Consider the following 57,782-nt stretch of genomic DNA (forward strand, 5'->3'; position numbering starts at 1 on the left):
CGAACTTGACCTGTATTTTCTGATGTTACACCTGTGTACCAAAAATTATTTAAATTGGTCAAGTCTTTCATGAGTTATCATCCGGAAACCATGCAAAACCAACAGACCGACCGACCGACTGCCAAGCTCACTCCTATATAACCCCCCCCCTCCCAAACTTCGAATCTGACCTAGATTTCATCCAGACAAATATTGTGATCAAACTGCATGAAGATCCAGTGTAAAATGCAGCTCCTATTGCGTATACAAGGTTTTTCTTTGATTTGACCTAGTAACCTGGTTTTTTACTGCAGATGACCCATATTGGAAATTGACCTAGATTTTATCAAGGCAATCATTCTGATCAAATTTCATGAAGATCAATTGAAAAATACAGTCTCTATTGCATACACAAGCAAAATGTTGACAGACATCGAGCAATCACAATAACTCACTTGAGCATTGCTGAACTTGTGGATGAAATTTTGAAGAAAGAATGAGTGGGAATTTTCTTTGTTCGTTGTTATTTAAATTCATAGATTGACACAACCATGAATATTAGTCCCTCACAAAAATTTCACAGTAATTTTGACCTCCCCTATAAGACTTTGTGCTGTTTGGTATATATCTTTGACAAGAGTAATTGATGTCAAGCAATTTAACAGGGGGTGAAGGACCGATCATACTTCTATCTGAAGTAAATAATGTACACTGTGAAAAGTTTCTTATTTTTGTTTAATACACACTTTTTTTACAATCCAGAAAGAAAATCTGCAAGAGTTCCCTCTGTTTGCTTCTTCTGTTCTTGTTTCAAAATGTTACTCAATTTTTGACATTGTTTCTTTGACTTGTTTTTCTTACTAGAAGATTTTTTTTGTCCACTCACTGTCTGTTGAAATAAGTTAATTCTATTCTTGTCTACAGTCTGTCTATTTGTCTGTTTCTTCTGTATTTCAAAATTACTTCGAGCACTTCTGTGTGATGTTTCATAAGATATCATTACTTCACTAACATTATCTTCCTGCTTTGTTGAAGTTTCAGTTTTATTTGACTTTTGGCTTTCATTCCAATTTTCTGACTGCTTTATTTGTGGATTGTCCTCTTCAGCCAACTCTGTTTTATTCTGACCAGTCCTGAAGTATAAGTGTGAGTAATACTAAATCTTGAACTACGTACTAACAACAGGTACTTGCAAAACAAGTATACCATCAGTGACAGCCTAGCATATAATTTTCAGACTTTGTGTTGCTATGGCTCATCACTTCCACAAAACAATTGGAACCATGTGTTGATCAAATGTTGATTATACTTTGCTAGGTTCCAACAGAGTATGATAAACAAAATTTTCTGACTTTTCTCTGAAACAACAGTGTTCCCTGATAATTTAAATGTAAATTTTCAATAAAGTTCTTTTGCACAAAACACTGAAGGAGATATAATTCAAACAGAAATTTTAAAAGAAAGGTGCTTTTTGATTTTTCAGCTTTTTTTAAGTAAACTAGATGCCCACGGGCAACCTGTCGTGCCTGCCAGCTGTCAAAAGGACTAGGAGTTGTACATGACACCCACCCTGTCTCATCGAGGCAAACATTTATGCCAAATGAAAAACGATTGCAAAAAGTTATAATATAAGTTATTTATAGTAACAACAAAGGGAAGTAAATCTTTAAAGAAATCTAAGTCCACACAAAAATCCTTACAAGTAGAGATAGGTCAAAATACATCTCAAAATTGGATGTAACATGCATATTGTACAACAGAAAAGTGGTCTTGATTTTTCCCTACGACCAGTAAAAAAAAGTTACAATATAAGCAATTTATAGTAACAACTAAGGGAAGTAATTCTAGGTTCTTGCACATGACACTCTGTCTAATGATGGTGAACAACTGTGCCAAGTTACATCAAAATCCCTCCATGCATGAAAAAGAAATGCTCCGGACAAAGTCATTCTTGTATCTGACCTTTGACCTCTATGTGTGAGCTTGACCTTAGACCTAGGGTCCTGGTTCTTGCGCATAACACTCCATCACATGGCTGTGAACATTTGTGCCAAGTTACATCAAAATCCCTCCATGCATGAAGAAGAAATGCTCCAGGCAGTCATTATTGAATTTAACTTTTGACCTCCAAGAGTGACCTTGACCTTTGAGATAGGAACCTGCGGTTTGCGCAGGACACTCCGTCTCATGGCTGTGAACACTTGTGCCAAGTTACATCAAAATCCCTCCATGCATGAAGAAGAAATGCTCTGGGCAGTCATTATTGAATTTAACTTTTGACCTCCAAGTGTGACCTTGACCTTTGAGATAGGGACCTGCGGTTTGCGCATGACACTCCGTCTCACTGAGGTTAACATTCATGCCAAATATAAACAAGATTGCTCCATGCATGTCAAAGTTATGGTCCGGACAAACAAATCCGGACGGACGCACAGACGCACGCACATACAACGAACAGCCATTTGGACAACTATGTCTTCGCTTCCGCAAGCGGGCTCGACAAAAACCTTCAATAGTACTTTAAAATGAAATAGTTTTTTTTTTTATCAGGAGCAAGTTTCAAAATGGCGTCCAGCCTGTCTTTTAGGAAACTGACCACTGAATGGCAATGAAAAATTATTTCCTAACATTTCCTTGATATTTTCTATTCAAGTTTCAAAACTTCCCTGACAACTTCCAAAATTCCTTAACAATTCCCTTATCTTGAAAAAAACCACCTCCCCACCCAACATTCCCATGAGCGCTGAAAGGCTTCTATGAAGTTTGATATACCAAAAACATCATCAGGATGGCAAACCAAGAGATCTTCTGAGAGATATGTGGAAATGACCAACATACTCAAACAGATGAAGGAAGAATGGACAGCTTTATATAATACCTTTCATTATTTAAAGCACCATTTGATTCTGATCCCACTGTATCAGTTAAAGTAAGACCAGCATTTATATCTTCTGTCTCTTCAGCTCTCCTTTTCCTCTGTAATTTTCTTCTCTCTTTCTTCCTTTCCTTTCTAGCTGATACTTTTACAGCACCTGATAAAATACAGAGACTTTGATTCAACATCTAACATGTCACCATAATCCTCATACTTTCAGAAAATAATGTGTGTATGTTTGGGTATAATGTCTCTTTAAATAATTTTTCAGTCACATAAACAATGCTGGTGTCTTCTTGTAGCAGTGATCACAATAACCAACTTTATATTGCTTGCTTCACTGGAGACAGCAGACTTGCAATATGATATCTACCCAGTCACATTATACCGACCTGACCTAGAGATCACAAAGACATACATTCTGACTAAGTATCAGAAAGATTGAGTCAAAATTGTGGCCTCTAAAGTGTTCACAAGCTTTTCCTTTGATTTGACAAGGTGACCTAGTTTTTCACCCCATATGATCCAGATTCAAAATTGACCTACAAATCATCAAGAGAATTATTCTGACCAAGTTTCATAAATATTGGGTCACAATTGTGGCCTCTAGAGTGTTCACAAGCTTTTCTTTTGATCTGGCCTACTGACCTAGTTTTTGACCCCACATGACCCAGATTTGAACTTGACCTAGAGATTATCAAGAAAAACATTGTGACCAAGTATCATAAAGATTGAGTCAAAACTGTGGCCTCTAGAATGTTCACAAGCTTTTCCTTTGATCTGGCCTACTGACCTAGTTTTTGATCCCACATGACCCAGTTTCAAACTTGACCTAGAGATTACCAAGACTAACATTCTGACCAAGTTTCATAAAGATTGGGTCACAAATGTGGCTTCTAGAGTGTTCACAAGGCAAATGGTGACGGACGACGCACGACTGACGCCGGACGCCTGACAATGACTGGTCACAATAGCTCACCTTGAGCACTTTGTGCTCTGGTGAGCTAAAAAGAAGGCAGCAGTAAATAAATAAACATCATTAATGAGGCTATATTATATTGTTTCCGGAAACAATTAGCCGGCGTTTGTATAATCTGCTGAACAATAAAGATTTTTTTTTTTTTACTTTAAAATTTTATAACTCGAGTTATGAAATATGAAAAATTAGAGCCTACTCATCAGCATAAAACCATGTGTTATGTCTGTTGCGACATTAGCTGTTTTTAATGTAGTTATACAAAAAATAAATGTTCAACTTGTATATTTTTTAAAACTCCATCAGGGTGCCGAATTTGCCCGAAAGATGTTGAACTTACACGATGACAACAATCAGAATAAAATCCATCATATTGACAATGCAGATGCAAACACTGGGCAGCGTTTTATACTGAAGACGCAGAAAAGGTCCACTTTTGTTTTCATGAAACGTTCGCACCGATCAAGCTGAACGGAAAATTGCTTCACCGTTTTTATGCTTAAGGTGTCGAATTAAATTATAATTATACCCGAAGTTACCATATTTCCCGTCTTTGGTACGACATGGCCGGGAACCTATATGCTGCAATTACTTGATCAAAGTGCACTTTTCAACCCAAAAATGCCAACAATAATCAACCCTAAAACTAAACATCCCTACAAGGTTTGGTTGAAATCCCACCAGTAGTTTCAGAGGTGTAGTCCAGACAAACTTTCGGGACAGACATAAAGAATGACAAACAAGACAAAATCAATATATCTCCCCCACATATCATAGCTTCCTTTCTTCTGCAAACCAAAATTTCAACCATTGCCTACTCTAAAGAAAATGTTTCTGAATTAAAAGTGCTGAAGGAGTATGCACCTTCGGTTTCCTTTTTAAAACCTGCTTGCCTTTCCATATATAACTTCAGCTGCTGTTTCTCATTTCTGCTCTGACCTGCAAGTTTTGTTGTCTTCTTGCAATCATGACAGGTAACAGTCTGAAAATACATGTACAATAACACACTTACATTTAATCACAGGTAACAGCAAACAAACACATGTATATTGACACACTTCTTGTTAATTATAGGTAACAGTAAACAAACACATGTACATTGATCTACATTGTACTACTGGTTAATTACAGGTAACAGTAAGCAAACACATGTATATTGACACACTTCTGGTTAATTACAGGTAACAGTAAACAAACACATGTATATTGACACACTTCTGGTTAATTACAGGTAACAGTAAACAAACACATGTATATTGACACACTTCTGGTTAATTACAGGTAACAGTAAACAAACACATGTATATTGACACACTTCTGGTTAATTACAGGTAACAGTAAACAAACACATGTACATTGATATACTACATCTGGTTAATTACAGGTAACAGTAAACAAACACATGTATATTGACACAATTCTGGTTAATTACAGGTAACAGTAAACAAACACATGTATATTGACACACTTCTGGTTAATTACAGGTAACAGTAAACAAACACATGCACATTGACACAATTCTGGTTAATTACAGGTAACAGTAAACAAACACATGTACATTGATATACTACATCTGGTTAATTACAGGTAACAGTAAACAAACACATGTATATTGACACACTTCTGGTTAATTACAGGTAACAGTAAACAAACACATGTATATTGACACACTTCTGGTTAATTACAGGTAACAGTAAACAAACACATGTATACTGACACAATTCTGGTTAATTACAGGTAACAGTAAACAAACACATGTACATTGATATACTACATCTGGTTAATTACAGGTAACAGTAAACAAACACATGTATTTTGACACACTTCTAAAATAGGCTGCTCTTTTCCCTGTGGTAACAGTAAACAAATACATGTACAGTGATACACTTTGATATGACAAATTTAAGGTAACAACATACAAATAGACAAACAGTAAACTCTGATTACAGTGAACTTCTCGGGTCCAGTAAAATATTTTTTGTTATATCAAGACTTTCTTATAAACGTGTCATGAACAAATTCTTTATAAACAGTATCTGTGCAAAGAACAGATATATATATATATTATAGAATTAAATTATTTTATATGGTGTTCATGTATGTGTAACCACTGCTGAATAAAGAACCTAACATTGAATAAAGCCCTGCATGCATGAACACCATATAAAAGTCAATTTAATGCATATAATTTCAAGTAAACATGTTTCCACTCTAATATTTCTTTTTTAACTCTCCTCAAAATTTTTTTTGAAAACAAATTTTATGAAACTTTGAATCCAAACACTCACAGATCATCTGACTCTACGAAAATTAATACTCACACCTACATGTTCGTTCAGAAATAAGAAAGCTATTTCCATTTATCTAATACAGTCAAACTTCGTTCCCTCAAACTCCGATAATTCCAACACCACCCTTCACTTGCACTCATCATCAGGTCCCGGCAATATCCCTGTATAATGTACAGCATCAGGTCCCGGCAATATCCCTGTATAATGTACATCATCAGGTCCCGGCAATATCCCTGTATAATGTATACTGTTCGATGACTCGAACTACCAATAACTGGAACAAATTTTGTCATTCCCGATGAGTTCGAGTTAATGAAGTTTGACTATATCATAAATTATGCATGTAGTTACCCAGTTACAGTAATTCATTTTTTAAATGATCACCACTGTTTTCCCCACAACTAAAACACATAGATGTATACACTCATTTTAAAAAGTCAGAAAATGCATATGGAAGAGAAATAAATATTATTGTCAGTAATTATTCTTTAATAGTACTAAACTTTGAAATGAAATATTATTTTAAAATCTTTTTGCGTCTTTAGATAATAACAGTCAATTTCTACAAGACATGAAAAGCATCAGTTTGCTGAGATGTATGAATGATACTATCAGCGTGATTGAATTCTTAAGTAAGTGTGCTCTTTCCCCGTGGTACTGTCATACAATCTGACCCCCATATGCCGTTTGTTGCAAACCATACTTAGCATTAAATAGCATACAACTGAAACATGATAGTCTAGTAAAAATTTGTGATTATGAATTTTTGGTTTTCACTGTATCAGGTAATAGTTTTACTTATTTTTTAAAATTGGGCCATGAAAATATGTTCCTTGTATCTAATAATTTGCTATAAGCATGTTTGCTGTAACCAATTTACTTTATTATAAATTGAGCATAGAAAGGGAAATTTGGGATATTTGAAATTGTACCTTATAACCAGAATATTATAATGGTGCTTGTTACACGAGTCATGAGGTTTCATGTACAATGATATACTACTGGTTCACGAATAGAACTATTTCACTGGTTACCACCATTTCTAATACTTACAAATCACTATCTTTGATCATTGATCTCATCAATTCTCAGGGCTGATACTGACAAAAAAATTACTGGATTTCGACTGACACGTACTGATAACATATTTTTTTTCACCAACATTCCCTCCATAATGACAGTTTTAAGCCATAATCACATTCAAATAGAACAGAAATACTTGAGGAAAATAAAGTTACTCCTCACTACTTAAGGGTATGAGTTGTGTTTCAGATATCCTGCAGGGAAAATTGCCATGTGTCACATGGCTGAAGCAGAACCTTGTGACCTTGACCTTTCACTTCAAAAAGTTTCTGAAGACTGGTGGTCAACAATAAGCAAATCCTGGAACTAAAATAAATTTACTTGTAAATACTTCTGCATGTAGGTGTACAAGGGCAAAATAGTACCAACCACTGTATTTTTTCCATGTATGTAGTCCTCCACCAATTTTGTTTGAAAGTTTCCCAGGGTGGATGGGTGTGTACTGTGTCTACCCAGCAGCCTCTTGATCTTTTTGTTTACAGCTGGCTTTGGTATGAGTCGGATATTACAGTTACTTGGACAAAAAGTGTTGAAACAAAATAAACATCTGCTGAATATATCTGAAAGACAATACATGTAGTTATAGTTTCAGGAAGAATCTCTCATCAACAGATTGATAACTGACATGTTTCAGTTTCAGGCAGGATCTCTCATCAACAGATTGATAACTGACATGTTTCAGTTTCAGGCAGGATCTCTCATAAACACATTGATAACTGACATGTTTCAGTTTCTGGCAGGATCTCTCATAAACACATTGATAACTGACATGTTACAGTTTCAGGCAGAATCTCTCATCAACACATTGATAACTGACATGTTACAGTTTCAGGAAGAATCTCTCATAAACACATTGATAACTGACATGTTACAGTTTCAGGAAGAATCTCTCATCAACAGATTGATAACTGACATGTTACAGTTTCAGGCAGGATCTCTCATAAACACACTGATAACTGACATGTTACAGTTTCAGGCAGGATCTCTCATCAACACACTGATAACTGACATTTACAGTTTCAGGCAGGATCTCTATCAACAGATGATAACTACATACAGTTCAGCAGGATCTCTCATCAACAATTGATAACTGACATGTTACAGTTTCAGGCAGGATCTCTCATCAACAGATTGATAACTGACATGTTACAGTTTCAGGAGAATCTCTCATAAACACATTGATAACTGACATGTTTCAGTTTCAGGCAGAATCTCTCGTCAACAGATTGATAACTGACATGTTTCAGTTTCAGGCAGGATCTCTCATCAACACATTGATAACTGACATGTTACAGTTTCAGGCAGAATCTCTCTCATCAACAGATTGATAACTGACATGTTACAGTTTCAGGCAGGATCTCTCATCAACAGATTGATAACTGACATGTTACAGTTTCAGGCAGGATCTCTCATCAACAGATTGATAACTGACATGTTACAGTTTCAGGCAGGATCTGTCATAAACACATTGATAACTGACATGTTACAGTTTCAGGAAGAATCTCTCATAAACAGATTGATAACTGACATGTTACAGTTTCAGGCAGGATCTCTCATCAACACATTGATAACTGACATGTTACAGTTTCAGGCAGGATCTCTCATCAACAGATTGATAACTGACATGTTACAGTTTCAGGCAGGATCTGTCATAAACCATTGAACTGACATCAGTTTCGCGATCATCTCTACAGATTGTTACTGCATGTTACAGTGGCAGGATCTCTCACGAACAATTGATAACTGACATGTTACAGTTTCAGGGAGGATCTCTCATCAACAGATTGATAACTGACATGTTACAGTTTCAGGCAGGATCTCTCATCAACAGATTGATAACTGACATGTTACAGTTTCAGGCAGGATCTCTCATCAACAGATTGATAACTGACATGTTACAGTTTCAGGCAGGATCTCTCATCAACAGATTGATAACTGACAATATTACAGTTTCAGGCAGGATCTCTCACTGATAGATTGCTAACTGACATGTTACAGTTTCAGGTATGATCTCTCACTGATAGATTGCTAACTGACATGTTACAGTTTCAGGTATGATCTCTCACTGATAGATTGCTAACTGACATGTTACAGTTTCAGGTATGATCTCTCACTGATAGATTGCTAACTGACATGTTACAGTTTCAGGTATGATCTCTAACTGACACACTGAAAACTGACATGTTACAGTTTCAGGCAAGATCTCTCACAGACTGACTGCTAACTGACATGTTACAGTTTCAGGCAGTATCTCTCACAGACTGATAGATAACTGACATGTTACAGTTTCAGGCAGTATCTCTCACAGACTGATAGATAACTGACATGTTTCAGTTTCAGGCAGGATCTCTCATAAACACATTGATAACTAACATGTTACAGTTTCAGGCAGGATCTCTCATCAACAGATTGATAACTGACATGTTACAGTTTCAGGCAGGATCTCTCATCAACAGATTGATAACTGACATGTTACAGTTTCAGGCAGGATCTCTCAAAGGCACATTGATAACTGACATGTTACAGTTTCAGGCAGGATCTCTCATAAACACATTGATAACTGACATGTTACAGTTTCAGGCAGGATCTCTCATCAACAGATTGATAACTGACATGTTACAGTTTCAGGCAGGATCTCTCATCAACTCATTGATAACTGACATGTTTCAGTTTCAGGCAGGATCTCTCATCAACAGATTGATAACTGACATGTTACAGTTTCAGGTATGATCTCTCATCAACAGATTGCTGATATGTTACAGTTTCAGGTATGATCTCTCACTGATAGATTGCTAACTGACATGTACAGTTTCAGGTATGATCTCTCACTGATAGATTGCTAACTGACATGTTACAGTTTCAGGTATGATCTCTCACTGATAGATTGCTAACTGACATGTTACAGTTTCAGGTATGATCTCTAACTGACACACTGAATACTGACATGTTACAGTTTCAGGCAAGATCTCTCACAGACTGACTGCTAACTGACATGTTACAGTTTCAGGCAGTATCTCTCACAGACTGATAGATAACTGACATGTTACAGTTTCAGGCTGGATCTCTCACAGACTGATTGATAACTGACATGTTTCAGTTTCAGGCAGGATCTCTCATAAACACATTGATAACTGACATGTTGCAGTTTCAGGCAGGATCTCTCATCAACAGATTGATAACTGACATGTTACAGTTTCAGGCAGGATCTCTCATAAACACATTGATAACTGACATGTTACAGTTTCAGGCAGGATCTCTCACTGACACATTGATAACTGACATGTTACAGTTTCAGGCAGGATCTCTCATCAACAGATTGATAACTGACATGTTACAGTTTCAGGCAGGATCTCTCATCAACAGATTGATAACTGACATGTTACAGTTTCAGGCAGGATCTCTCATCAACAGATTGATAACTGACATGTTACAGTTTCAGGCAGGATCTCTCACTGACACATTGATAACTGACATGTTACAGTTTCAGGCAGGATCTCTCACTAATAGACTGCTAACTGACATGTTACAGTTTCAGACAGGATCTCTCACAGACTGACTGCTAACTGACATGTTACAGTTTCAGGCAGTATCTCTCACTAACACATTGATAACTGACATGTTACAGTTTCAGGCATGATCTCTCACTGATAGATTGCTAACTGACATGTTACAGTTTCAGGCAGGATCTCTCACTGACAAATTGATAACTGTCATGTTACTGTTTCAGGCAGGATCTCTCACAGACACATTGATAACTAACATATTACAGTTTCAGGCAGGATCTCTCACTGACACATTGATAACTGACATGTTACAGTTTCAGGCATGATCTCTCTCAGACAGATTGATAACTGACATGTTTCAGTTTCAGGCAGAATCTCTCACTGACATATGACTTAAACGCAAAACTTAATCAAGAAGTCCAAAAGGGGCTATAATTCTTGCAAAAAGCAGGATAGAGTTATGTTTCTTGCTGTACAGAGTCAGCTTTTGATGGTGAACAAGTGTTGCAAGTTTCAAAGCAACAGCTTCGAAAATTAAGGAGAAAGTTGACCTAAACATAAAACTTTACCAAGAAATCTGATATTTTCCAAGTCCAAAAGGGGTCATAATTCTTGCAGAAAGCAGGATGGAGTTATGTTTCTTGCTGTACAGAGTCAGCTATTGATGGTGAACAAGTGTTGCAAGTTTTAAAGCAATAAGAGGGCTTAGAGCGAAACTGGTATACATCTGTATATACAGGGGTCGCGCTGTCGGTCGCCAATGGCGCCAAATGGCGATTTCATATTTGGCGCTAGTGACTAACATGGCGAAAGTTTACTGGCGAACCAATGCAAGTGATCGGGCCGAGACAATATTTTTTTTTGACAAACCAAGTAACTATCAAATGCATATGTCAACTGTTAGTAATATCCCTTGGACTTATCCGAATCCGGATGTATCCGTTGTTTAATCAATTAAAGTTGTAACAGATGTCAGTTAACGATAATCCTTGGTTATACTCCGCCTACTCGCGTTGTGTCGAAACTTCAACAATCGTAGGCCGTTAAATATACGTAAGACGCGCATTTTTGAAATTTTGCAATTGGTGAAAAAAAGCTTTGATAAAATTTATCGAGTGCAGAGGTATCAACTTCTCTGTGATCTTAAGTTCAGTCATGAGGTTTGAATTAATGATTTTTTTTATTTTTTTGCATCCAAGTTTGTTTCAAACTCCAATTACTATAAAAGAATCAACCGAGAAACGATTCCCTACGGTCTTTGAATGCTGTAAAATATTTAGTAGAAATATCGAAAGTATGGTATTGTTCTTGAAAACTTAATAAATAAATGCTCATAAATTTATAAATCTGACAAGTGAGCAAAATCGGCATTTTAAAAGCAAAAAATCCAAAACATGCAACGTAAACTTTCATGCGTCAGATCGATGCACTTGGGGTCAAATTTACGAGTGTTCGGACGCGGAAATTTCGAAAAATTTAAAGGGCTTTTTCCAAAGCGCTGGTTTTTGAACTTTACTTAGAAATGATAAAATACTGTTAAAAACACTCGTTTTACAAAAATATTTTTAAACTGTGCTTTGTATTTTGAGTGGTCTAGTTATTTTGGTAGTTCTTTGAAAAAAACTATAAAATAAATGAAGCTGATTTAGTATTTAATTGGTATTGTTGTTCATTATTATATGCGGTGACAAAAATTATCTTTCAAAGTTTAAGTCTTCTTTTGGCAACCGGCACCAATGTTGGCACAAGTTCTCTTTGGCTACCAACCTTTGCAATTGGCGAAATTTGGCGACGCTAAAAATTACCAGAGCACCCTAGTCAAGATAAGAAGTAACCAGTCTTCGCTCTAAGCCCTCAAATAGCTTTCATAGTTTAGGAGAAAAGCTGACCTAAACATAAAACTTAACCAGGCAATGCCAATGCCAATGCTGACGCCGATCAAGTGATGACAATAACTCATCTTTTTTTTCCAAAAATTAAATAAGCTTAAAATGTCTATCATGTGAAAGATTTATAAAGTACTTACTTCTTCTGTCATTTATATCCCCTCTGTTTACATCATATAACTTGGCTTTGGTGCTGTAAAACAAGTAAATTTGATGAATAATTTGGTATCCCCTGCCGACTGGGTTTGTGTTGAGGAATAGCTAAGATATATATGTGGCAAAAAGTTAAGGATGTTACTAAGAAGCAAATTATTTCATTACATTTGAACTTGTAAGAACAAAAGACCTTTTAAGAGAGAACAATCAAGTAAGAAACGGCGGGTGGGGGGGGGGGGGGAGGGTATCAACTTTACATGTTGATAAACTGATAAACGTTCATGGATTCATGGAAGGTTTGAAAAATTGAAAACAGGACTTTTTTTCTTTACTTTTTTGGTTGGGGGGGGGGGGGGGGGGGGGGGGGCGGAGGGTGTTGTGTCCGTACAAAACTTCACATGTTGATAATGAATACTGACAGAAAACAAGAGATCACAGAGTGATCTTGGCAACCACTACTGAGTCATTTTTGAATGTTCCAAATTTCAAGACTAACTCAAAATCATAAAAGTAGGTAACTATGTCAAAATCCAGGTCATCACAGTCCTTGGATCCAGTGACCTCTAATACCAATTGGTAATTTTGGCTCCATACAAGGTACTTACATACCAAATATCAAAGAGATAGGTCAATATATGAATGTGCTATGAGCAAAGCACAAATATGTCACTAGGTCAAAATCAAGGTCAAAGTTCATTTCGGTATGCAAAACTGTGCATGTTATCCATGCATGTGGTCCAAATGTAGCTAATGAGAAATGTGAAAGTAGGTCACTATATCAATTTCAAGGTCAAAGTTCATTTCGGTACATAAAACTATGCATGTGCTTCAAATTTGAAGGCTGTAGCTTGAGAAATGTGAAAGTAGGTACTAGGTAAAAATCAAGGTCAAATTTCAATTCAGAACACAAAACTATGCATGTGGTCCAAATTTGAGGCCTGTAGCTTGAGAAATGTGAAAGTAGGTCACTAAGTCAATCTTAAGGTCAAAGTTCATTTCGGTACACAAAACTATGCATGACCGGTCCAAATTTGAAGGCTGTAGCTTGAGAAATGTAAAAGTAGGTAATTAGGTCAAAATCAACGTCAAATTATATTTCGGTACACAAAACTATGCATGTGGTCCAAATTTGAAGCCTGTACCTTCAAAAATGTGAAAGTAGGTCACTAGGTCAATGTCAAGGTCAAAGTTTATTTCGGTACACAACCCTATGCATGTGGTCCAAATTTGAAGGCTGTAGCTACAGAAATGTGAAAGTAGGTCACTAGGTCAAGATCAAGGTCAACTCATGTCAAGGTTCATCTAGCCACTCAAAACTATACATGTGGTCCAAATTTGAATGTTGTAGGTTAAAAACATAAAAGTAGGTCACTAGATCAAAATAAGTGACCTTGACCCTAAACAAGAGAGTTCAGACACCATTAATGAATTATATGCAATTATTATTTTTTTTCTTATTATGGAAACAAAGAATGCACATATAATTACTTATATTATAACTAACTAGAGTTGTCACAGGAGTGACGAATTCTATTCCCACAATATGGCCTTGTCACAGAACTAAGCCAATGTCAAAGCCGAACTTGCTTGACCTTTGACCTTCTGACCACAAAATCAATAGAGGTCATCTGATGGTCATGATCAACCTCCCTATGAAGTTTAATGATCCTCCGCCCAAGCATTCTCAAGTTATTGTTAAATGACCTTTGACCTTTGGAACTCAAAATCAATATGGGTCATCTGCTTGATATGAAAAACCTCCAGATTAAGTTTCCTGATCCTAGTCCCAAGCATTCTCAAGTTATTGTCCGAAAACTGTTTAAATGTTCCGGGTGATTGTGACCTTGACCTGTGACCTACTGACCTCAAAATCATTAGGGGTCATCTGCTAGTAATAACCAACCTCCCTTTCAATTTTCATGATCCTAGGCCCAAGCATTCTCAAGTTATCATTCGGAAACCGTTTAACTGTTCCAAGTCACTGTGACCTTGAACTTTGACCTACAGACCTCAAAGTCGAATCTGACTTGCATTTCATGATGTTACACCTGTGTACCAAACTTTATGATCCTAGGCCCAAGCGTTCTCAAGTTATCATCCGGAAACCATTTAAGTGTTCTGAGTCCCTGTGACCTTGACTTTTGACCTACAGACCTCAAGGTCGAACTTGACCTGCATTATATGATGTTACACCTGTGTACCAAAATTTATGATCCTAGGCCCAAGCGTTCTCAAGTTATCATCCGGAAACCCTTTAACTGTTCAGGGTCACTGTGACCTTGACCTTTGACCTACTGACCCCAAATTCGAACTTGGCCTGTATTTTCTGATGTTACACCTGTGTACCAAAAATTATTTAAATTGGTCAAGCCTTTCATGAGTTATCATCCGGAAACCATGCAAAACCAACGAACTGACTGACCGCCAAGCTTACTCCTATATACCCCCACAAACTTCGTTTTGTGGGGGTATAATAACTAAACCCAGAAATTTGAGTTCTAAACAAATTAATCATCAATCTACTAGGGTAGTCCATTCACTGCTGAGGTGTAATAGGAAATAAAGAACAACTTGAATCATTATCTCATTAGTGTCTGCAGACTTTTATGACCCTTCTACAGGTAAGGCCATAAAAAACCAATTAACCACTGGATATAAAATTATATTAGAAATCAAAATAAACAAAGAGTCTTAACTCACTCAAAAATTGTTGAACCAGTCTGATTTTCAAGGGGACACAACTTGGGTACAAATACATCATTCTGACAAAGTTTGGTCAAAATCCCCCCAGTAGTTTCTGAGGGGATGCGATAACGAGAAATTGTTAACGGACAAACAGACAAACGGAAGGACGACGGAGCACGGACGCAGAGTGATTTGAATAGCCCACCATCCAGGCTGTCTAGCATACCCCGACAAAAAATTAGGGCTAATTTTAGGGCAATTTGTACAAAAAGATAGGGCTAAAATTAGGAATTTGGTACAATTTAAAGGAAATTTTAGGGCTAAATTTAGGAATTTTCAAATCAAAATATGGACTTTAAAGACCATGTAATGTGCTTACCTTTATGTGATTGACATAAAAGTAACTCAGAAATAGTGCTTTATTTACAGAAAAGATGTCTCCTAGCTTTCCACTGTTTTGAACTGTGCTAAATTGTTTTTTTCTGAATTAGAAGAACTTTTAAACAACTTTTTGATCATTGCAAAAAAGTTAAAAAATTAGGAATCTTTGTGAAAAAATAGGGCCTTTTTAGGAATTTCCTTTGATTTTTTAAAAAAAATAGGAATTTTAGCCAAATTGAAAAAAAATAGGAAAAAGTAGGAATTTTAGGGACGCTAGACAGCCTGCACCATCTGATGATGATGGGCTAATAAAACAAGAGCTTGTGGAACACGAAATGCCCCCCTTGATGCATTCAGTAATTGCACAAGGAACAAAAATTATTTGGTCACTGTACACAAAAGTTCTAATGTTCTGGGTCAATGTGACCTTGACCTTTGACCTATTGACCTCAAAATCAATAGGGGTCATATCCTGGTCATGATCAACCTCCCTATTAAGTTTCGTGATCCTAGACCCAAGCATTCTCAAGTTATCATCCGGAAATGGTTTGACTGTTCCAGGTCAATGTGACCTTGACCTTTACCCTACTGACCTCAAAATCAACTAGAGTTGTCACAGGAGTGACGAATTATACCCCCACAATATGGCCTTGTCACAGAACTAAGCCAATGTCAAAGCCGAACTTGCTTGACCTTTGACCTACTGACCACAAAATCAATAGAGGTCATCTGCTAGTCATGATCAACCTCCCTTTGAAGTTTCATGATCCTCTGCCCAAGCGTTCTCAAGTTATTTGCCGTAAATGGTTTAAATGACCTTTGACCTTTGGAACTCAAAATCAATACAGGTCATGTGCTTGACATGACCAACCTCCAGATTAAGTTTCCTGATCCTAGTCCTAAGCATTCTCAAGTTATTGTCCTAAAACTGTTTAAATGTTCCGGGTGACTGTGACCTTGACCTGTGACCTACTGACCTCAAAATCATTAGGGGTCATCTGCTAGTCATAACCAACCTCCCCATCAATTTTCATGATCCTAGGCCCAAGCATTCTCAAGTTAGGCCTAAAAAAAAAAATTGTTTCCAGTGACATGGCCAAAAAAAATTGGGTAGGTAGGTAGGGAATTTTTTTTTTTTTTTTTTTTTTTTTTTTTTTTTTAACCCAACACCATCGTAGTTTCAAACAGGGAGATTATAAACCTTATAAACATGCATCCTATTGTTATGTTTGATTTACACCTGAATGTACAATGACTTTGATGATGTTATGATGTTTTAGCAATATAAAATGCCATTTGATTGTGTATTTAAATATTATGAAATAAATATTTGCTTTACATGTTTTATTACATTTTATCTTTGATAAAATTATTTAATTATTAGAATGACTCGCCTCCTTTTATTGGTCCGTGTTTTAAAATGACATCATGTCAACATTTTCTTAAAGTGTTTTCTGATTGGTCAGTTTTTGTACTTGTTTACGAATTACTCCGCATTTACTTAGGAACTTTTTTCCTACAAAATATCTGCACAGTTGTCGACACGTACTTGTAGCAGTCGGATCTTGATTTTGTATTGTTTTCATTAAGCCGAAAACAGAGGGTCTTGACTGTGGCCCGCCATTACAAAAGTTTTTTCAGTTTGGAGATAATTTAACTTCATCATGTAAAGAAGTGCAAGGCTCTTACAGGATTGTGTTTTGGACACTATAACTGTGTATTTGTGTTTGTGAGGCTGTTTGCCTTCTGTGAACTTTAAATTTATAAACGTTACGGGACGATGGCGGAAAACAGACGTTCCGATAGACCCAAACCAGAAATGTATTACAGACATTTACATGAACACGGTAAATCGTCTCCGTTGAAGATTGTAGAACTCCCATCGGAGCCCCAGGAAGATGTCGATGAACGCTTGCAAGATGATATTTATCCTGCTTCCGGTGACTATGAACAAAATGGTTGTTTTTCCCTTCCGGTAGAAGAGCGAGAGAAAGTGATGCTAGAAAAAAGACTGGCAATTCTCAAAGAGAAAGAGAAGCAATTGCAAAAACATAAAGAACTTGAAGATTTACAAGGCAGGTCGCGGAGAAGGAAAAATCAGTGTTAAATCTGGAACAACACTTGAGTAGTGGAAATCAGTCTACAACGTCAACGAGTAAGACGAAAAAAGATAAAATGACAAAACAGAAAAAGAGCCATAAAGACAAAAGTACGTCTTCCGATTCACAGAAGAGTTCCACAAAAGACAAAGGTATGAAAAAATTAACTATAGACACTTTGAGATATATCCCAGGTCTCAAAAAACAGGCCAGATATGATGTGCCCCAAACTACGGACACAATAATCATCATCCACCCGACCCGTGTTGAAAGTGAAAAAAAAAACATTAACAATTATCGGTTTTATCTTTTTTCGTCTTACTCGTTGTAAAACAAATTTGCGTTTTGTTGTTGTTGTTTTTTCATTTCCAGATTAGCCCATCCGATTCAATAGGTAGAGCAGTTGATCTACGGATCAAGTGGTCATAGGATCGTTGTGACCTATATCATTCATTCTCTGCCGCTAATTCATGTGGAGAAGTTTCAATTACTTGCAGAGAACATGGTTTATATTTGATTAAACATGAAACTTGAATAAAATCTTGCTGTGGATTCTCTCTTTAAATAATACATTTAATGTTGAATATTATTCAACAACCAACATTTATATTTCAAACTAAAACCAAATTAAAGCCCACTGGCCATGAATATTATTTGCATCTTTGAGCTGCTTTGAGATTAATACCATCACCCCCAACCCCAATCTAAAATTCTGGATTAACTGGAAATGCCAGACAATGGATTTTTGACTGGTATGCCCAAATTGTGAATTAATAAAGCTTCAAATGGTTGTTCAACGTCTTACTACTATAAATCCCATTTGAAACCTGACTTTTCAAGACTCTACAGGCCTCGACCTTAACTTTTTTCAGCAGGTCCAACAACTGCTGAAATCTAGTAGACCTGCTCAGACTTTAGTGGACCTCCAATTCTATCGCATAAATTGTGATATTGTAGACGTGATAACTTCATATGACTCAAAGAAACGGGACTTATTTCTAAAATAATTAAAAATGGAGGATTGTAGCAATCTGTTATCCCGAAAATAATTATTTTGAAGTGCCCCAAATACGGACACAATAATCATCATCCACCCGACCCGTGTTGAAAGTGAAAAAAAAACATTAACAATTATCGGTAATTATTCTGATGATAAACTAAGTAATTAGCCTTGTTTTCGTCATCAGTCAACACCCCCGCAAAGAGCTAAAAGAAGTGTGTCGGTTATTATGGCATTTGAAGCGGAGATCAAAGCGGTATAGTTGCCCGAGATTGTCATGGCATTACGTCATGTTTTCGCGCCATGTGACTCATCACTGTCTGGTCGTACTTTCTCGATTCCTTAAATTGTTGCGAAGAAATCAATAAAAAGTTTTTTCTTTATCTTTTTTTAAAAGCGAATGTGCAATATCCGGAATAAACTGACATGTAAATGTGTCAAACCGTGAAAGATGATAGTTGATAGCCTATCTCTGTGACCTATTTGCCCTCAAGGAATTTACATTATTGTTTGAAAAGAATATCTAACAAAGTGTTGTGTCAAAAAATACATGTACAAAGAATCATTTAAAACTTATTAAAATCCGCAACAACGTAATACTGCTTTATTTTAAAACCACATTTCTATTTACGTTCACGAGGTCACGTAACCTATTCTGCTGTGCTAACAGAAATCTGTTTGCCAAAAATCGTTTTACTCCATGTATTTAAACTGCTGCCGCTTTTTCATTATTTAAGATTTTTTAATTGTGTTTTTTGTACATTCTGGTCAAAAGTCTGAATTTTATTACCATAGTAAGTACCGTTTATTTACTTTAAGAAAGAAGTAAATAATCAAGATCGCGCTGTTTGAAATTTTACAAAACATTATATGAAAATTCGATCGTTTTTAAAGAATTTTGCCCACATTCCTGTCCATATCTTATTAAAATTGTTATAGAACTCAAACTGTATTAGTTCTCAAGCAGTGTTGAAAATCTGAAGTGATTATATTAAAAAATGAATGCACTACGCGCGTTTTTTTGTGTCAAAAGTAACCGCGATGTAAATTAGATATTACGATAGGGCGCACGTGCTTGTGGAATGGAAAATTACCAGCATGACGTTTTGATATTTGTACGATTCGAGGGTAAATTCCAGTCAATCCAGGTAATTTTGCCTGATTAATTTCCTAATTTGGTAAAGTTACCACGTAAAAACCACTCGCCCGATCGGTGGAGTAGTCCATTCGTGCAAAGAGCTATAAAAATAATAATATATTTGCAAAAATATGCGGCCAGATTTTACCGCTAAAAAAGTTTAGGGTCGGCGGTAAAAAAAATAGGGTAGGTCGGGCCACCGGAAACAAACAACTTTTTTTTACGCCTTATCATCCGGAAACCGTTTAACTGTTCCAAGTCACTGTGACCTTGACCTTTGACCTACTGACCTCAAAGTAGAATTTGACCTGTATTTCATGATGTTACACCTGTGTACCAAAATTTATGATCCTAGGCCCAAGCGTTCTCAAGTTATCCATCCGGAAACCATTTAACTGTTCTGAGTCACTGTGACCTTGACCTTTGACCTACAGACCTCGAAGTAAAACTTGACCTGTATTTCATGATGTTACACCTGTGTACCAAAATTTATGATCCTAGGCCCAAGCGTTCTCAAGTTATCATCCGGAAACCGTTTAACTGTTCCAAGTCACTGTGACCTTGACCTTTGACCTTCAGACCTCAAAGTCGGACTTGACCTGCATTTCATGATGTTACACCTGTGTACCAAAATTTATGATCCTAGGCCCAAGCGTTCTCAAGTTATCATCCGGAAACCGTTTAACTGTTCAGGGTCACTGTGACCTTGACCGTTGACCTACTTACCGGAAATTCGAACTTGACCTGTATTTTCTGATGTTACACCTGTGTACCAAAAATTATTTAAAAAAGCCTTTCATGAGTTATCATCCGGAAACCATGCAAAACCAACAGACCGACCGACCGACCAACCACCAAGCTCACTCCTATATACCTATATACTTCGTTTTGTGGGGGTATAATAAAGGTCATCTGCTGGTCATGACCATCCTCCCTGTCAACTTTCATGATCCTTGGCCAAAGCGTTCTTGAGTTATCATCTGGAAACCATTTAACTGTTCCGGGTAACTGTGACATTGACCTTTGACCTACTGACCTCAAAATCAATAGGGATCATCTGCTGGTCATGATTAACCCCCCTTTCATGATCCTAGGCCCAAGCGTTCTTGAGTTATCATCGGAAACTGTTTAACTGTCCTGAGTCACTGTGACCTTTGACCAACATCAATAGGGGTCATTTGCTTGTTATGACCAACCTCCCTATCAACTTTCATGATCGTAGGCCCAATACAAGCGTTCTTGAGTTATCATCCGAAAACCGTTTAACTGTTCCAGGTCACTGTGACACTGACCATTGACCTACTAACCTCAAAATCAATAGGGACATTTGCTGGTCATGACAAACCTTTCTATCAACTTTCATGATCCTAGACCCAAGTATTCTCGAGTTAACTTATCATCCGGGAACTGTTTAACTGTTCCGGATCACTGTGACCTTGACCTTTGACCTCAAAATCAATAGGGGTCATTTGCTGGTCATGACCAACCTCCCTATCAGTTTTCATGATCCTAGCCCAAGCGTTCTTGAGTTATCATCCGGAAACCGTTTAACTGTTCTGGGTCACTGTGACCTTGACCTTTGACCTACAGATCTCAAAATCAATAGGGGTCATCTACTGGTTATGACCAACCTCCCTACCAACTTTCATGATCATAGGCCCAAGCGTTCAAGAGTTATCATCCGGAAACGGATTGGTCTACATATCGACCGACCGACCGACATCTGCAAAACAATATACCCCTCCTTCTTCGAAGGGGGGCATAAAAATGAAAGATGTTGGGGGTGCATGATCGGGGTGGTGGGGGTGACTGGAAGGAGTAGCGAGGTGGGGTGAGGATAAAAAGGAAAATGAACAAGAGGGTCATGATGGGCTCACCTGTTATCATTGCACTTGAGGACAAGAAGGTCCTCAGAAAAAATATTTAAGTCCAAAGGACTGGAACAACAAAGGGAAGAAATTTAACCAAAAAGAAAAAACAATTCTTACAAGTACAGATATGTCAAAATGCACCTAAAAATTGGAGGTACCATCCATGTTGTACCACAGAAAAGTGCTCTCGGTTTTTCCCTACGGCCAATAATAAAAAAGTTACTAAAAATAAGCTATTTATAGTAACGTAAAAGGGAAGTAATTAAAAAAATAAATATTGTAAGTGAACAAAAGAAGGCTCTGCCAAATAAATCTGATGACATAAATGAAATTTCAGATCAGTATCTTCATTAGTTACGGAGATATACCCATTTTAATTTCAAATGGAAGGTAATTTGACATAAAATCATTCCATAGTTATCTACCCTGATTGTCTCAGTCCAACTAATGACAATTATGAAATTTCAAATAAGTCCTAATGGATTTATATCAGCAAGTTCACACCCTATAACGTGATAGCGCGACACCACCAGATAACATGACACCAGATCGGATAACGCAACACTCTGCGGAGTTTGTTGTCGATTAGAAGTAAGTATTTTCAATTTTTTCTTTACACAATGTGAATCAATGAAAAGCAGACTCTTACCAGGTTTCGAGGATAGAAAGAGGCATCTAAAGGAATGTTTTCTGAATTAAAAAGACCACCAAATAATCATACAGATGGCTAATCCACGGCCAGATTTTCATTGTTTTGGATATTGAACAGAGGATTTTTTTCTCATTTCTGAAGCAACAAGCTTGGAATTACCCTCAATAGAAAGCCAAACATTCTCTCTCTTTGTCTGCCAAATATCCCGGCGAAATCTCCATTACTTTCGAAAATACGAGGTGTTAAAGTCGGATGGGTAGACCAAAAATGTTCTGTCTGACACCACATAATTCCCAGGGAAGGTTCTTACCGACACCAACTTTTGAACATTAGATGTTCTGTCTGACACCAGCACTTGATCATACTTTTTTTGGCCTTTATTAAGAAGTCAATAGGGGTCAGGAGCGAAAGTCAAAGAGACACTGATGGTTAGCTGCAATAGGGATCATCTACTTGGCATGTCCAGACATCCCGCTAAATTTCAACACTCTTGGCCTAGTGGTTCTCAAGTCACTGTTCAGGCTCCTGTGACCTTGACCTTTGATCAAGTGACCTCAAAATAGATAGGGGTCATCTACTCTGCATGCCCAAAAACAATAGGGGTCATTTACTCTGCATGAACAATCAATTCCATATGTAAAGTTTCAACACTTCTGGGTCGATGAGGTTTCTCAAGTTATTGATTGGAAATGGTTTTCCATGTTCAGGCCCCTGTGGCCTTGACCTTTAATAGAGTGACCCTAAAATCGTTAGGGGTCATCTACTCTGCATGACCAATCATCCTATGAAGTTTCATCATTCTGGGTCAAGTGGTTCTCAAGTTACTGACCGGAAATGGTTTTCAATGTTCAGGCCCCTGTGACCTTGACCTTTCACAGAGTGACCCCAAAATCGTTTGGGGTCATCTACTCTGCATGACCAATCATCCTATTAAGTTTCAACATTCTGGGTCAAGTGGTTCTCAAGTTACTGACCGGAAATGGTTTTCAATGTTCAGGCCCTGTGACCTTGACCTTTAATGGAGTGACCCCAAATCGATAGGGGTCATCTACTTTGCATGTACAATCATCCTATGAAGCTTCAACATTCTGGGTCAAGTGGTTCTCTAGTTATTGATCGGAAATGGTTTTCCATGTTCAGGCCCCTGTGACCTTGACCTTTGATGGAGTGACCCCAAAATCAATAGGGGTCATCTACTCTTCATGACCAATTTCAACATTCTGGGTCAAGTGGTTCTCTAGTTATTGATCGGAAATGGTTTTCAATGTTCAGGCCCCTGTGACCTTGACCTTTGACGGAGTGACCCCAAAAACAATAGGGGTCGTCTACTCCATCAGCCCTACAACCCTATGAAGTTTGAAGGTTCTAGGTCAAATGGTTCTCCAGTTATTGCTCGGAAATGAAGTGTGACGTACGGACGGATGGACGTACGGACGGACGGACGGACAGGGCAAAAACAATATGTCTCCTGGGGGAGACATAATAAGGGTTTAGGTTATAGTGTAGAAATTCTTAACGCAATATTTAACCTGAAACGCGTCTAATTTTACTGAACATACATTCTGCGAATGAAATAAGCCCCCATTTTACACGCAGAAGTGCCAAAAATAAAAAAAGTAAGTATTTTTTTATGTATACTACTTTCAACAACACCATGAAGGCACATTTTCGACCGAATTACGGTGAATTTCTACACTATAACCTAAACCCTTATTAGAAAAATGAATTTAACGACCAGTTATACCCGAAAACATGCGTAAATTCGATAAAATACTGCAAACCGAGCGAAATAAAGGCAAAAAAAGTATGATCAAATCCTGGTGTCAGACAGAACATCTAATCTTCAAAAGTTGGTGTCAGTAAGAACCTTCCCTGGGAATTATGTGGTATCAGACAGAACATTTTTGGTCTACCCATCCGACTTTAACACCTCGTATTTTCGAAAGTAATGGAGATTTCGCCGGGATATTTGGCAGACAAAGAGAGAGAATGTTTGGCTTTCTATTGAGGGTAATTCCAAGCTTGTTGTTTCAGAAATGAGAAAAAAATCCTCGGTTCAATATCCAAAACAATGAAAATCTGGCCGTGGATTAGCCATCTGTATGATTATTTAGTGGTCTTTTTAATTCAGAAAACATTCCTTTAGATGCCTCTTTCTATCCTCGAAACCTGGTAAGAGTCTGCTTTTCATTGATTCACATTGTGTAAAGAAAAAATTGAAAATACTTACTTCTAATCGACAACAAACTCCGCAGAGTGTTGCGTTATCCGATCTGGTGTCATGTTATCTGGTGGTGTCGGGCTATCACGTTAAAGGGTGTGTACTAACTGATATAAATCCATTTTGATTACAATCAGGGGAGGTAATCAGATATAAAATAACTCTGGAACCTACGATTGGATCTGATTTGTCATGGAATCTAAGATTTATTGTTGTTGAAGATATTTTGGAAGTTTGTATCAAATAAAACCATAAATGAAGTCTCTATATGGCTGCAAAAGCCAAAATAGCCAATTTTGGACCTTTAAGGGGCCATAACTCTGGAACCCAAGATGGAATTTGGCCAGTTCAAGAAAGGAACCAAGTGGTGATACAAGTTGTGTGCAAGTCTGGTTAAAATCAAATCATAAATGAAGCTGCTATTGTGCAGACAAGGTCAAAAGAGCCAATTTTGGCCCTTTTAGGGGCCATAACTCTGGAACCCATTATGGGATCTAGCCGGTTCAAGGAAGGAATTGAGATCTTATGGTGACACAAGTTTTGTGCAAGTTTGATTAAATTCAAATCATAAATGAAGCTGCTATTGTGCAGACAAGGTCAAAATAGCTAATTCTGATCCCTTCAGGGGCCATAACTCTGGAACCCATAAAGGAATCTTGCCAGTTTCAGAAAGGAACCAAGATCTTACTGTGATACAAGTTGTGTGCCAGTTTGGTAAAAATCAAATCATAAATAAAGCTGCTATTGTGCAGACAAGGTCAAAATAGCTATTTTTGGGCCTTTCAGGGGCCATAACTCTGGAACCCATAATGGAATCTGACCAGTTCCAGAAAGGAACCAAGATCTTATGGTGATACAAGTTGTGTGCAAGTTTGGTAAAAATCAAATCATAAATAAAGCTGCTATTGTGCAGACAAGCTCAAAATTATTAATTTTGGCCCTTTCAGGGGCCATAACTCTGGAACCCATAATGGGATCTGGGCAGTTCAAGAAAGGAACCGAGATCTTATGGTGATACAAGTTGTGTGCAATTTTGGTTAAAATAAAATCATAGATGAAACCACTATCGTGCAGACAAGAAATTGTTGACGGACGGACGCACGCACGGACTGACGACGGACGAAGGGTGATCACAAAAGCTCACCTTGTCAATATGTGACAGGTGAGCTAAAAATGTGTGGTTGGGGTGACTTGGGTGTGGGAACACAACTTTATATGTGGATAATAAATGCTCATGGAAAAAAATGAAATAAGTTTAATGAAATTCTACCAATTGGTTAGTTTATTATGAACAAGTATGTGGATTTTTAAACAATTAAACGGCAATAATTCTGAACTTACTATTAAAATCCTGATGAAATTGAGTGTGCACTATCACATTATGGCGGTCTAAATTTAATTCAAGTTTTACAGTTCTAGGTCAAATATGTCACAAGTTATGAAGCAGAAATTGCCATATTTATAGTACCCTATATAGTTAGCACAAGAAACTACTAAGGGCCATAACTCGAGTGTTACTTAGGCATCTGACTGAAACTTATCTGGCCGCATTTCCCTATAGTGGTGAACATGTGTATGAAGTTTTATTTAAATATTTCAAACCACTTCCTAGATATGGCTCCGGACGGACGGAAAGACAACGCCAAACCTATATCCCTTCGCCTTCGGCGGGGGATAATAAAGAAACCACCAAACTGTTGACAAGGAGGCCTTCAAGGCCCTGTTTTGCTCACCTGACCAAGTTGTTAACCTAGAAATCCTTAGTATCTAATTTGGCCTTGATTTAATAGACAACATTTTGACCATGTTTGATGTAAATCAGGTAGACCATTTACCCTTTTTTCAATGATTTGACCCAATGACAATAGTTTTTGACCTCAGGTCAACTTGAGCTAGATTTCATACAAACAAATATTCTGAAAAAGATTTTTGATGATCAAGTTGAAAAAGTGGCTTCTAAAGTTCCATAACTTGAGCTAAGACGTAGTTTTTCCCAAGTGACCCAGATAATAATTTTTTATCCCAGATTTTAAACAGACACACATTCCTACCAAGTCTCATGAAGATCAGGAAGAAGATGTGACTTTTTGAGTGTTTGTAACAATGTCTATGATTTAAACTAGTGACCTAGTTTTTGACCTAGATAATCCAGTATTGAACTTGACCTATATTTCATACAGACAAATTTCCAACAATTTTTATAAAATTTTTGTTGGGTTTAACGTCACCGACACAATTATAGGTCATATGGCGACTTTCCAGCTTTGGTGGTGGAGGAAGACCCCAGGTGCCTCTCTGTGCATTATTTCATCATGAGCGGGCACCTGGGTAGAACCACCAACCTTCCGTAAGCCAGCTTGATGGCTTCCTCACATGAAGAATTCAATGTCCCGATTGAGGCTCGAACCCAAGCTGACGACGTACTACGCACGACGCAAGACTAACGACGGACATCAAGCGGTCACAATAGCTCACCTTGCCACTTCGTGAAATCTGTATGAAAAATTATATAGATGGTCCAAATCTCTTTGCTGTAGCTTCAAAAACAAGAAAGTAGGTCAGTAGGTCATGATTAAGACTATTCAAGATGAATATTGAAATCTGTATCAAACATTATACTACGTCTTGTGGTGCAAACTTCTCTGCTACTGCTTCAACACAACAAGTAAGTCTATGTAAAACAAGGGACCACCCAAGCATGTCCTATATTAACCCCAGGGTCATGAGAACCACTAGAGCATGCCACATACTAAATATCTAAGCTCTGGGCCTAATGGTTTAAGACAAGAATTTTTTAAAAGGTTTTTCCCTGTACAAGTCTATTTAAACCATGTGCCCCCCCCCCCCCCACCCACCACTCCCAAGGAGGGGCCATTTTTAACCCCAGGGGAATAATTTGAACAGTCTTGGTAAACGACTACTATACGATGCAACATACCAAATATTAAAGCCCTAGGCTATGTGATTTTGTGCATGAAGATTTTCGAAGTTTTCCCTATAGAAGTCTGACTATATAAGCCATGTGACCCCCAGGGTGGGGCCATTTTTGACCCCAGGGAGATAATTTGTACAATCATGGTAAAGGACTACTATAGAATGCTACATATTAAATATCAAAGCCCTAGGCTCTGTGGTTTTGGACAAGAAGATTTTCAAAGTTTTTCCCTATATAAGTCTATGTAAACCATGTGATCCCCAGGGTGGGGCCATTTGCCCCTAGTGGGATAATTTGAACAATCTTGGTAGTGGACCACTAGATGATGCTACATACCAAATATCAAAGCCCTAGGCCCTGTGGTTTTGGACAGGATTAAATCATTTTCAAAGTTTTTCCTATATAAGTCTATGTAAACCTTGTGACCCCCGGGGCAACGATATTTGACCCTAGGGAGATAATTTGTACAATCATGGTAAAGGACTACTATAGAATGCTACATATTAAATATCCAAGCCCTAGGCCCTGTGGTTTTGGACAAGAAGATTTTCAAATTTTTTCCCCGATATAAGTCTATGTAAAACGTGTGACAAAAAATGTCACTTTCCCCGGGTCATTAACTGATTTGATCTTTGCATAGTTTTCTTTTCAGACTGATAATCATTGTAGTAATTATGCATGTTTTTGTCCTGGCTAGTGGTAAAAAGTGCATAGTTTGCATGAGGTACTAGGTCACATATTAAGCTTGCAATAAAATATTAGCAGAGTTGTCTGAACTTTTTTTCTTCAAAATAATTTACCCAGGATAATTTTTTTTCAGGTCAAATAACTCTTTTTTAGAAAATGATATCTCAAAGTGTACAGGATCGGTTAAAAATAAATTTTCTCAAAGTGTACAGGGTTCATTAAAAATAAACTTTTTCACAGGTTAGCAAGCTGTTTTGATAATATATTACCCCTGGTCCAGTATAAATCCTACTTTGTTTTCATCTGTATTGTATATATGACACCTGTTCTTAAAAGCATATCACTGTGACTTTCCCTCATACATTGAACATACAAAACATATTCATTGAAATAAAAAATATTTAGTCAATTATCTGTCTAAAAAAAAAAAAAGTCTAATGCTTGATCACCACTGGAATTCAGCACATTTATTTGGTCAATATATGTATAATGATGCTATATCTATTAAACAAGACCTCCGCCAAGCGAGGTAATGTACACCCAAAGGGTTATATCACTGAGGACAGAAGCAAAATCTAAGATTTTTATTTGGGGGAGGGGAGTGGGTTGTACATGGAAGAGAGATATTGACCTGTGCAGAACTTTTCACAATATCACGTCACTGGTGTACAATTATTTTGACTATAACTATTAATTGTGCATAAAAGGCTCTTTGACATATAGATTTATTGCCCTCCACACAGTAAATGTCAGTCTGTGATATTGGTCTGCCTTGCTGTCGAAAATTTGAAACTACCCCCAGACCGCCCCAAAACCTATGTTAAGTACCCCATTGTCGTAAACATAAATTCATTATCAGATACGTATTCCAGATACATCGAAAGCGTATAAGAAAACATTCCCCAATGGATTTTATTGGGAATTTCCTATCAGAAATATGCAGTAAGAATTTGGATTTGCATGACGTTTTTGTTCTTAATTGAAGCAAAGAGCTATAAAAATAAATAGATAGGCAACTTGAAAGGCATATAGAGCAAATCTCGCCAACATCACGTGGGAACTGAATGAGATCTGGTTTTACCGGTGTACGAAACAGACAGCAGAAGGATAAACATTTGTGTCATCATGGTCATGAAAAACTAAATTTCTATCAGATCATTAATTATTTTGTTTATAATGATAATGGTCTTTTTTAATGTTATTAGTATTTTCTACACGGGGAAGGAATGAACTTATGATTGGAAGTCTGAGAAATCAACAGTTGTTGTTTGGAAATTGGACCCAATCTGTTGATTAAGTGCCAGCCGTATAGCCAGTGTATTAAGCGTCTACCAGCGATTTTTTTCCTTCTTTATAAAGTACCCCTAAAAGGACCTTTTCCCAATTATCATCCAAAAATTCCCCAAATGACCAAATTAAGTTTGCATTTTGATGATTGCAGAAGGAAAACTTAGTTACATTGACATTCACCATGATTTAACCATTCAGTTTGTTTGATGATATTTACATGGAATTAAAGGAAGAAGCATTCTAAATGATGTTATTAATTAACTATAAAAATTCCCAATCCGAGTGAAAACCCCGCTATTTTTCCCAATTTATCTGGTACCGGACCTTTTCTCAAAAAGGCAAAAAAAATGGCAACAGGAGATAATCTCGCGTAATCTCATGTCAGCGTGTTATCTTATTGAAGCCTTTGCTGACTTGATCACTTGTGATCATTTACAGCATAAATATTATAGTAATCAAAATTAAGCCCTGATTGGATCGAATGTTTTGCTGGTAGGTAGTTACACCAGTAGATTTTCACATTATGTCTAAACTGCTTTTAAATTGGGGTCGAAATGTCTTGTGTAGAGTTGTCAGGGTTGAAATATTTTGGGGTCGAAATGTCATGCTCACATCGGAGTAGACAAAAATTCAGTCAGCAGGCAATGTTTCATATTCTCACTTACTTATAAAATCTTGCTAATGCAGGACATGTTCGTAACACAACCTGTGCCAAACGTTCTTTATGTTTTGCTTTTTTCCCCATAGTCTTAGTCATATTCGATACTGCATATATGATTAACGAGTCTTGCTGCTCGGATGAAGGGACCATAAGTTAAGTTAAAAATAGTTACAATAATATGTAAATATCGAAATTTTATCTATCCGGGTATAAATGTAATAGATAAACAGCCTTTGTTTTGTTATTAATAGCTTCTTAAAATCTTGTTCGAGAAAAAACTAGAACATTACAGATACAATATTTTAAACATAAGAACTTATCCCTGAAGAAGTCACATGATCAAAACATGGCGTCCGCCAAACAGGCAGTGGATGGGTTTCTTAGCTCTGGCCAGTACCGTCCACTTTTGTCTTTAATCAAAGGCTTAAGAAATGGAGCTGTGTAAATATTTATTTTCTATTTTCCTAACATGAAATTCGAAGTTGTTAAAATTTATTTTTTGATCATGCGAAAATGAAATTGGAACTGTCTAGAGCAACGTACCTCGGCTCTACATGCTGTAGTAGCAACAACCACCACTTTTTGTTAGTTTTGATTACTGGAATGAAATTATGTTTTTTGACTCAAATATGTGTATAAATGACAAATCAATTGTGTTTTTGATCATAAATATTACCGATAATATTTTATGGGGTGTTAAATTCAGGTCCTAGATTCAGACATCCCAACTTTTTCTGAATGCCAGATGGGAGTTTTTGCTTTCCAAAGTGGGAGATTGAGGTGTTCAAGTGGGAGATTTTATACTGCGGTAATTATGTTCATGATAACGAAGCTTTTAACAAATCTAATGATAATATAAACTTATCTGCCCTTATAAAATCACTAGTCTTAAAAAATTCACTTGTCTCTATCTTATTATTCATGCATTTTTAATGTTTTGGAACAATAATACATGAAGCCTTCTGTGCAAAATTAAATAGTTATGGCACTTCAAGCAGTATGTCTAAATTCAAAACACCACTGAGAATTAAACCTGCACTTTAATTTCTTTTGTTGGAAAGAAGACTCCCAGGTGAATTTTACATGACAAACAGTGCAGCTAGCTGTTAGAACTGTAAAAACAAAATGTATATAGCTAAAAGAATAAAAGTTCAAGCAATAGAAAATTTACTGTTTGATTCTCATCCCTGTCAACCAGTATTTAAAACCCCTCGCTCACTTTTATTGATCAAAATCCTGTTATCCAAAATTGAATGTCCGGGTATTGTTACACTTTCGTAGATTTGCCTAAATCTCCAGTTAAAAGGATGTGTTTGACAAATTGTTATGATGCAAAGACAGTTTAACAGCATTTGATGGTAAGTGATATTAAAATTTACCATGACATTTCCTCTTATCAAAATGATTTTAAGAGAAATGTTTTTTTTAAAACCTTGCAGGTTGACTCGGCCACCATCTATTTTCGATTTCAAGAAGTTACAGAAAAAGGTAAAGCCAGTATAATTTCTAATCTAAATTTGATTGAATTTAATTAGATATTTAATGTCTGGATTTTAATTTCAATTGTGACACATTAATCAACACCTGGCTTTGTTGAATCGTGTAATAAACAATAATCAGCAGGGGTAGAATAAGGTGCGAAAATATCCGAAAGGTGTTGTTTACAGACTCAGCAGTGATACATGCAGTATCAGATAGGCGCAAAGAAGTGGATTATTTCATAATTTTTGCTTTTTTATTGTTGTTTAAGTTGTTTTTTTGTTTGTTTTGTTTTAATCGTGAGATTGAGACTTCTGATCGGGGTGGTCGGGTTTTACAACCAGAATTGGGAGAAACCCGATTGGATCGGGAGAGTTGGGATGTCTGTAGATTTTGACACAGGTGCCCGTCCAGTCTTGGTGCCCATAATGGATGGTAGTGGTTTCGTCAAATCACCGGTTCGTCATACTTAATTTATATAGTAAGTGAGAAGTGGTTTCGTCATACTTATTGTTATAGTGTAATAATGATTGTTTGTTGGTCGTTTTATTGTTGATGTACTTTGTGTGGCAAACAAGTTGTTAATTTTGAAAAGATAATTTCAAAGCTAATTATTTATACAGAAAATGAAAAGAAAAATAAATGATATAATTGCCGATCGATATTTAAGATATATAGAGATTTAGTTTTTGTTAAACTAATTCTTATGGACGAAACTTATGTATTTATTACTGGTTACAAATGTTAATTTCGACGCAAGACAATTTATTTTTCAAAATGTTAAATTTGAATTAATAAAAAATTAAGAATTTCTATTGAGAATTAAAACATTTTAAATTTATTTTGAAAATATGAATTTGATAAGAAAAAAAAACAAATACTATAAAAAGTAAAATTTAGATATATATTTAAAGTAAAAGAATTAAAATTCTTATCTTAAGAAGTTAGCGTAACTGTCCCCAAAGCTTAACTGATGATCGATGATTATTATACTTAAAATGTGCTAAATTCCTTGCATTTCTAGAATGTCAGTGAGGTGCTAATTCTGGCACATTCTGCTCATTAAATTCCCGACATTTCATAGATGTTTCTAATTAGAAATTAATTTATCATCAGAATGTATTTGCAGAAGAAAAACACAAAGCGTTTTATATTTTTACATTTATTTACATCATCACAAAAGACACACATTTAACAATGAAAATAAGAAGCACATTTAATACACAATACAATTTTATACATTATAATACACATGTCAACTCTGAAAAAGAAAAAAAAAGCAATCAGTAGCACATTCAATACACAATAAAATTTTATACATTATAATACATATGCCATGTAAACTCTGAAAAAGAAAAAGAAGCAATTAATATCACAGTCAATACACAATGCAATTTTATACATATCATGAAAGAAAAAGAAACAATAGCACATTCAATATCAATACAATATAATTATATACATTATAATACACATGTCATGTCAACCCTGATATGAAAAAGAAACAATAGCACATTCAATATTAATACAAGATAATTTTATACATTATAAAATATCACATTCAATATCAATACAATATAATTATATACATTATAATACACATGTCATGTCAACCCTGAAAAAGAAAAAGAAGCAACAGAACATACGCATTCAATGTACAGTACAATACACTACAAAACACACATTTTCAATGTCAGTTTCTTTAATTTTAATTTATACATCTTCTTGTACCGCGTTGTTGGTAGATCCAGTGGAAGGTCCGAGCCCCGCGATGTTGCTGCATCTACGTAGAAGCTGTATCGTCGTCAGTTCACCGTCTTCGTATTTGTCCCAAGCGTCAAACAATGCCCCATGGAGTCTGGCGTATCTTGCTCTGTGTAGCCTCGTCAGTAGATGGCTGATACAAGCCTGATTTGGAGATCTACCGTCTCGGCCTCTCTGCCCAAGCAAAGGTAAAGGCCGTAATTGAAGTTGTGTAAAATAATTATTATGGCAAAAAAAATACTTACTCTACAAATACAAAATTATAAGAGTAAATGTGAAGATAGACACAATTTATTTCCATTGGTACATTTATAACATTCATATTTTAGATATGTAAATATATCTAACTGTTTTGCCAAGTTTTTAATGTAATTTAATACAAGTCCAATAATTCATATTACCAAAATTGTACATTTTTCTTACAGCATCCTTTAATTATCAACATCCTAATCACAAGTATGTACCTGCATTCGCGACGAGTGCAGATCAAGATCAGCTTTATATTGTTCGCTAATCATTCATTTTTTTTTCATGAAATGAAGTATAGATCGAGCCGTCTATTTCAGAAACGTAGTAGATTTTTTTCTTATACTATGTTTCAAAAATAAAAATATTTTTCAAGAACTCGTTTTTAATACACAATAATTTTTAATAACTCATTTGCAATTTGAGTAATATTATCGATTAAGTATGTGCGAATTACTTTAACGCAATCATCGAGATTAACTGCCATTAAATAGGTGCGATCATCTTCCATTGTATTGACCTATTATGCTATTAAGGAGGTAGGTTACCTTCATATTTGTATGTGCGCATGTCCAACCGGAAGCTAACGTGACGATTTACGACGACGTTTACGACAAACTAAATGTGTTTGCATATTCATTCTTCTGAAAACAAATCATGAACCTGTCTTCGATCTGATGCTTTATGGTTTAATAATGCAAAAATAATGAATAAATTGCCGCAGAAACGCTTCAAAACAATGTTGCCTTAAAATGACGTCATTGACGTCATGACGTTACGTGTCAGTTACCGCGCAAAATTAATAGCTTTTACCTTGAAAAACGTAATTCTGTGCATTTTCTTTATTTTAACTATTTCAAATAACCATTATTTGCTGAAATATTTTTTATGAGTCTTTTGCTCTGAATAATAAGCAATATTTTGCTTCTTTTATGTAGTTATATTGAAATGTTATGCGGAATGTAAGAAAATGGATGATGATAAGCAATGTTATTTGGAATATAGTTGGGTGAAAGGTTACTTGTTACGGCCATTTTCAAACAGAAAATCTAGCAGTTTGATTTGTAATACCTATTTTTCAGGTTCCGTTGATAATTTGTTACTTATGTACTAAAACTAAGATCTAAAATTGTTCAAATTTCAGTAGAAAAGATTGTGGTTTCTTGAATTGAATTGATGTTACCATGGAAACGAAGCCCGTGACCTATGTATCTAAATGTAAAATTTAAAAGCGTTGACACTGGTCTATTTAAGAAACACAGCTTCGGCTTTTTATTTTCATTTCAACAATATCCATGAGAATAATAGCAGCATGCTGAACGATTTTTCCATGAAAAATTCCAGACAAGGGGTACTGCTGTAAGTATTCTAAGCTGTGAAATTTGTTTGAATAAATGCAAATAACACGAAAATATAACTTACGTTAGAAATAATATGTTTTAAAGCTATATCAACTAGAAAGATAATCTTATTCAATACTTTTAATAAGAAATTACGACAAAAAGCAAGATATAAGCTATTTTAAACATCTCTGTTGCCATGGTTACTTTAAACTTTAAGAAAAATAGGGTACCATGTAAAGTGCTTGGTATTTTGCTAATAATATTACCCGAATATTCCATGTTGGTCATTAACAGAATGGCACTGAAGCCGTCGAAAACCCCTATTTTTATACATACTTGTTTAAAAATTAGAGAAAATGCGTCACCATGGAAACACGAGCCCCGCGACATATACATTTTAAGCTTACATTAGAAAGCTAACGTGCATATTAGTAAAATTATCAATTATGCAGACTTCTACGGATATCAATGAAATTAAAATACACTGAAAAGTGTTAAATATCCATATTTTCCTTCTTCTTTCAATATGAAATACGTTTGGAGGGTCATGTTCTTCAAACCTGGATAAAAAATGAACTTGAAGGGACAGAGACAAACAAAATTGAGATTGTAGCAGTTAAAACTTCATATTACACGAAATACAAAAGAATGCTGCGGTTCAACTAGTTTGAATTTACCCTTGTAACAAGGTAACCTACCTCCTTAATTATATATAAAGTCTATATGACGAAACCACTTCTCACTTACTATATAAATTAAGTATGACGAACCGGTGATTTGACGAAACCACTGTAATTCCCCATAATCCCCTGCAAAAAAAAAAAATAAATTTAAAAACACTGTTTTAAGCCTAAAACGAAAAAAAAAAATGAAAAATAGATTTCCCTAGATATAGTACTCTTACATGGAAAAGGTGCTTGTGTTAGCGTAACGCTATGGAGGTTTACTAGGAGTCTAGGACACGCTGTGGAACAACCAAAATGTCCAGTTCAGTACCAATGCAAGCTACCCTGCTGCCATTTACACATCGGACATTTAGAAAACAGTAAACAATCCTATTCTACCTAGTTTAAAACCTTAATTAACTTACATTTAAATTCTAAGATGCCAAGAACGGTTTTCTACTTTCGTTTTGAAACAAAATGGCCAATCGTCACTGTTATTTTGCAAGTGTCTAGACAATTTGGCTTGTTTGAATTTAAATGTAAGTTATTTAAGGCTGTTTAATAGGCAGAACAAGATTGTTTACTATTTTATAAATGCATGATGTGTAAATTGCAGCAAGGTCCATGGCCTCTACTGTTACTGAACTGGACATTTTGGTTGTTCCACAGCATGTCCTAGTAAACCTGCATAGCGTTACGGCAACACAAGCACCTTTTTCATATAAGAGTATAATATATTAGGGAAAAAAAAAAAATTTTCAACAGTGGTTTTTAACTTTTGTTTTGAGGGGTGAGGGTGGGGGTGGGGGGGTGGCGGCACCCATATGGGCACCAAGACTGGACGGGCAACTGTGGATTTTGACATGTAACAACTTTTTCAGGTTTTTTGTGCAAAAGTGACCGCAGTTAATTGCAATTTTTCTGCTACATGTATTTGATTTATTTTAATATGACTTATTGATCCATTATAAAGGAAGATTTCCCTAGTTTCTTTTGAGAGATTACAAAGCCAATCAATAGAAACGTATTTAAATGAAAATTTAGACCCGTTCAAATACATGGTACTTTCACTTTGGAAACCAGTGTATAGATAATTCCTAATCTGCACATCTTTAAGTCTTAAAAATGATACAGTATTTTAAATACCCTCTATGTAACATGATAGGATTGGTTTGAAAAGCGAATACAAGCTTTCAATTTTTTTGTGGCCACATTTTTTGGAAATCCTGAATCAAGGCTTTGCAAGAGTTATATTTCCTGTGGTTACTGCTACTTCTAGGATCTAGAAAGCAACAATCTATCTATCTCTGAATAATGCCAAGCCCTCTCACGAGTATTGAAGGCAGGATATAAGTTCACATCGGATTATGAGTAAATAGTACAATTAGTAGTCAAAATAATTCAATGTTTAGGTTGTTTTATATTTGTGACAGGGCAATCTAAACGTCAAAACTTCGAAGGACCAAAATAATGGAAGATAAATCACAGTACACATTTAAGTCATGTAAAGTTATTGGTTTTATCGCTTGCGCATATTGGCATGTAAGATGCGGTAAACATTAATCATGTACCATACATGTCAAGTCTCCCAGATCGTACAGGAGGCTCACGGATTTTCAGTCCATCTCCGGGTCATACGGAAATCTGAATTATTTCTCCTGGAAATCCTAAATTCCAATCTTATGGTTTTATGTATCAAACCAAATTACTTATTATACACACTGTGGCTGACATAATTTATCACTCTATCGATAAAAGTTTAACAAGGTCGATGACATTCTGCAAACAGGTGTGTGTATGAGCTATTTTTAGATTGTGTTAATAGCAGCATTCGGCGAGTTATCTTCCCAAATCATTTAACAGGTGTCGCTACGGGCGAATAGGTCCTATCATGCGGTGTACTCTCGGCTTTTATCATAGTGTTAAAAAAGTGATTAGGTAGCAGATGGCGGTTTTTTCTAGTACTTCGGACTTCCGAGCGATGTGGCCAAGTCAGACGGCTTCCGATATCTTACGAGATGCAGACCTGAAAATAAAAAGATACCCGTTTACATCTTACTTGAAGAAGAAATAAAATACATAGTAAACTTCATACAAAGCATAGATTTTTAAATCCACAAGCCACCTGAAAGATAATTTCAGCCCGCGAAAATACATGACATTTCAGCCCAAATTAGCCATATCTCCAACTGGCCTTAAAATGTTAGGGGAATGGATAGAGACAAATGGCCACTTGCATTCTGTACTCAGTTTCAAGTATTACTTGCAGAGCTGGACAAAAATACCTGTCAACCGATTACTTTTTTCACTATTTTCAACTGTGTGAGGCCTATATGACATTTGACAGTTCACGAGACGCTCAATGCTGATAGTGGCATATATGCATTTCAAGCAGTTATATGAAAATGATGCCATCAAGCTTACATTCGCATCTGCCAGAATTTCTGCAACATACCATTCTTAAACTTGTTAATCACAAACTCACATCAACAAATATTTCAAACATCAAAACTGCCTTCACTTCAAGGTTTTATCTCTAATGACAGATTTTGACCCTGGCCAATTCGAATCTGTGGCTGGAAACTACCAACTGCTACCTTAAGGACCAAGACATGCATCTCCATGGACTGTCTGGCACCTGATTCTAAGAAAATGATCTATGACAAATAAAATCTTACCAATATTTAAACAATGCTTTGTTCTTCTTGCAAATTGCACATGTCCAAACAATGTCTACAATATTGTGGATTTGGCCCCATTTTACACACATATTTCTTACTGCATCTATCTTTCTGACATTAAAAAAAGACTTACCTACTATTACATGATGGCCATAAATGTACTGTATTAGCATTGTGCACAGCCCTACATACTTGAGGAACAGAATTAAAAGCAGCACACAGCTTACTTACCCAAGACTAACTGTACTTCAAATCCGCAAGCTCAGGAAAAGCCGCCCCTGTTTACAAGTACTTTTTCATATTACCTTGCATACAGTAAGTATAAAATAGCTTTAAATAAATATTTTACAATGCACTTTTGTTGTTGTTGTTGTTGTTTTTGTTGTTGTTGTTGTTGTTGTTGTTGCCAAACTTACCTATTTTAACGAATTCGAGCAATCTCCAGTACATCTCCGAGAAACCGTATCTTCTTTAATTAAAAACAAATCTGCAAATGTTCCCTCACTCCAGGACCTTAAATGCACCCAAGATGTATCCACTCTCTACACTTTTCTTCTGTCGTCATATCCTGACACCGATAAAGCCACAATAGAAATTTGTAAGAACTAAAATCATACCTGCCACTCGAGAAATATCTTCGAAAGAAATATCACCACAGAATCCAGTTCCGAGCCTTGTGAAACAGCCATGTATTTACAAAATGCCAAAAAGTTGCACCTATATTTCCTTTAAATAGTCCTTCTTCCTTTAAATTTGATATAAACTACAAAAGAAATGTGTTTCCCGCTAGAAATTTTAAGAAACCCCTACACTACAAACAAAAATAAGATTTACTTACCCGGTAAAATCAGAGTTACCTCCCCTTAACTTCTACCATATCAAACAACATCTGTCTATGTTATGAATCCATTCAGCTCGGATTTTTAAATAACACATACTGGAGAGCTTGAACAACACAAAAGAAAGCATGAAATAGTACTTACAAAAATTGACAAATGTCTTAAGGTAGCAGATGGCGGTTTTTTCTAGTACTTCGGACTTCCGAGCGATGTGGCCAAGTCAGACGGCTTCCGATATCTTACGAGATGCAGACTGAAAATAAAAAGATACCCGTTTACATCTTACTTGAAGAAGAAATAAAATACATAGTAAACTTCATACAAGCATAGATTTTTAAATCCACAAGCCACCTGAAAGATAATTTCAGCCCGCGAAAATACATGACATTTCAGCCCAAATTAGCCATATCTCCAACTGGCCTTAAAATGTTAGGGGAATGGATAGAGACAAATGGCCACTTGCATTCTGTACTCAGTTTCAAGTATTACTTGCAGAGCTGGACAAAAATACCTGTCAACCGATTACTTTTTTCACTATTTTCAACTGTGTGAGGCCTATATGACATTTGACAGTTCACGAGACGCTCAATGCTGATAGTGGCATATATGCATTTCAAGCAGTTATATGAAAATGATGCCATCAAGCTTACATTCGCATCTGCCAGAATTTCTGCAACATACCATTCTTAAACTTGTTAATCACAAACTCACATCAACAAATATTTCAAACATCAAAACTGCCTTCACTTCAAGGTTTTATCTCTAATGACAGATTTTGACCCTGGCCAATTCGAATCTGTGGCTGGAAACTACCAACTGCTACCTTAAGATATTTAAAAAGATAGACTCGTGTAATTTATCAATATCATTTATTTAGATAGCTGTTTCTTCTGTTTTTAACATGAAATTTATAGTCTCACTTCAAAATGCTGGCCAGTAATATATAACTGAAATAGTGTCGTAGCATTTATTTTTAAGCGAGTCACATTTCTATTTAACTTGTGAGCAAAGCGGGGTTAGGTAATTTAGCTAGTTCAAAATATTGCTAAATTTACTCCTGTATGGATGCTTTGTTTCAAATAGACAATGATTACTCTGGATATATTAAGTTTGCATAAAATTTCCTGTCCACTGGCTGCATACTGATTGTTATCATAAAAATGTGCATGCCATGTGTCCTGTTAACTCTAGGGGGTTAAAGAATTTGTCCTTGAAGCAGACTTAACACTTCCTGCTCCCACGTGGGTGTTACATATTGGACAGTCTGATGTTATTGTAATGTGTATGATAAGGTTTCTTAATACTTTTAACACTGATTTGACATAATGTCTTAAAGGTCTCACATTTGTTTTTTTGTTTTTTTGTTTTTTTTGTTTTTTATTACCAAAGCTCTACAAATCTGTGGTCTGTATATTAAAAATCCTCCGGGTGTTTTTATAATATGTAAAGATTCATATTTTGACATTCTTGTGATATTTCTACTTTGAATTCTATAGTTAAGAAACAAATGTGTCAGTTTTTTTTTTTTTTTTTTTTTTTTTTTTTTGTTGATTAAAAACATTTCAACTAATTGTTGGGGTGTTATCTGACGAGACGATGCTTTAGGCCCGACACAGATTTGAGACTGAACCAATGACCATTTTATTGGAAGTTTGAATTTCACTTTATGTGGGCAAGTTGCAGTGAATTTGAATTGACTGAAAATTAAAGAGGCAGCACCATAAATTAAAATTAAACACGAGATACGTTAATTTGTCAACAGAGATCATTTATGTCTCATTGATGATATTTTCATAAAATATATGAGAAAACAGCTGTAGTAATTAACTGCGCTGATGGAAAATTGAAGGGACATCTTATCAAAGGGCATATATTTTAACGTTTTACAGTAATTATTATTATAATTTCTGTATTATTCAAGACCTCATTGCATTAAGCTGTGTATGCAGATCTTTCCGTTTAAATTGCAACTTTAGGAATATATACTGTCTATACTGATCCTTATTTAAAGGATATGGTCTGAATACTTGCAAAATGATAAATGGATTTTCCAAGGAGGGCATTTAATATTGAAAATATACTTAAAAGCTAAGTAAAGCATTTATTGCCACAATTAACAAATATAACAATCATACAGTCCATGAATAAACTGACACACAGAAAATGCACTTTAAAACAGTCCTTACAGCTAGTCTGTTATTTTCAAAGCATAGAATATCAATAGATATGAATAAAGCTCTTCACTCAAAATTTCTCTCAAGTGATAAACAGCTGAATTTGATGACATTGTCGGATACTTTCCAAATCTACTAATATTTTGAAGTGACAGCGACTGTTTTGTTTTGTTTGTTTTATTCATTTTTATTTGTTTACGCTGCGCTGCGTAGTTATGACTGTTTCCAGTCTAACTAATCAATCGTAGGCCCAGCGAGATTTGAATTTTGAGACCCGTTGCCAGATACAGGTCGGCGCCTGGATCGATTCCAAAGAATTAGATTCATATGAAATAATTAAAAAGGGACCTTAATTCAAGGCCCGGGTGTTATTTTGGAACATGTCTGGGTCTTGGCTGGAGTATTTATTGTTATTGTATTGTTTTTAAATGTTATACCCCCCTAAACTGTGTCTAAATTTCCAAAATAATAAATAGATTATGAAATATATATTTAAATTTATTAAATTTAGTCATCCAGGGTAAGAGCCGCGACTACCTTACTAACACTCCTGAAGCGCCTGAGAAAAACTGCCACTGACCATGAACTACATCTATACTCTTAAGCTTTATTTTATTAATATTGAAACTTTAAAAACATTAAAACTTTAAAAACACGTTTAAAACATAGCCTTTATATACGTCCGATTGTTGACAGTACACAGGTTATTTATAGATTACACGCCACTCCTACTGCATAAATGTGTCATATCGATAAATATGCTTATTTTATATTCTCGTAAACTTTCAATGTGCTTCACCGATACCGTTTTACTATATTTTTAAAATGCTGTCATTTTGTCATTTTTTAATGTTTTTCAGTTCTGTTTTTTGCACTTTATAGTCCAAAGTCTGAATTTAATGATTATATCAGTATTAGTTACTTTACATATTACATGTAAAAGATATTTACGATCGCGCTGTATGAAATTTTGCGGTTGTTTTTGTCAAAATTCGACCGTTTCTAAGTGATTTTGGTTATTTTAATGATATTATCTTCCTAAAAGTGCTCTAGCAATATAGCTATATGTGTTCTTTAGCGATTCTGCAAATTTGAAGATAAACTATATATTAATAAATGTTTTACACGCGAATCCTGTGTACCCGTCGCCTAAATTACGCGTAAGAATTTTTACTTAAAATTTACCTGTTTATCTGTTGTTGTGACAGCGACTGTATAACGATGTAACTAATGTATACAAACTTTTCTAGGACCTATTCGCATGTAGCGCCACCTATACGCGCACCTGTTTTATCAGGGGAATTAACTGACCGATATCGCCCATTGGTGAGTGATGATGATAAAGAGAGGAGCTTGTTTATTGGGAAAAGAGAGTTAGGGACAGGGTTTTTTTTTGGCCGTTTTTATAGCCATTATTCGGCTATATTCCCAATGCCAAAAAGTATGTATTTTTCCCCAAAATTCCCAATCTACATTCTGAAAAAAATTTCATCAAAATTGCACAAATATTGACCAAATCATGGACAATTTTGTAATGGAAGTAAAGAGGTTGTATAATGTGAAACAAGTGTATGAGAAAGTGCTTAAACACATCCTTACTATGTCCTATGGGACTAAATCTTTCCCAATTAGGAACATTTACGCATCAAAATTCCCAATTTTGTGGGTATAGGCTATGTTCCCATTAATTAGCTAGAAAAAACCCTGAAGGATACATTTGAATAGATAAAAGAGCCGACCTTTATTAGAGTGATGGCAATGACACAGCTTGAGATAGGTTCAAACATTTTTTTAACAGCTTATATGATTTTGTATTTTCTTTTTATGTTTATTGAGAAACCACTTTTACTAAATTTAAAATGGTGAAATAGGTTTATTTCCAACCTATTTTAGCTACTGCTCATGTGCTAAAATTCTAGGAATGTCAAAAAAAACTGCAGATTATTCACTGGATACTGTACATGTGTGACCGTCGGTTCGGCAGCTACAAATAGTTGCGGGTAAATTATGCTCGAGTGGTAACTGACCACCGAACGCCGATCAGTCAACAGATATTTTGAAGTGGGGTCATTGCCCCTGTATGGTTGCACAAATGATAAACTCCATGTTTCAGTTCAGTAATTAATTCTTTTATTTTATGATGGACACCAATGTGTAGTTTATGTAATGTTATTTCAATATTTTAGTATAGTCCAGTATTCCAAATGTTATCAAAGTTCTATGTTCAAAATACAGTTAAAGATAAACACATCCAAGACAAGCACCAAAATTGTATTCTAAACTGTCAATTTAGTTTAGCGATGTTGCTTGTTTGAAATTGCAAAGAAGACTGATTTTTAGTTCTAAAACAAATTACCGGTATAAGTTTCCAAGGACAATCTCTAGGGTCACCATATTAGCCAATGAAATTTTAAAAGTAATTTTATATTTAAACCAATGAAAATTATTGTAACAAAAAGGTGAAATCATTTACTTAAGAATTTTGAAGTTTACTTAAGAACATGCCTGGGCTTCACACTTAATCAGTTGTAGCGGTTCTCGTATCGGGTGGCCTCGGTAGCTCAATTGGTAGAGCGTTGGCACGGTAAGCCGAAGGTCCGAGGTTCGAATCCCGGTCGAGGCTGCACATTTTTCCTGAGACTGTTACATTTGGGGGCTCGTCTGGGATGCTCACCCTTGGAGCCCATGCGGGGCGAAGCAGTTTGGCTGGGGTGTGCATCTGAATTCAGTTAACAGTCTGCGGCAGACATTGGCCAGGAGTGCCAATGTCTCGCAATAAGAGGGAAGGTGAGTAGCGGTTCTCATATCGGGTGGCCTCGGTAGCTCAATTGGTAGAGCATTGGCACGGTAAGCCGAAGGTCCGAGGTTCGAATCCCGGTCGAGGCTGCACATTTTTCCTGAGACTGTTACACAGTAAAGGAAGCCAAGGTGTTTGTTAACAATAGTCCATAATGCAAAGTGCTAAAAGCAAAATCTGTTTTATAATCAAATTGTTTTGAAAGTGATAAAGTAAAAATTTCTGACATGTTTAAGCAGGAAAAATAATAAGTTAAGTAACACATGTCCAAGCAAATAATGTTACAAAATAGAAAAATCAATTTTGAAAATTTTTTACTTAATTAATTCACAAAATTTGAAATTAAATTTATAAAATTTTAATTTATCATTAAAATTTTAAGAAAGAATTTGGCTGATTTTATAGCCTGGTTACACATGAAATAAAGAGAGATGAGCTAGTAAATTTCCTCAACTCATCTGCTTATTAAATGACAAAATAATAATGATTAAATAAATTTAACTAAACACTTTTTTTGTTTAACATGTTTTAAAATGCAACTTACAACCTCTGAAACCATTGCCCAAACCAGTTAATCAAGTCAGAAAGGAAAATGATTTAGATCTAATCTGTTTTACAGTTTTATATTCGACCAAAAATTTCCTAAAAAATGCTGGACGATAAAATCTCCTGGATTTTCAACTGAAACCTCCTGGAAAATTGTCCAGGGAACTTGGCATGTATGGTGTACAGTACATACATAGGTTTTAAAATTCGTAATTTTGGAAATTATTTGATAATTTTTACCTAAATCAATGAGGAATTGAATCCCCTTTTGATACATGTAAGTTTTATTTGAATTAAATTTTATGGCCAATTCATGACACAATCAGCATTTAAACCTAGGCTATAGCATATAAAGTAGTCTGGCTACCGACTAGATAATCTTTTTTATTTTAGAAATAAATATACAAAATTTGAATAGCCTCAGGAGTTATCTCCTTTGAACAGAACATACGGTCTGAACACAGACTACATATAAAGCATCGGCAGCAATGAAAATTTCATAGGAAATTTCCTCCACTATTTTGGTCTTTCGAGTGTTCAAGACATGAGTGGGGATATTGTCTATATATAGATATGAAAAAATGCTCTCAATATTTCCTAGGATTGCATCAAATTTGTTGGACTATAGTAAAGAGGTGAGAGAGAGAGAGAGAGATAAAACCTGACAGTGAAAACATATGTCAGGATAAGTGAGATTGGAAAAGTGCTCTAGTCATGATTAAAATGTTAATAGTGAGAAAAAAGTGAAAGAATAAAAAGTAAAAGCACCAGGAGCCAATCTAATACTGCATCTTTACAACTGCCTGCTTGAACTGATCAAGATCAGGCAGGGTGGCAATGTGCATGACCTGGTAGTTTGTTCCAAAGTTACAATGCTGCAAGCTATAAAACCACCGCTTAAAATTTTGTTAGTTTTTGATTACAAGAAAAAACTGTTTTTGGATTCTTGTTCCCACTGTTTAAAACAGCATGTAGATCATTCTGTAAGATTTGTAAGTCTGATGAAATTTAATTAGATCTGAAACTTAATAAAGGCTCATAATGCCTAATTTCTTTAAAATGTGGCTACCACATTTTCTGTTTACTTATGAACATAAAACATATTAATTTCTTTTAATATATCCTATTTCCAGTAATTCACTAATTGTTTTCTCTAATACTTGTCAAAAATTTGAATATTGATGAACATTATAAATAAGTACAATGTAGAAAGTTTTATTAAATCTGTTGTTTTTGATTACCTCCCTTGATGGCTCTAACAGTAAAAGTTCATGTGCAGTACATGTATATTGAAAGTAGCGCTTTTCTAACCCTGTAAGTATGCATACCATAATGTTTCATTTGTTAGCTCACCTGGGCACGAAGTGCTCAAGGTGAGCTTTTGTGATCGCCCTGTGTCCTTCGTACGTCGGTGTCCGTCGTCGTCCATCGTTGTCAACAATTTGACTGTTAACACTCTAGAGGTCACAATTTTAGCCTAATCTTAATGAAGCTTGGTCAGAATGTTACCCTCAATAAAATCTTGGACTATTTCGATATTGGGTCATCTGGGGTCAAAAACTAGGTCACCAGGTCAAATCAGAGGAAAAGCTTGTTAACACTCTAGAGGTCACAATTTTGACCCAGTCTTTATTAAAAACTTGGTCAGAATGTTACCCTTAATAAAATCTTGGATGAGTTCGATAGTGGGTCATCTAGGGTCAAGAACTAGGTCACCAGGTCAAATCAGAGGAAAAGCTTGTTAACACTCTAGAGGTCACAATTTTGACCCAATCTTAATGAAACTTGGTCAGAATGTTACCCTTAATAAAATCTTGGATGAGTTCGATAGTGGGTCATCTAGGGTCAAGAACTAGGTCACCAGGTCAAATCAAAGGAAAAGCTTGTTAACACTCTAGAGGTCACAATTTTGGCCCAATCTTAATGAAACTTGGTCAGAATGTTACCCTCAATAAAATCTTGGATGAGTTCGATATTGGGTTATCTGGTTTCAAAAACTAGGTCACTGGGTCAAATCAAAGGAAAAGCTTGTTAACACTCTGGAGGTCACAATTTTGACCCAATCTTAATGAAACTTGGTCAGAATATTACTCTCAATACAATCTTGGACAAGTTCGATATTGGGTCATCCTGGGGTTAAAAACTAGGTCACCAGGTCAGATCAAAGGAAAAGCTTTTTCACACTCTTGAGGTCACAATTTTGGCCCAATCTTTAAACTTGGTCAGAATGTTGCCCTCAATAAAATCTTGGACGAGTTTGATATTGGGTCATCTGGGATCAAAAACTAGGTCACCAGGTCAAATCAGAGGAAAAGCATGTTAACACTGTAGAAGCCATATTTATGACTGTATCTTATGAAACTTGGTCAAAATGTTAATCATGATGATCTCAAAGTCCGTTTTGAATCTGGGTCATGTGGGGTCAAAAACTAGGTCACCAAGTCAAATCAAAGGAAAAGCTAGTTAACACTCTAGAGGCCACATTTATGACTATGTCTTAATGAAACTTGGTCAGAATGTTAATCTTGATGATCTATAGGTCAAGTTCAAATCTTGGTCAGGTGGGGTCAAAAACTAGGTCACCGGGTCAAATCAAAAGGAAAGCTTGTTAACACTCTAGAGGCCATATTTATGACTGTATCTTCATGAGAAACTTTGTCAGAATGTTAATCTTGATGATCTATAGGTCAAGTTCAAATCTGGATCATGTGGGGTCAAAAACCAGGTCACCGGGTCAAATCAAAGGAAAAGCTTGTTAACACCCTAGAGGCGGTATTTATGACCATATCTTAATGAAACTATCTTGATGATCTTTAGGTCAATAGGTCAGGTGAGCAATACAAGGTCTTTGACAATCTTTAATTTTAGTCATAAACTAGATGATGTTAGTTACGGATATTAGTAATTTTTAAAAGCATTAAACACTATAAATTAATTTTAAAAACTTACACGATATGAGAATACTTAACATTCTTAATTTTATTCTTCTGTTTTGCAGGTATGGTGCCAAAGTTAGATTTCCACATGCCCTTGTTATGACTTTCCTTTTCAAGGAAGGCAGGTATTGAATAATTAAATTACAGTCGAAACTCGGTATCTCAAACTCGCTTACCTCGAAATTCCGCTTAAGTCGAAGAAATGTTTAAGTCCCGTCATATTTCCTTCTTTATATATGTAATTCAACTTCGGTTACGTCAAAATTTGACTTACCGAGACTCCGGATATGTCGAAAGTGATTTTCAGTCCCGTCAATAAAATTCAAGTGCATTGTGAACTCGGTAATTCGAAGTGAGAAAAATAAGCGATAAAATTTCACACCTGTCATTGTGAATGTGTTTGGTTTCTAACACATGTCCATGTTTATTGTCTAAGCAGAAAGCCGTTGTGCCGACATATCAAAGGTGCGGCGATTATCAAAGTGAGATGATGTCATACTTGTTTGCAGGTGTCATAATTATAATTGTTTGATGTAAACATTAGATTTCTTTAGTCAGCAGTCATTTGTTTTTGAAACGCTATAAAAATTGCTTTTATTTAAACTAATGAATTAATTAGTTTGAACAGTTGGGATCTTTAATAAGGATTAATTAGAGGTAATTGTGATGAGACTGTATAAAAATTAAATTCTTGGGGGAAAGTATCATTAAAATGTCAGATCGAAATGTCTTCAATCCTCCGGGAGAGAAACGTGGTACCAAAAGGAAGCTTGATTCAAAACCATTTAAGGCTTGTGTAATTTTTATTCTTCGAAAAACTGAAAACTTTGATATACACAAATCGTGTACGCGTAAAGTGCTGACAGCGTATACACGGCATAAAGGAAACAATTTTTATTTTACATTAAATCTTTTCTTAATGTGTACTTATTTCGTCAATATACGTCCTTCCTCATAACTCGAATTTGGGTTATCTCGAAATAAAAAGCATGGTCCCTTGAAATTCGAGATACCGAGTTTCGACTGTAATTGTTACAATTTTTTCAACATTTTGATGTGACAAATCAGTGTGGTGGAATGGTTAATTAAGGTCTCTGACTTCCAGTTGCTTGTCCCTCACCACTGTGAGTTTGAAACTTCGTTTCGCGAATGTAGAATTATTTCATGTGAGAAAGCCATCCAGCTGGATTGCAGAAAGTCAGTGGTTCTACCCGGGTGCCCACCATTGTCTACAATATGGCACAGTGTGTGTGTGTGTGTGTGGTGTGGGGGGGGGGGGGTCCGGAGGGCAACTTTGGGCCTTTCTCCTACATGAAAAGCTGGAAATATGGCCTATAATTGTGTCAGTGTGATGTTGAAGCCAACAACCAACAAAATCAAATTTAATATCTATACATGAATATGTTTCAAGTACAACATGTTAAAGCATAAATGGAATTTGATTCAAGTACAGTGCCTGCAAAATTAATGTTAAAACCATAAATGAATGTGTTTTAAGTACAATGTTATGTAGAAAGTACAGCTAATATTGTACTATGTTTCTACACATGCTACCAATGACCGGATGTGCTTATTATGCCCCCCTTTGAAGAAGGAGGGGTATATTGTTTTGCAGATGTTGGTTGGTCGGTCTGTATGTAGACCAATCCGTTTCCGCATGATAACTCAAGAACACTTTGGCCTAGGACCATGAAAGTGATAGGAAGGTTGGTCATCACCAGCAGATGACCGCTATTGATTTTGAGGTCAATGTGTCAAAGATCAAGGTCACAGTGACCCGGAACAGTTAAACGGTTTCCGGATGATAACTCAAGATTGCTTGGGCCTAGGATCGTGAAAATTAATAGGGAGGTTGGTCATCACCTGCAGATGACCCCTATTGATTTTGAGATCAGTAGGTCAAAGGTCAAGGTCACAGTGACCAGGAACAGTAAAATGGTTTCCGGGCGATAACTCAAGAACGCTTGGGCCTAGGATAGGAAAATAGATAGGGAGATTGGTCATTACCAGCAGATGACCCCTATTGATTTTGAGGTCATTAGGTCAGAGTTCAAGGTCTCATTGGCCAGGAATAGTTAAACGGTTTCTGGACGATAACTTGAGAACGCTTGGGCCAAGGGTCATGAAATATTGATAGAGAGGTTCATCATGACCAGCAGATGACCCCTATTGATTTTGAGGTCAGTAGGTCAAAGGTCAAGGTTACAGTGACCCAGAACATTTAAACCGTTTCCAGACAATTACTTGAGAACGCTTGGGCCTAGTATCATGAAACTTGATAGGGAGTTTGGTCATGACCAGTAGATGACCTCTATAGGTTTTGAGATCAGAAGGCCAAAGGTCAAGGTCACATTGATTTGGAACAGTTAAACCCTTTCCGGACGATACCTTGAGAACGCTTGTGCCTAGGATCACAAAACTTAATAGGGAGGTTGATCATGACCAGCAGATGACCCCTGTTGATTTTGAGGTCAATTGGTCAAAGGTCAATGTCACATTGAACCAGAACAGTTGAACTTTTGTTTACAGTGAGCAAATAATTTCTGTTCCTTGTGCAATTACTTAATGCATCAAGGGGGGCATTTCGTGTTCGACAAGCTCTTTTTCCATAAAATTTGTTAAGGGCCTCTATCAGTTAAATTGTCCTCTCTGCAAGATATAAGTTTGAAAGTTCTATCATTATAACCAGTTTGATTTACTGGACAGTCAGGGGTGTAACTGTTTTAAGTTATGTAACCTATTTCAGTTACTTTTTCAAGCATTTTATAACCTGTATAAGTTATAAAATATATTTAACTTGGGTAAGTTATTCAAAAAAAGTCTTTTTGCTGTTCTCACAAAGTGACCTTTAAAGTGAAATTAGTAGCAAACTGTGGTTAATCAAATTCTGATGACCTGAAATGCATAATGGGATGTTAAGAGTTTTTTAGCTTTAAAACCTTTGCGTAAAACTATATCAGCCTTGCGTAAAACTTTTTACTGCATAGCTGGAAAGATAAAAGGTCAAGGGTTCAGGAAATAATTGCATTAGTCCCATTCAAAATGAGGAATTGGCACAGGAGTGCTTTGCAATATTCTATGATAACTGAAACAAGTTATGAAAGTATAAGCAGTAACTGGAATTGGTTATGAACTGTGATAACTTGAAACAGTTACACCCCTGACTGCTGGAAGGAATATGTAATCATGTATTTCATTCCTGACTAAATTAGGTACAAGTTTTAAAATACTTGTTATATTTACTTCTCAATAGCTCAGTGCCCACTTTGTGTGTGGGATGTCTGTGATTTGATCCCTGGTTGCATCATACCAAACCCTAGAAAATGTTAATGGTAGCTTCCTTGCTTGGCACTCAGAATTTAAAGGGCTGTACTTGGAGGTAAGATAAGCCCAGGTTACTCTTTGTTACTGGATACCATGTTGGTCACACAATAGCTTTGCAGCTCATTTTTAGCTTGACTACGAAGTATGGAGAGCTTTCCTACTCAACCCTGCATCGGCTTCTTTCCGCGTCCCCACCTTGGTAAGAGTATTTTTTACTTTCTCTTTATCTTTGTTTTTACTTGATAGATTTACTTCAGACTTACAATAGTTATTCCTCATCATCACCCACATCATATGGCACAAGGGTCATAACTCTAGCGCCAATATTTTATGAATTATCCCCCCTTTTTACTTAGAATTTCAGGTTAAAGTTTTTGTGCACTTTCACTTTATCTTTTCACTTAATGGATTTGATTCAAACTTAAAATTGTTGTTCCACATCGTCACCCACATCATATAACACATGGTCAATAACTCTGGCATCAATTTTTCATGACTTATGCTCCCTTTTTACTTAGAATTTTATGTTAATTTTGATGCATTTTCACTGTTACTCTGTTATTTCAGAAGGGATTTGATTCAAACTTAAAATAATTGTTCATCATCATCATCATCGCCTACATCATTTGACACAAGGACCATTACTGTGACACCTGTATTTTATGTGTTATCCCCCTTTTTACTTAAAATTTCAGGTTATAGTTTTTATGAACTTTCATTCTATCTCTATTATTACCAAACAGATTTGATTCAAACTTAAAATAGTTGTACCACATCATCAACCACATCATAAGATACAACTTACAAGGGCCATAACTCTTGCATCAATATTTCATGAATTATGTCCCCTTTTTACTTACAATTTCAGGTTAATTGTGGTGCACTTTCAGTATATCTTTGGCATTACTTAATGATTATTTTCTCCAGATCATCATCTTCATCATATGACACATTAGGTCAGTAACTCCTCTGGTGCAAATATTTTATGAGTTATATCCCCTTTTTACTTAGAATTCCAGTTTAATTTTTATATATGTACATCTATTGTTACTAAATGGATTTAATCAAACTTAAAATGGTTGTTCCACATAATCATTCACATCATATAACACAAGTTTGATAAATTAAATGCTGGCACCAGTCTCTTCTGAATTATGCCCTCTTTTTTACTAATAGAATTTCCGGTTAAGTTGCCATGCACTAAAATTTGCTGTATCTCCAGTATTACTAAATAGTTTTGATTCAAACTTAAAATAGTTGTTCCGAAATAGCCACATGATATGACACATGGTGCATTGCTTTTGCAGAAATTTTCCATGAATTAGGTTTCTTTTATACTGATTTAATATTTTGAGACTTAAGCTATTTTCCAATATCTTCATCCACATTTGAGTCATTAAACATTCCAGTGACAGCTTCAGATTCTTCAGAATTGTTGCCCAATTTCACTATCCAGCATCGAAATAGTCGAACACGCTGGCTCCTGTGACAGCTCTTTTGTCTTACCTAATGATAAATAGAGCTTACCATTTAACCTTTTTATACGCCCTTCTCTGAAAGAGGGCATATTATGTGAACACCGGTGGCGGCGGGTGGGGGGCGTCCAAAGCAGTCCACTCTCTAAGTCAAACAGTTTTCATCGGATCTTCACCAAACTTGTTGACAATGTTTGTGGGCATAATATCTCGGCCAAGTTCGATAAACAGCCAAATCGTCCCAGGCACTCTTGTATTTTGGCCATTGAATTACTAAAAAACAGCAATTTTAGCCTTGTCCGCTCTCTAAGTCAAACAATTGTCATCCGCATTCAGCTTGCTAACAATGTTTGTGGGCATAATATCTCGGCCAAGTATGATAACCACCCAAATCACCCCAGGCACTCTTGGATTATGCCCCTTGAATTAGGCCAAGTGCGATGACGGGCATATTTTGTGACAGTCTGGCACTCTTGTTACTTCTACCTCTGTGTTGTTTTTTTCTTTTCAGCTTACAAGAGAAGATAAAGGCCATACTTGAGGCTACCTTTACACATTCCAAGAATCTTGCTGTGTTTGTTTTCCTGTATAAAAGTCTAACAAACTTGATGCAGCACTTTCAAACAGAAAAATCACAGATTCACAGTTTTATAGCAGCTTTTATTGGTGGTTATTTTGTCTTTGGCAAATATAACAAAGTAAATGAACAGGTACTTGTTTTCTTATGAAACAAACATATGTTAAAATATCTGAAGTTCAGTTGCATTTTAATGATGTCTCTGTAACTTGCCCATCTCTTACGTACTAACTGAACAGTGTTATAACACTGTCTTTATATATATTGTTCTTGTAGCTATCAACATTGCCTTCTTTTTAAAATTCATTACCGAAGCATCCACCAGATGTGCTCTTATTGGGGATTTAGGACAAACGTTTGCCTAAATAATACAAAGAGTTGTACGCAAACTGAATATGACCCTATCTCCAAGGTATGTCATGGCCAGAAGAGTTATGTGTAAATTCCAGATCCCAGTCTCAAAGGTCAAAACTACACTTTGGGATCAAAGGTCATTTTTAAAATTACAACTTGTACAAGCCGTAAGTTTGACATGCATTGGAAATCTTATTTATACATTGTATTTTGCATATATGTTGGCCCAGTTAGACGGACCTCAGATCCCTATGTCAAAGGTCAAGGTCATATTGGCGGTCAGAGATCATACAAGATATTATAATATAAACTAGAGATGCTTTTGAGAAAAGCGCATGTCTCCGACAACTGCCTTGTTTGTCTGGATTGTTCAGACGAATGGTTCCTATCAAAAATGTCTAGTTTGTCTAGATGAGTGGATCCAATCAGTATTTCAAGGGCCATAATTCAAAAGTGCCTGGGCGGATTTGGCTAGTTATTGAACTTGGTTGTGGTCTTATGGTCAAACACATTTTGTTCAAGTTTGGTGAAGATCAGATGAGAAATGTTCAACTTGGAGTGCGGAAAAAGCTTTGTGACAGAAAGACACACACACAGACAGACACACAGACAGGAGTAAATCAATATGTCTCCCACACGACTGTGTGGTGGGAGACATAATTAGGCCATAAATATGACATGCATTGAGCATATTTTTTCATTTGGCAGAAATATTGCCACTGCATGGTTCTCAAAAGAAAAGGTCACACAAAGGGGCAAAAGGTCATGTCAGATCTATGACAGAGCTTTTAATTTTGTTTGACTGAATTTTTAGCTCCACTTTTCGGAGAATAGGTATGCTATCCTACTCGCCCCGCGTCGGCATGAGCTTTCTTGGTTAAAGTTTTCCGGCAACCGTTGTTTTTCTTTGTTACTATTGCTTATATCTTACTGTAACTTCACATTAACATTGTTCAGCATGCAAACAAATTATGTTCAGGTTAAGGTTAAAGTTTTTTGGCAACCTTTGTTTTTCTGTCACATCTTTGTTACTATTGCTTATATCTTACTGTAACTTTTAAAGTAGAGGTCTCTTATTGAGACATAAATTCATTTTACTGTCAAATCGCCGAATAGTGGAGTGCACTGTCTTACAAACAGCTCTTGTTTGAGTCATTTAGGCAGTGAATCAAAAATAAGTGGGCTTGGTAGTGCTGTCTTTTGGATAGGACCAGTGTTGTAATCAGACTAAGTTACTGCTTCTTATATTTAAACAAAAAGCACCTTTTCTTGAAACATCTTACATCAAGGATGATACTGTTACCTACAAACACTTTCCTCAGATCAATAGTTTTAACTCTTATTGTACTGAGGACTGTAAAAACTTTCTGTTTTGAAAAAAATGTTTAACTTTCATACAGTTTGTTGTTTCTTTCGCAGATAAATTTGTACCTGTTATCCCGAATTATATATGGACTTGCCAAACTAGCAGTGAAAAGAGGATATATACCAAAACCAAAGGGTGAGACGTTTCCATGGTTTGCAGCCATTGTTTGGGGAATAGTTCTGTGGGAATTTGAATATGAACAGGACACTTTACAGTCATCTCTACAATCCTCCATGACATACCTCTATCACGACAGTAATAAATGGACCTCATTGAAGAACTTTCTATGGCACAACAAGTAGTACATGACATTATTTAGAGCTTGTTTTATAAACTAGTAGCTGTACTTTTCTAGATGGACTCCCAAGAGCAGAACCAAAGGAGCAGATATCATGTACTGATGCAGAGACCAAATTTAGTGATGAAAATATGCATATTCATTTTTCTGAATTTTTGAAGAAATTTCACAACAGTTTATATATATGATGTGTTTTAAGGGTCCAATATTCTCTGTCTGCTTGCTCTAAGCTAAAAAGGAGAGCACAGATTTACAGATCACAAAGTGTTGAGGTTGAGCCCCAGGCAAGGCGTATGTTCTCTGTGACAGTTGATATACAACACTGTGACTGAAATCATTCATCCTCCATCTCTGAGTCATGTTAGGAAATTTGTAGTTACTTGAAGAGAACAAGCTAGTACTAGTACAGAATTGAGAAACACTAATTAGGGTTACTGCCCGCTGTTACATAATTGAAATACTTTTGAAAAATGGTGCTAAGACACACCCCACATCCTGAAAAAAAAAATAAAAATAACCCAAATGTATGTTATTTCAGTAATCTAGCATTACAATATATTTTATCTTACCTTCATGCGAAATGAATGGCAAAATTGAGTGGTATGATAAATTTGTTTTATTTAGTCAGTGACAAAATAAATTTTGCTGGACTTAAGTTTTTTTCACCTTTTTTGAAAATAGTGCTATTTTGTTTTTGAAAACAACTACAAAAGACATATTTATACAAGGATTTTTTACAAACAAGTTTTATGTCAGTATGTGAATTTATGTGTTTGTCATTACCAGAAGGAATCACTCAAGGAGTGAAGTAACTGAAGTTGACTCATCCATAGCATTTAATTGTGCAGGACTTTGTTTTTCTGCACTTGAAACAAGGGATATAATATTGCATCTTGAAAAGAATTTTATTGAATCAAGATTGTTGATGAAACTGTTACCTACCGGTATTTTCTCAATCATGTGGTGCAATGACCTTTTGAAATTTAACCCCAGGCCATATGTTTACTTGGTGAGGATAGGTACTTTAAAAGCAGAAATTTTCGCAAGGGTTTAATTTTCGCTATATTTGCGAAGCCGTACATCTCATGGAAATCAATCCTCGCATAAATATTTACCATTAGTATAATGCTGATTCAAGTAGGATACCATTTTTACAATTTCACGAATATTAAACCTAGCGAGCATAGTCAAAATTTTAAAATCACAAAATTCTGACATAGTGAAAATTTGTGTTTTTAGAGTATCCAACTTATAACCAAACTGCGGATAAATATTCATTTGACAGCAAATTAAACTTAAGGTTAAACATTACGTAGAAGTCAGACTTAGTCTTGATTTTCTTTCATTTTAAATTGTTAGAAATTTTTAATAACAGTTTCAGTTTAAATAACTGAGTCAAGTAAATTAGCACATATAATACTGTATGAATATACAACATACTGGTAAATTTAGCTAGTGAGTAAGATAACCAGTTATTTTAACAACATATACAAATTTAAGTTATATCTAAATCTTAGGAAGTTATTGCTTGGTATTACTTATCAGAGTTATGGCTCTTGGCCAACTTAAGTCACCTAATGATGATAAAAAAGTATGCCAAGTTTCAAAGCTATTATGTAGTTGTTACTGTGTGAGTTTTTAAGAAAAGGTGAACCTAAACAAAAGTTTTAATTGACGCCGACAATAAAGTGTCAAGAATACCTTGTAGATTGTTTTAAAAAATCAGACAAGCTAAAAACTGATGTCATAAAACTAATGAGTTGAATACTTCTGTTTAGGAGTAGTCAAAATCTATCCACACCTGTGAGGCTTAATTTGAATTTCAGAAAATAAACATAAATTTGCAGATAAAGGTAACAACGGTTGTATTCATAAATTCATTTTTTCAGTTCATTTTCATACATTTAAGGTACTAAGTGGCTAGATTATTATTTATATAAGTAATATTCTGCTGAAAGTTGGTTTAGTTTATACTGGCACCATTCTGCAGGACAGTCTGTTATTATACTGGCACCATTCTGCAGGACAGTCTGTTATACTGGCACCATTCTGCAGGACAGTCTGTTATACTGGCACCATTCTGCAGGACAGTCTGTTATACTGGCACCATTCTGCAGGACAGTCTGTTATACTGGCACCATTCTGCAGGACAGTCTGTTATATTGGCACCATTCTGCAGGACAGTCTGTTATTATATTGAACTTCTGTGATAATTGTACAGCTGTGTTAAAAATTGAATATTACAAAAGTGGTACAGTGTATAGTATTTATCATTTCCTTTTAATAATATTCTGGTACTGAATTTTGATATGGTGTGAAATAGGCCAGTCAAAAATGTTTGGTTCAAGATAATACCTGAAATAAAGGGAACCTTATAGTGGGTTAATTCTGTGGGTTTTTATTTCTGCTTATTCTGCGGGTCGAGACAGTCACGCAGAAATAAATTCCGCACATATAAACTATCAGCAGAATTTTTTGACACTGAAATAAAACTTTGATATTTCGTTTAATATATGACCCGTTATCTTTATCTCACAAGTTTTTTGTCT

The 57,782-nt window shown here is 35.8% G+C and overlaps 2 protein-coding genes and 1 long non-coding RNA gene across 4 annotated transcripts; 1 reads left to right on the plus strand and 2 right to left on the minus strand.

Moving 5' to 3' along the window:
* Nucleotides 1-695: 695 nt before the first annotated feature.
* Nucleotides 696-30,531, minus strand: LOC123537211 (uncharacterized). Its single transcript, XM_053529223.1, has 6 exons — nucleotides 30,374-30,531; nucleotides 12,734-12,786; nucleotides 7,574-7,764; nucleotides 4,695-4,812; nucleotides 2,858-3,011; nucleotides 696-1,112 (listed from the first exon to the last, which is right to left on the minus strand). Exons 1-6 carry the CDS (start codon nucleotides 30,517-30,519, stop codon nucleotides 731-733), a joined length of 1,044 nt encoding a protein of 347 aa, XP_053385198.1. The 5' UTR covers nucleotides 30,520-30,531; the 3' UTR covers nucleotides 696-730.
* Nucleotides 30,532-30,672: 141 nt separating this feature from the next.
* On the plus strand, nucleotides 30,673-57,492 carry LOC123537213 (peroxisomal membrane protein 4-like). 2 transcript variants are annotated; one of them, XM_045320849.2, is made up of 4 exons: nucleotides 30,673-30,810; nucleotides 47,902-47,964; nucleotides 53,150-53,348; nucleotides 54,989-57,492. In XM_045320849.2, the coding sequence occupies exons 1-4, from the start codon at nucleotides 30,716-30,718 to the stop codon at nucleotides 55,235-55,237; spliced, it is 606 nt and encodes a 201-aa protein (XP_045176784.1). In that variant the 5' UTR covers nucleotides 30,673-30,715; the 3' UTR covers nucleotides 55,238-57,492. The 2 variants fall into 2 exon arrangements, with proteins under 2 accessions (XP_045176784.1, XP_053385202.1); XM_053529227.1 differs by lacking the exon at nucleotides 30,673-30,810 and adding an exon at nucleotides 46,138-46,217.
* On the minus strand, nucleotides 37,846-40,222 carry LOC128550342 (uncharacterized). Its single transcript, XR_008368232.1, has 2 exons — nucleotides 39,531-40,222; nucleotides 37,846-37,892 (listed from the first exon to the last, which is right to left on the minus strand). It is a non-coding gene; the product is annotated as an uncharacterized LOC128550342 (long non-coding RNA).
* Nucleotides 57,493-57,782: the final 290 nt, after the last annotated feature.

The sequence above is a fragment of the Mercenaria mercenaria genome, chromosome 17 (genome assembly GCF_021730395.1).
Source record: "Mercenaria mercenaria strain notata chromosome 17, MADL_Memer_1, whole genome shotgun sequence".
Taxonomy (NCBI): Eukaryota; Metazoa; Mollusca; class Bivalvia; order Venerida; family Veneridae; genus Mercenaria; species Mercenaria mercenaria.

Bases quoted from the DNA above. Each gene is read 5' to 3' on its own strand.
- LOC123537211 (XM_053529223.1), bottom strand. From the start codon at position 30,519: ATGGTCCCTTCATCCGAGCAGCAAGACTCGTTAATCATATATGCAGTA. The intron at 7,765-12,733 runs GTAAGTACTTTA...ATTGTCTTTCAG, and splicing joins GGATATAAATGACAGAAGAA to ATATATTCAGCAGATGTTTA. The intron at 3,012-4,694 runs GTGCATACTCCT...GTATTTTATCAG, and splicing joins TTTTAAAAAGGAAACCGAAG to GTGCTGTAAAAGTATCAGCT.
- LOC123537213 (XM_045320849.2), top strand. From the start codon at position 30,716: ATGGCGTCCGCCAAACAGGCAGTGGATGGGTTTCTTAGCTCTGGCCAG. The intron at 47,965-53,149 runs GTATTGAATAAT...TTTTCTTTTCAG, and splicing joins TTCCTTTTCAAGGAAGGCAG to CTTACAAGAGAAGATAAAGG. The intron at 53,349-54,988 runs GTACTTGTTTTC...TTTCTTTCGCAG, and splicing joins ATAACAAAGTAAATGAACAG to ATAAATTTGTACCTGTTATC.